This window comes from Talpa occidentalis, unplaced genomic scaffold (genome assembly GCF_014898055.3).
Source record: "Talpa occidentalis isolate TD23 unplaced genomic scaffold, MPIMG_talOcc4v2.1 talOcc4.16, whole genome shotgun sequence".
NCBI lineage: Eukaryota > Metazoa > Chordata > Mammalia > Eulipotyphla > Talpidae > Talpa > Talpa occidentalis.
In genome coordinates this window covers 67364210-67436298 of record NW_023601653.1, presented here as the reverse complement: position 1 = coordinate 67436298, position 72089 = coordinate 67364210, and the positions used below count along the sequence as shown (strand labels likewise).

The 72089-nt window shown below is 37.1% G+C and overlaps 3 protein-coding genes across 4 annotated transcripts in view; all 3 read left to right on the top strand.

The window, feature by feature from the left end:
- Positions 1-5371, top strand: part of LOC119247027 (C-type lectin domain family 12 member A-like) — a 10267-nt gene extending 4896 nt beyond the window's left edge. The window contains exons 2-5 of the mRNA XM_054696781.1: positions 1654-1842; positions 3012-3163; positions 4400-4506; positions 5359-5371. Of these exons, the coding sequence (XP_054552756.1) occupies positions 1654-1842; positions 3012-3163; positions 4400-4506; positions 5359-5371 (461 nt within the window). The remainder of the gene's footprint in view (positions 1-1653; positions 1843-3011; positions 3164-4399; positions 4507-5358) is intronic.
- Positions 5372-12029: 6658 nt separating this feature from the next.
- LOC119247026 (C-type lectin domain family 12 member A-like) lies at positions 12030-42625 on the top strand. Its single transcript, XM_037513252.1, has 8 exons — positions 12030-12107; positions 18453-18567; positions 20065-20163; positions 26734-26834; positions 27129-27294; positions 28480-28631; positions 31034-31137; positions 42547-42625. Exons 1-8 carry the CDS (start codon positions 12030-12032, stop codon positions 42623-42625), a joined length of 894 nt encoding a protein of 297 aa, XP_037369149.1.
- A 2782-nt stretch (positions 42626-45407) lies between these two features.
- LOC119248358 (C-type lectin domain family 12 member A-like) lies at positions 45408-59709 on the top strand. 2 transcript variants are annotated; one of them, XM_037515315.2, is made up of 7 exons: positions 45408-45587; positions 45817-45939; positions 51750-51842; positions 52238-52426; positions 53529-53680; positions 55368-55474; positions 59412-59709. In XM_037515315.2, the coding sequence occupies exons 2-7, from the start codon at positions 45861-45863 to the stop codon at positions 59587-59589; spliced, it is 798 nt and encodes a 265-aa protein (XP_037371212.1). In that variant the 5' UTR covers positions 45408-45587; positions 45817-45860; the 3' UTR covers positions 59590-59709. The 2 variants fall into 2 exon arrangements, with proteins under 2 accessions (XP_037371212.1, XP_054552796.1); XM_054696821.1 differs by having other exon boundaries at positions 51750-51848.
- Positions 59710-72089: the final 12380 nt, after the last annotated feature.

Genomic DNA, 72089 nt, shown 5'->3' with positions numbered 1-72089 from the left:
CGTTATGCTTCTTATCTTAGATAAGATCCTCACTATGTCGTTCTTCCTTCTTAACTACTTTCCAAAGTCTTTAAAAGTTGTTTCACATTTTATCAGAAAGCCTCTCTGTACTTTATTGCATCAATAACTGTGAGGTATAGGCATTTCTCAGAAGTTTAGTGAGAGTCTCATGTTATGCTATATTTATATTTTCTTGAAAGATTTAATATTCACAGCTACATGTCATAATTTAAACATGTTATGATTTAATAATTTTAATATAAATGTAATATTAATTAAATGTATGATTCCTTATTTTTTTTTTTAGTAAGCAAATGATCTCTTGTGGGTTTACTGATTATGGAAAAATGAAGTATTCAACAAAAGTTTGTTGGTAAAAGAACATGAAAAACTTTCAATGAGGAAGTGATGCCGATCTGTTCTAGGAACTAGTTTATAGGGAGACTCTGAGAGACATTACAAAGAGAGGCACAGGTGCTTGAGCACACTGTGAAGCTGTCCACAGCCTCTGCAGTGCAGGTCGGATCCCAGCTAGCCAGGGAGATACCCACATGGTGTGGTAGACCTCTCCTGACTCTCAGGCTACTCCCTTCAGTGTGTTTCAGTCAGTCTGCCTGTTCTGTTCTCCGCTCTGTCTCTGGTGAATGCTCTCCTCCTCCTGCACATCTGGCCTGTACCCAAGTTCTTGTATAAATAAAAAAAAATCTTAAAAAAAATAGAGACAGCCCCAGGACTCTCAGGATGTCCTGGGGAAAACATACATCACTGATATCATTTTTCAGGATTTGATCATTGTCCACTCAAGGATTGAACTCCTTGTTAGCTGACAGCTGCTCAGTTTCCATAAATTTGGACAAACCAGAATCTAGATGGATTGGTTTTCTCATATCTCCTTTAAAATTCCATTTCAGCCTCTTTATTCCTTGAAGCAGCCCACTAGTTAACAGCCTCTCTTGTGAGAACCATTTCAGATGCTGAACAACTAACAAAATATTTTTTATTTCTTTTTGATTTATTCTTCAAAAAAATTTTTATTTCCTTCCCCCTTTTTTACGCATTCAAACTTTGTGTGAAAATGAACAATGATGTAAAAAATACAAAATAAAAAGAAAATTTTAAAAACGAACAAAAAATGTTTTTTGAAAATGTCCTTGAGTTTCTAGCAAAAACATTCTTTCACTTTGGGGACATGTTAGGTATGAAGTTAAAGCAAAATGAATGAGTGATTCAAATGAAGACGCACACCACTCCACTCTCTGTGCTCACCTTGCTTCCCACAGCGCCAGCCGCCCCTCTTCGCGCCTGGCAGTGCCGTGTGGTGGCTCTGGCTCTGCTCTGCCTTCTGCTGCTGGCTGGACTGGGAGTCTTAGGAATCATGTGTATGTATTACCCATATTTTGATTGGGTGGGAAAACACACAGAATCACATCAATTTTACAAAAAATTTTTACTCTTGGAATTAAGGCTCTGGACCCATTGAACACACATAGAACGCTGCACTTACAAGACTGCACTTAATCTCTCTCCCTGATTCCTATAAAGAAAATAACTGCTCCCCTATACCTTTAATAATTTAATATGATTTCAGCAAAAAGGAAGTGGTGGTTGTTTGAGGGACTAAATTTTTAATCTTCTATCTTGTTTGGGATGGAGTTTATGGAACTTTCAACATGCAAATGGGAAAACTGAACAAACTACAGAGCTTCAAAGAGGAACTTCAACGAAATCTTTCTCTACAACTGATCGAAAACATGAATAGTTCTGGGAAGATCAGGAACCTCTCTATTACGCTGCAAAAAATGGCCACCAAATTATGCCATCACCTATATGAAAAAGATTCAGGTAATCTTCTATTCTTCTCTGAGTAAGGTGGACTAAATTTAAGAGTTACTAGAGCGTCATTTCCTTCTTTGGGGGAAGGAATTAAATGTGGCTGACAGAGGATGCATTGATACTTTCATGTAACTAGAAAAAAGAACCAGAAAAGGTAATTATAGCCATAGACCCCAAATTATCTCCAAATGGGGATGATAGCTACTTAATAAAACATTAGCTAGCACAGTTTCTCTAATCTGACATGTTTTACTTTTTTTGTAAAGATTTATTTATTTATGCATACAAGAGCTGGGGTACAGGCCAGAGGTATGGGGGAGTGAGGGGATTCACCAGAATAAGAGTGGTGTCCAGAACAGGCATGCTGAACTACACTCCTGAGGGGAGCAGGCCGGCTGAAATACACTGCTGGGGGGAGCAGCGGGTGAGACAGGAGAGGTCTGCTGCACCATGTGGGTAGCTCCCTGGCTGGCTGGAGATGGAACTCATGCTGCAGAGGCTGTGGGTTGCTCCAAAGAGCAGTGCTTAACTCCTTGTGCCACCAGGGAGGCCCTGTATTACTTTTATTTTGGGCACTGAGGTGAGTAGATAAGGAGAAAAGCACATATCTTTATGGTGACTTCATTCCTAAATTTCAGTCAATGTTTGATAAGTATTATTGTCAAAGAAATAAAACTAGATTTTACCCCATGAATGTAAGGAAATGGAGTTTAAATATCTTTAGCAGCTTCTATTGCTTTTATAATGAATACACGATCTTTGTGATCTTGGGAAGTTCCCCAGTATTCAACAAATCAGAGAGCTAGAAATGCTTTAGTTAGAGAAGCCAGAACAGATGGAGGTTTGTGGCGTTGATTCTCAACAATGTTTCTTGGGATTAACTTTCACTGCTAAGCAGGAAGAGAAAACATGATTAAGTGAGAGAAGGCGATTAGGTGATCATTATTCAGGGCTCCTGAGGAAGGAAAATACAGTGCTCTTTCCTCTGACATGTGTTGTTCTTGTGATGTTTTCAACACACTACCCTGGTATGTAGGAACCTAGATCTCAGGATTCACTTTCTTCACCACTGATGTTAAAAAAAGAAACACAAGTAAATTTGGCTAACTTAATAATTGGAAAATGAGAATAAGGAAGATTATCAGTGCAATCCAAATACAAATGTTTCTTCCCCCCAGAACACAAATGTAAACCTTGTCCAAAAGACTGGTTGTGGCATGAGGACAGCTGTTATTTAGTCAGTCAGGAGCATAAAGATTGGAAAACCAGTGAACAGGAATGTCGGAATCTAAATGCCAGTCTGTTGAAGATTAAGAACAAAAGCGTATTGGTAAGCCTTCCTTCTAATATCTAAATAGTATCTCCACATTTTACTTTTTTTAAAAAAAGATTTATTTATTTATGCGTACAAGAACCAGGATACAGGTCAGATGTGTGGTAAGGTGAGAAGATTCACCAGAGACAGAGTGGGAAAGGGAACAGGCAGATTGACCGAAGTACACTGCTGAGGGGAGCAGCGGGCGAGTCAGGAGAGGTTTGCTGCACCCTGTGGGAATCTCCCCGGCCAGTCGGGATAGAACCCACATTGCAGAGACTGCAGACAGCTTCACATTGCTGCGCTCAGCCCCCTGCACCACCAGGAAGGCCCCCACATTTTTCTTATTACTCAGCATGTCGATCTCTCAGAGAATAATCATATAGTCATTTTTAAAAAGCTTTATTTATTTATTTATGCAAGAACCTGGGTACAGGCCAGATGTGCGGGGAGATGAGAGGATTCACCAGAGACAGAACAGATAACAGAACAGGCAGACTGACGAAATACACTTCTGAGGGAAGCAGTGGGCGTGACAGGAGTGGTCTGCCGAGCCATGTGGGGGCCCTCCCTGGCCGGCTGGGATTGGACAGGCGCTGCAGAGGCTGCAGACAGCTTCACAGCGTGGTGCTCAACCACCTGCACCACCAGGGGAGTTCCCATATATTCTTTTTTTAAGCAAAAGTACATTCCCCCAAAAGCTTCAGCTTCCCTACTGAAAGAAACTTTGTCCTACTTTATAGAAGAGGGAAAAATCAATTCACAGTGACTTGGCCATCGGATCACTCATAAGTGATCGATTCTCAGTTATTTCTTCAAAGAAAAATGGTACACTATGAAAAAAAGCGTATTACTTTGGCTACAAAATTCTGGGCTAATTCTGATTTCTATTTATAACCACTCTAAATTTGCTACATTTTACTTCTACTCTTTCTGTTTCTATTAACTTATATTTATAGTGATCAATCACCTTATTTTCATCCAGGTTGAATATTTAATGCTAATATTTGAAATCTATAGTTGGTGATTATGCATGAGTTGGTAGCTCCTAATTAAGAGTTATTTGATGTAAAAATGTTGAAAGCAACCTTACAGTCAGGAACACATTGTCTCAATTTCTTTTAATGGCATTGAAACATAGTATAATGTTTAAAATGTTCTCTTAAACAATTATGTATACTAAATGATGCTGTGATGTAATATATAGAAATGAGAAACAATTATTTCAACATCCATCTATATTTCTTATAGGATTTTATAAAATCCTGGCATTTTCCTAATTTTTGGCTAGGATTATCTCCCAGAAAAGATAAAGGATCCTATGAGAAGCTTGAAAAGATAATTTCCTCCTCTGACTGGTAAGTCATTATTCATTCATTCATTCATTCATTTATTTAATATTTTATTTTATATAATTCTTACACCATTTTTCATTTTTGCACAATGTATGCATTATCATTTTGGTTCTATTCCCCATACAATTGCACCCCTCCCCTTATTTTGACCTTATTCGCTCCTCTCCCCTTCCCTCCCCCCGCCCCGCTCCGTAGTGTGTCTCTGGTTTATAGTTGCTTGTTGATTTTGATTTTTACTTTGTATTAATTAGTCTTTTTCCTGGTCCCATATTTAGGTTTTCTGAATTCCATGTGTTCAGCTTTTTTGTTTGCTGAGTAATATTCCATTGTGTATATGTACCACATCTTCTTGATCCAGTCATCTATTTTTGGGCATTTGGATAAACCCGCAGATTTATGGTACTAATCTATGCAAAAGAGCAAAGAATATTGCCTGGAGCAAAGAAAGTATGTTCAATAAATGGTGCTGGGAAAACTGGGTCGCTACATGCAAAAGAATGAAGCTTGACCACTACCTCACACCATGCACAAAAACCAACTCAAAATGGATTGAAGAAGTAGACATAAGACCTGAAACCAAAAAATACATAGAAGAAAATATAGGTCAAACACTACATGACATGCACCTCAAAGACATCTTTACAGACACATCACCCAAAGCAGTGATAGTGAAGGCAAAGATTTTTTATTTTTTTTAAACAAGTATACTAGTTCTTTAGTTTTAGGTAATATTATTTCATTTTGAAACTAAAACCCTTCACAATAATCAAGTAGTTAATCCTATATGACATGCTTATTTGAAAGCAATTGTACAAACATAAAAATATGTCTTTATTCTTGTTGAATTCTTTTTAGGTGGTTCGAGTAAAGATCCTTTTTTGGGGTACACAGTAGATTACAGTTTAAACTAGCTTTTATTAAAATTACATACTTAAGACTACTACCTCACACCATGCACAAAAACCAATTCAAAATGGATCAAGGAATTGACATAAGACCTGACCCCATAAAATATACAGAAGAAAATATAGGCAAAACATTACATGTCATACATCTCAGTAACATCTTTAAAGACACATCCCCAAGGCAAAGAAAGTGAAGGACAAAATGAACAGCTGGGATTACACCAAACTAAAAAGCTTCTGTAGAGCAAAAGAGACACTACCCAAGACAAAGAGGCACCCTACTGATTGGGAGAGAATTTTTGCACACAGTAAAACTGCTAAGGGACTGATCACAAAGATCTACAAATTGCTGACACTACTCAACAAAAACAAAGCAAACAATACAGTAAAAAAAAAAAAATGGACAGAAGAGTTAAAAAGACACTTCTCCAAAGGAGAATTGCAAATGGCCAATAGGTATGAAAAAATGTTCAATATCACTTGCAATCAGGGAAATGCAAATGAAAACCACAATGAGAGACCACCTTACACCAGTGAGAATGTGAGAATGGCACATATTAAAACAACAGGCAATAACAAATGTTGGCGAGGATGTGAAGTAAAAGGGATTCTCCTACACTGCTGGTGGGAATACAACCTGGTCCAACCACTATGGAAAGCTGTGTGGAGGTTCCTCAAACTACTAAAAATGGAGCTACTATATGATTCAGCAATTCTACTCCTAGGGATTTACTCAAAGGATACAAAAACATTCATTCAAAAGGATACCTACATTCATTCAAAAGGATACCTACAAGGATACCTACAAGGATATCTTACCTTCCAGGTAACATATGGAAATCACCTAAAGTCAAAAAATAGATGACTGGATCAAGAAGATGTGGTATATATATATACACAATGGAATATTACTCAGCATCAAAAAATATAAACTCATGCTATTCACAGTAACTTGAATGGAGCTAGGAGGGAGTATGTTCAGTGAAATAAACCAGAAAGAAAAAAAAAATACTGGATGGCTTCACTTATAGGAGGAATGTAGGGGAACCACATAGGGGGGCATGAAATAAAACTAAAATAAACATGAAAAACATTGAAAGGCAACTATAAATCAGAGACATTTTGCAGGAGGTGGCGGGAGAGGAATCATAACAGGAGAGGGAAGAGCACAGGGAACTATGGTGATGGTGCCGGGGTGAACTGGAGGTGAGGATTCTAGGGACCATACCAGAGAGGAGAAAGCAAACATTGTACAAAAACCAGAATAATGCAAAATATATATAAAATTTAAAAAAAGAAATTACACCCTTAACACTTTTCTATTGGTTTTTTTAAACATATGATTAATATTGCAAAGTGGTGCCACAAATGAAAATATATTGACAAGTGACTGATGATCTAATAATGGCCAAAGGGATAATTTCTGTGAATAAATGTTTAACTAAGAAAATTTTAAAAATCAACAAAGTTCACTGAGATTGAAATGGACTTAAAATTGTGCTAAGTGCTGGGAGTCAAAGATGAATGAAAAATTGATTCTTCATTTGTTACTTGACAATTTTATGTGCAGATTAATTGAGCAATTCTACATATAAAATAGATTGTGATAAATGCTTCAGAAAGAATGCACAGAATAATGAAAAACAAATTTTAGCTTTGAAATTTGTGTTATTATATACATTTGAAATGGACAATTTTGAATGCAAAATTTAGAGAACTAGAAAAGCATTTCTGGTAAAGAGAATAAAATGAATTTGGACCTGGTATATTGCAAATTTGATTCATTAAATTTATTCTTTTGTATAATATATTAAGAAATGTGGTTATAAATATGCCTCCCTTCCTCTGATCCCTCTCTCGCCTCTTCCCCTGCAGGATGTCTCTGATATATAATTGTCTGGTTTTGCTTTGTTGTGTTTTGTATTGTTATTATTTTCCCTGATGTTGTATTTGCTTCCCCTTATGTCGCATTTGCTTTCCCTTCTATAAGTGAAACCATCCAATATTATTCTTTTCCTTCTGAATTATTTCACTGAGCATAATTTCTTCTAGCTAAATCCATGTTGCTGTGAATGGCATGAGTTTATCTTTTTTGATTGCTGAATAGTATTCCATTGTGTATATATACCACATCTTGATCCAGTCATCTATTTTTGGGTTTTTGGGTTGTTTCCAGGTTTTAGCTACTGTAAAGAGTGCTGCAATAAACATAGGGGTACAGGTATTTTTTTGAATCAGTGTTTTTGTGTCTTTTGGGTAGATCCCTAGGAGTGGAATTTCTAGGTCATATGGTAGCTCATTTTTAGTAGACTGAGGAACTTCCAGACAGCTTTCCGTGGTAGCTGGACCAGTCTGCACTCCCACCAGCAATGTAGGAGAGTTCCTTTTTCACCACATCCTCATCAACATTTGTTTCTTCTATTATTTTGATATGTGCTGTTCTTACTGGTGTAAGGTGGTATCTCATTGTGGTTCATTTGCATTTTCCTGATGATAAGAGATGTTGAACATTTCTTCATATTCCTGTTGGCCATTTGTATTTCCTCTTTGGAGAAGTGTCTTTTACGTACTTTTGAGCATTTCTTGACTGCATTGTTTAATTTGCTTTAGTTGAATCCTGTGAGTTCTTTGTATATCTTTGTGAGCAGTCCCTAATCAGTTGTATGGAGGGCAAAGATTTTTTCCCAATCAGTGGGATGTCTCTTTGTTTTGGTTAATGCCTCTTTTGCTGTGCAGAAGCTTTTCAGTTTGATGTAATCCCATGTGTTTAACTTTTCCTTGACTTTCTTTGCTTTGGGTGATGAGTCTTTAAAGATGTTACTGAGACGTATGTCTTGTGGTGTTTTACCTATATTTCCATTATATGTTTTATGGTTTCAGGTCTTATGTCCAGATCTTTTATCCATTTTGAGTTGATTTTTGTGTGGTGAGAGGTAGAGGTCTAGTTTCATTCTTTTGCATGTGGTGGTCCAGTTTTTCCAGCACCATTTATTGAACAAACTATCCTTGTTACATTGCATGTTCTTTGCTCTTTTTCCCAAGATTAGTTGTCTATATACGTGTGGCTTTATTTTGGGGTTTTCTATTCAGTTCCATTGGTCTCTGTGTTTGTTTTTTGTAACAAATAATTCTTTATTTCCTCTTTCAGGATAATAAACAACACAATTGTCTTCAGTGGCAAGATGTATTGTCGATATAGACTGAATGAGTATATTTATTATACACTTTGCACTGAAAGGAAAAATTTTATATGTGAGAAACTGCCTAATCGAGTGAAGATTGAGAATATGCTAATAAATGAGGAACCGGAAGGCTTTATATAGTTAGTGCACTTTTTGTCTCAGTTATTATCCTGCAACTAAAAGCAACTTTATGCAGCGCACCTCTTGTGAAACAGACAAGTGGAATAAAGATGCTGATTTACTGACTTTCTACCTCTCCCCTAATACTTCACGCTTTTCTGACTTTCTTCTTTGTCCTCCTTTTAAGAGTAGAAGGCAATACTGAGAAAATATTTTAACAGCTAGACACAGACATATTGCTGAGCATAAATACAGAATTTTGGTTGAAAAAAACAGAAAAAGGGCCTCCCCTGGTGGCACTGGTGGTTGAGCGCAGTGTTGTGAAGCTGTGCACAGCCTCTGCAGTGCAGGTTCAATCCCGGCCAGCCTGCGACAATCCCACATGGCGCAGCAGACCACTCCTGACTGTACCGCTGCTCCCCTCAGCAGTGTATTTCAGTTGCTCTGCCTGTTCTGTTCCCCACTCTGTCTTTGGTGAATCCTCTCACTCCCCCATAAGTGTGGCTGGTACCACAGCTCTTGTATGCATAAATAAATAAATCTTCAAAAAATGAAAAATACCGAAAACCAGCTATTTTGTCTTGCTTCTCCCAAAAGAAACAAGGTAGATAACAACATCACAGAACAGTCAAAGGATCTAGGAATATACATCAATAGGGTGAGTGCTGCATCATCACCAATTGGGGTTTATTCTACTAATGCAGATTTATTTCCATCCTGGGAAAGAAAAAGAAAATACATTTTCTTTATAGGTACAGAAAAATCATTTGATAAAATTCAACACTACATAATAAAGTCTCTCAGAAAATAGAAGCAAATGTTTTCCTTCTCTGATAAAAGCATTAAAGAGAGAATGTTCACATTAAAAAGAGAAGGAAAAAAACCACTAGCAACAAAAAAAAAAACAACAAAACACCTAAACTAACGTTATACTTCTGGTAAAAGAGTGAATGTTTTTCTTTTGAGCTCTGGAACAAGATATGAACAGTTTTTGGGAGCTCTGGGGGATGAGAACCATCCCTCATCAGCAGTTCAAATGCTAAAAATTTATGCTTCTGGAATCTCTTGATGTCATTTCCGCACACAGAGCAATAGAGCTGCCCTACACTTGCACTTAAATCAAGAGCCCATTTTTAAAAGAAGGATCTTTATCATTTGATTTAAGACCTTCCACAGTCTATTTGAGATTCTAACTGTGGAAAGAGGCAAGAAAAAGAAATTCTAAAATGCAGAAACGAGAAAGAAGACATTTTACTTGTAGCTAACACAATTGTGTACATAAAAATATAATTTACAAACAGACTATATAACTCCATGTCACTGGAGGTCATCTTAATGAGGCAATATCAATTCTATTTCTAAATGTCAACAGTAAACAATACCCTTTATACTAACACCAAAGTGGAAAAGAGTAACACATCTCATAAAATTGTGGAAAATTTCTGCATATGAAAATTACATGCAAAATGGCCCCATTGTCTCACCCCAAGAAACACTCCCTTCCTGGACTGGCCACCAGACTGCTGATTATGAGCAAGGGAAGTAAAATGGCAATCAAGGAAACAATCCAATTTTAAAACGGGCAACATATCTGAATAGACATATCTCCAAAGAAGACATACAGATGGCCAATAGGCAATGGTAAGATGTTCATAATCCCTTATTATTCGGGAAATACAAATGAAAATAACAATGGGATCTCATTGCTGTGAGAATGGTTATTATCCAAAAGATGAAACAAATCTTGGGGACGATGTGGTGAGAAGAGAACCCTTATATACTGTTGTAGGATGGTGAGTTGGAGTAGATGTTTTGGAAAGCAGTATGGAGAAATCATACTGCTTATCAAAAATAGAAATCAAAAATAGAAATTCAAGAAATAAAAATAGAAATTCTACATGATTCAGTTATCATACTTGTGGGTATTCACCCCCAAAGGTAAACACAATAATGCAAATAATATATCCACGTCCCCCATGTTTATTGCAGCATTATTTACAATAGCCAAGAATTGGAAACAATTTAAGTAGATATCATCTGATGAATGGGTACAGAAAATGTGACATATATTGCAAAAATTGAATACTCTTTAACTATAAAAAGTTGAAGTCTTGCCCTTTGCAACAGTATGGATGAACCCTGAGGGTATTATACTTATGAAATAAACTGGATAAAGACAAATATCATTTGATTTCATGAATATGTGGTATATAGAGAAAATCAACAGATGGACCAAATAAAACAAAAAACAAACTCTGGATGGTAATCAGTGGTTATCAGAAGGGAATGGGCAAAGGGGTGGATAAATGAGGACAAAGAGACAACGGTATGGTGAAGGATAAAATCGAACTATTAGTGGAGAACCTAGTGTAGGACAGGTACATGTTGATTTGCAATGATGCACACCTGCAATTTATACAATGCCATAATGCAGTGTTACTTCAAAAAATTATGAAATAACTTGAAGACAATCATTGCCCATGCAAAGCATACTTGGCAAAGAAATGGATGGACCCCTGCTTCCAAAATTGTGGGGTCAAACTTAAAAGAAACTAATGTAAGAGGCCCTAGAAAAGGAGAAAAGACTCCTTTTCTTCCCCTTTTTGGTAGATAGTTGAGAGCTTGGTCAATGAATTGAGCCAGTTTGCAGAGAAACAAGAACTGATCTCACCTCTACTGGCCTTTGTTGTTTCTAGGGCCTTTTCCATTAGCATGCATTTTAACTCGGTTCCAGATTCCTTAGTATATTTCTTTGTTATAGAGAAACTAAGTGTTCCTTAGTTCCTCTTAGACTAACTGGCAGCTATGTAACAAGGGGACAGGGTGCAGCTTCCACTCTTCCTCTGTCTGCGCTGCTTTCTGTACATGAGCAGTTGCTCTACTAAAGCAAACTCATCTGACAGCACTTGGCTAGACACACACAGGATTGCAGTTCCAGGTCATTGCTGTAGACTTGTCAGTGTCTCAGAAATTGTGATTCCCCTCGAAAAAGATGAATAACATCCAAACATCATTTTAAAAGCTACTTTCTGTAGTTGGTAAGTATACAGAAATGGAGAAAAGGAACGGATAAGAGGCAGTTGAATGCATGAATCAATTAGCTCTTCAACAGCTGTTTGTTCTCATATAACACAACAGCCTATAGTTTACTTGCAGTTTGTCTTTGGGTTCAAAAACATTAAATTTATATTTTGTTTTAGAACCACAAGCTTAAAATCACAGATCCTATTTAACATTCAACTCTAAGTGTTTTTGTTTGTTTGTTTCTTGAGGTTTTTTTTTTTTAATAGTTTGCCAAGCTTTCTTTGCATTGTCTACAATGTCTGAAGAAGTTATGTGTGCAGATCTAAAATTCCAGGACTCCAATAAAACAGAATATGACAAATCTGGGATTAAGGTAAGATTTTGAGCAGTAGATATGTTGGAATGTGGTAAAACTAATGTGTAAAGAGTAAAGGTAGAAGCGGTCCCCTAAGTACGAGTGAAGTAACAATGATTGTTCTATTTTAGTTTTTAATTAAGCCTCCCATTCGTACTAAAGCTATTAAATGCATCCATAAAAATGTTTGTAAAGAGTTTTTTAAAGGCCCTAATCAATAGCATGAACACTTAATTTTTTAATATATTTTTTATTTTAATATTTCACTCAAGACAGCTAGGATTGTATTTCATATAACTGAAAGGTGATTTTTTTTCCTCCAAAAAATGACACCACAGGACAAGGAGTATATGCTATTTAGAAAATCATGTCTTTGTAAGTTTTTTTTTTAATATAAGAAAATGCTAGCATGTATGTGTGTAAAAGAGAGGGAGAAAGTGACAAAAAGAGAAAGATAAAACTTTAGATTTTCATTTGACTTTATATTAATTGAAGTATATGTTATCCTAAATTTTCAATTTCTTTCACTTCTTTTGGTCATCTTTTCTCAACTAACTAAAATATAGAAAAGGTTAAGCTAAATGAAAGGACACATCACAACTAAAGGAAGAGAAGCAAGAAAGAAATACTGGGAGATAGAACACGGAAAACCATGACGGAAGTGAAACTTTGTAGTTTTCAATACAAATTTGAACTATGATATAAATGGGCCAGCTGTGTAGACTTTCAGTTTATCCTTCAATAAAGTGTACCCTAAGATTCATCCTGCTCACAACCCCATATTATTCAGACTTCCTGGCTCCTGGACTTTTGCATGGAGTCTGCTCCAGCACATTCCCCAGGGTGCTTACTTAAAAATTACTTAAATGGTAGGTCTGGAGAACACAGAAAGCTGATAGAGTTGGTGCATTTAAGAGAGACAGAGACAGTAACAGAAGAATCCTCATACAGTATTTGTGTCTGCCAACAAAATGTGGCATTTTTTGAAATTCTAATTTTCCTGTGAACAGAAATTTCACTGTTAAATTTCAGATTCATTTCTCATCAACATTGTAACTCTTTAGAACAGTTCCATTCTGTTGTCTTTCCCTTTAATACATAATTTTTAAGGGTGACCCTTAAGGATTGTACAGTATTTTCGATTTTATTTTCTTTCTTCGTATTTCTCCTTTTTGTGTGGTATAAGAGGATGTGCATACCATAAATTTTCTATGCCAACAATTACCTTTTTTGTATCTCATCACATTCTTTCATCTATCTGTCCCACTAATTCATCTTATTCTAAATCTCCACTTCAGAAATTTTCTGATTGTATGGGAATCTTGAATCTATGTCTCATTATTTTCTCAGTTCCATGTGATTTTCTCATTATGCAGCTTAAAGTCTATAGTACATACAATAAACAGGATATTATGTAAAAATATCTCTTACTCTTTCACCACTTTGCTTAATGTGCTGTTACTTTCCCTTGAAAAACTCCAATTCTGGTTAAATTCATACATTTACCTAATGTCCACATTTTACTTTTTAAAAAAGATTTACTTATTTATGCATACAAGAACCAGGATACAGGTCAGATATGCGGGGGGTGGGGGTGGGGGGAGGGTGAAAAGATTCACCAGAGACAGAGCGGGGAACAGAACAGGCAGACTGACAATATACACTGCTGAGGAGAGCAGCAGGCGAGGCAGGAGAGGTCTGCTGTGCCATGTGGGCATCTCTCTGGCCAGCTGGGATTGAACCCCCACACAGAGGCCGCAGACAGCTTCACAGCGCGGCACTCAACCTCCTGTGCCACAAGGGAGGCCCCACATTTTACTTATTACTTGGCATTTCTGATTGCTAAGAGAGTAATTATATATTCATTTTGTAAGCAAAAGTACGTTCCCCCAAAATCCCCAGCTTCACTACTGTAAGAACCTTTGTCCTACTTTATAAAAGAGGAAAAATCAATTCACAGTGACTTGATCATCTGATCACTCATAAGTGATCTATTCAGTTATTTCTTCAAAGAAAAAAGTTACACTATAAAAAAAAGCTTATTACTTTGACTACAAAATCTGGACTAATTCTGACTTCTATTTATAACCACTCTAAATTTGCTACATTTTACTTCTACTCTTTCTGTTTCAATTAACTTGTATTTATAGTGATTAATTACCTTATTTGCTTTCAGATTAAATATTTAATGCTAATATTTGAAATATAGTTGGTGATTATGCATGGATTGGTAAATAAAGAGTTTTTTCACTGATTTGTAGTTCCTTCTCCATGTGAGATGGTAATTGATGTAAAAATGCTGAAAGCAAGCTTGCAGTAAGAAACACTTTGTCTCAATTTCTTTTAATAGCATTGAAAAATAGTATAATGTTTAAAATGTTATCTTAAATAATTATGTGTACTAAATGATGCTGTGATGTAATGTATAGAAATGAGAAACAATTGTTTCAGCAACCATCTATATTACTTACAGGATTTTATAAAATCCCAGGTTTTCCTACCTTTTGGCTAGGATTATCTCCCAAAAAAAATTATGAAAACTCTAAGACGCTTAAAGAGATAATTTTCTCCTCAGATTGGTAAGTCATTTTTTATTTTTTTAAACAAGTGTACTAGTTCTTTAGTTTTAGGTAATATTATTTCATTTAGAAATTAAAACCTTACACAGTGATCAACTAGTTAATCCTATATGACATGCTTATTTGAAAGCAATTGTACAGACATAAAAATATGTCTTTATTCTTGTTGAATTTTGTAGCTGGTTTGAGTGAAGATCCTTTTTTTGGGTACATAGCGGATCACAGTTAAAGCTAGCCTCTATTAAAATTACATCCTTAATGTGGAGAAAAAGGAACTCTTCTGCACTGTTGGTGGGAGTGCAAACTGGTCCAACCACTATGGAGAGCTGTGTGGAGATTTCTGGACCTACTAAACATAGAGCTTCCAGATGATCCAGCAATTCCACTCCTAGGTATTTACCCAAAGGACACAGAAACATCAATTCCAAAGAGCACCTGCACCCCTATGTTTATAGCAGCACTGTTTACAATAGCTAAGCTTTGGAAACAACCCAAATGCCCAAAAGTAGATGACTGGATCAAGAAGATGTGGTACATATATACCATGGAATATTACTCAGCATTCAAAAAAGATAAACACATGCAATTTGCAGCAACATGGATGGCGCTGGAAGGGATCATGCTCAGCGAAATAAGCCAAAAAGAAAAAGAAAAATACCGGATGGTCTCACTCATAGCAGGAATCTAGAAAACTTAAATAAGGGACCAGGAAAATGAATATAAGAAAGTGAAAATCAAAATCAACAAAAAACTATGAACCAGAGACACTTTTTGGGGGGGGGGGGGAGGGAGGGGAAGGATTGGGGTCAGAATGGGGCGTTTGCAATTGTATGGGGGAATATAAAAATAAAATTTAAGATTAAAAAAAAAATTACATCCTTAAGACTACTACCTCATACCATGCAGAAATATCAACTCAAAATGGATAAAAGAATTGAACATAAGACCTGACTCCATAAAATATACAGAAGAAAATACAGGCAAAACATTACATGACACACATCTCCGTAACATCTTTAAAGACACACCCCCAAGGCAAAAAAAGTGAAGGACAAAATGAACAGCTGGGATTACACCAAACTAAAAAGCTTCTGTAGAGCAAAAGAGACACTACCCAAAGCAAAGAGGCATCCTATTGATTGGGAGAGAATGTTTGCACACAGTACAATTGCTAAGGGACTGATCACAAAGATCTAAGAAGAGCTGACACTACTCAACAAAAACAAAGTAAACAATACAGTAAAAAAGAAATTGGGCAGAAAATTAAAAAGACACTTCTCCAAAGGAGAACTGCAAATGGCCAACAGGTATATCAAAAAATGTTCAATATCAGTTGCAATCAGGCAAATGCAAATGAAAACCACAATGAGATACCACCTTACACCAGTGAGAATGGCATATTAAAACAACAGGCAATAACAAATGTTGGCGAGGATGTGACGCAAAATGAACTCTACTACAATGCTGTTGGGAATACAACCTGGTCCAACCACTATGGAAAGCTGTGTGGAGGTTCCTCAAATTACTAAAAATGGAGCTTCCACATGATCCAGCAATTCCACTCCTAGGGATCTACCCAAAGGACACAAAAACATTCATTCAAAAGGAATGAATTTAAAAGGAACCTACACCCCTATGTTTATTGCAGCATTATTTACAGCAGATAAGATACGGAAATGACCCTAATGCCAAAAATTAGATGACCGGATCAAGAAGAGGTAATATACACAATGGAATATTACTCAGCAATCAAAAAAGATAAACCCATGCTACTAGCAACAACTTGGATGGAGCTAGAAGTGATTATGCTCCATGAAATAAGCCAGAAAGAAAATAAATATACTGGATGGTTTCACTTATAAGAGGAATGTAGGGAACCCACATAGGGGGTCAGTAAAAAAAATAAAATAAATGTAAAAACAAAATCAACAGGCAACTATAAATCAGAGACATTCTGCAGGAGTCAGGGAGAGGGATCTTAATGGGGGGGGGGGGAGACCCAGACAAGTGGAATAAAGATGCTGATTGAGTAACTTTCTGCCTCTCTCCTAATACTTCATGCTTTTCCAACTTTCTTCTGTTTCCTCATCTTATGAGCAAAAGAAAATACTGAGAAAATAATTTAACAGCTAGACACAGACATATTGCTGAGTATAAATACAAAATTTTGGCTGAAAAGTACAGAAAAGGGGCCACTCCTGGTGGCACAGGCGGTTGAGTCCAGTGCTGTGAAGCTGTCTGCTGCCTCAGCAGTGCATGTTCAATCCCAGGCAACCAGCGAGAATCCCATATGGTGCGACAGACCTCTCCTGTCTCGCCTGTTGCTCTCCTCATCAGTGTATTTCAGTCAGTCTGCCTGTTCTGTTCCCTGCTCTGTCTCTGGTGAATCCTCTCACCCTCTGCACATCTGGCCTGTACCCTGGTTCTTGTATGCATGAATAAATAAATATTTATTTAAAAAAAAGAGAGAAAAATACAGAAAAGTCAGGGAGCCTACCCACATGGCCCAGCAGACCTCTCCTGACTTGCCCACTGCTCCCCTCAGCAGTGTATTTCAGTCGATCTGCCTGTCCTGTTCCCCACTCTGTCTCTTGTGAATCCTCTCAAGCCCCCATAACTCTGTCTTGTACCCCAGTTATTGTATGTATAAATAAATAAATATTATAAAAAAGAAAAATACACGAAACGAGCTATTTTGTCTTGATTTTCCCAAAATAAACAAGGTGAATACCAACATTATGGAAAAGTCAAAGGAAATTAAATACAGGATATACATTAATAGGAAGGGTGCTGCATCTTTACCAATTGGGTTTATTCTATGAATGCAGATATATTTACACCATGGGAGAGAAAAAGAAAATACATTATTCTGTATAGGTACAGAAAAATCATTTGATAAAATTCAACACTATATAATAAAGTCTCTCAGAAAATAGAAACAAATGTTTTCCTTCTTTGATAATAGCATTAGAGAGAGAATGTTGTTATTAAAAAGAAAAGGAAAAAACCACTAGCAAAAAAACCCCACCTAAACCTGTATTATACTTCTGGAAAAAAGTGAATGTTTTTCTTTTGAGCTCTGGAACAAGATATAAATGGTTTTTGGGGAGGTTTGGGGGTTGAGAACCATCCCTCATCTGCAGGTCAAATGCTAAAAAATTATGCTTCTGGAATCTCTTGATGTCATTTCCACACACGGAGCAATAGAGTTGCCCTACACTTGCACTTTAATCAAGAGCCCTTTAAAAAAAGAAGGATCTTTATCATTTTATTTAAGACCTTCCACAGTCTATTTGAGATTCTAACTGTGGAAAGAGGCAACAAAAAGAAATTTTAAAATGCAGCAAAGAGAAAGAAGACATTTTACTTACAGCTCATACAATTGTGTACATAAAAATATAATTTATAAACAGACTATATAACTCCTTGTCACTGGATAAAATATTAATGCAGCAATATCAGTTCTATTACTAAATGTCAACAGTAAACAATCCCCTTTATACCAACACCAAAATGGAAAAGAGTAAAACATCTCATAAAAATGTGGAAAACTTCTGCATAAGAAAATTACATGCAAAATGGCCCCATTATCTCACCCCAAAAAACACTCCCTTCCTGGACCCGGCCACCAGACTACTGATTATGAGCAAGGCAAGTAAAATGGCAATCAAGGAAACAATCCAATTTTAAAACAGGCGTCCTATCTGCATAGACATATCTCCAAAGAAGACATACAGATGGCCAATAGGCAATGGTAAGATGTTCATAATCCCTTATTATTCAGGAAATACAAATGAAAATAACAATGAGATCTCATTGCTGTGAGAATGGTCATTATCCAAAAGATGAAGCAAATCTTGGAGACGATGTGGTGAGAAGAGAACCCTTATATACTGTTGGTAGGATGAGTGAGTTGGAGTAGATGTTTTGGAAAGCAGTATGGAGAAATCATACTGCAAATCAAAAACAGAAATCAAAAAATAGAAATTAAGAAATCAAAAATAGAAATTCTACGATTCATCATACTTGTGGGTATTCACCCCCAAAGGTAAACAATAATGCAAACACTATATCAACCCCCCATGTTTATTGTAGCATTATCTACAATAACAAACAATTGGAAACAATTTAAGTAGATATCATCTGATGAATGGGTACAGAAAATGTGACATATATATGCAAAAACTGAATACTGTTTAACTATAAAAAGTTGAAGTCCTGCCCTTTGCAACCGTATGGATGAACCTAGAGGGTATTATACTTATGAAATAAACCAGATAAAAACAAACATCATTTGATTTCACTAATATGTGGTATATACAGAAAATCAACAGATGGACTAAATAAAACAAAAACAAATTTCTGGACTGTAATTAGTGGCTATCAGAAGGAAAAGCGGGAATGTGGATAAATGAGGACAAATAGACAACAGTATGGTGAAGGATAGACTCGAACTATTGGTGGTGAACTCTGTGTAGGACAGATACATGTTGATTTGCAATGATGCACACCTGCAATTTATACAATGCCATAATGCAGTGTTACTTCAAAAAATTTATGAAATAACTTGAAGACAATTATTGCCCAATTCCCAAGTATGCTTTGCATACTTGACCTAGAATTGGATGGACCCCTGCTTCTAAAATTGTGGGGTCAAATTTAAAAGAAACTAACTTAAGAGGCCCTCTAGACTCCTTTTTTTCTCCTTTTTGGTAGATTAGTTGAGAGCTTGGTCAATGAATTGAGCCAGTTTTCAGAGAAACAAGAACTGATCTCACCTCTTCTGGCCTGTTGTTGTTTCTAGGGCCTTTTCCATTAGTATGCATTTTACCTCGGTCCCAGATTCCTTAGTATACTTCTTTGTTATAGAGAAGCTAAGTGTTCCTTAGTTCCTCTTAGACTTACCGGCACCTGTGTAACAAGGGGACAGGGTGCGGCTTCCACTCTTCCTCTGTCTGCGCTGCTTTCTGTACATGAGCAGTTGCTCTACTAAGGCAAACTCATCTGACAGCACTTGGCTAGACACACACAGGATTGCAGTTCCAGGTCATTCCTGTAGACTAGTCAGTGTCTGAGAACTTGTGAACCCCTTGAAAAAAATGAATAACATCCCAACATCATTTTAAAAGCTACTTTCTGTAGTTGGTAAGTATACAGAAATGGAGAAAAGAACAGATAAGAGGAAGTTGAACATCTGAATAAGTTAGCTCTTCAACAGCAGTTTGTTCTTATATAATACAACAGCCTACAGCTTATATGCAGTTTGTCTTTGAGTTCAGAAATATTAAATTTATATTTTGCTTTAGAACCACAAGCTTAAAATCACAGATGCTATTTAACATTCAACTCTAAGTGTTTTTGTTTGTTTTTTTGAGTTTTTTTTATACTTTCCCAAGCTTTCTTTGCATTGCCAACAATGTCTGAAGAAGTTATGTATGCAGATCTAAAATTCCAGGACTCCAGTAAAACAGAATATGGCAAATCTGGCATAAAAGGTAAGATTTTGAGCTGTAGATGTGTTGGAATGTGATAAAACTAATGTGTAGAAGAGTAAAGGTAGAAGCTTGCTCCCTAAGTATGAGTGAAGACAATGATTGTTCAATTTTAGTTTCAGATTTTAATTAAGCCTCCCATGTGTACTAAAACTATTAAATGTGTCCATACTAACATTTATAAAGGATTTTTTTAAAGGTCCTAATCAATACCTTGAACACTGAATTTTTCATAAATTTTCTATTTTTAATATTTCACTCAAGGCAATTAGAATTATATTTCATATAACTGCATTGTGAAATTTTTTTCTCCATGAAATGATGCCACAGTTCAAGGAATATATGCTATTTAGAAAATCATGTCTTTGTATTTTTTTTATATATAAGAAAATGCTAGCATGTATGTGTGTGTAAAAGAGAGGGAGAAAGTGACAAAAAGAAAAAGAGATAGAACTTTAAATACTTTCATTTGACTTTATATTAATTCTAGTATATATTATCCGAAATTTTCACTTTCTTCCACTTCTTTTAGTGATCTTTTCTGAACTTGCTAAAATATAGAAAAGGTTAAGCTGAAAGAAAAGACATCAGAACTAAAGAAAGAGAAGAGAGAAAGAAATACTGGGAGATACATCACTGAAAACCATGATGCAAGTGAAAACTTTGTAGTTTTCAATACAAATTTGAATTATGATATAAATGGGCCAGCTGTGTAGACTTTCAGGTTATCCTTCAATGAAGTGTACTCTAGTCTTCATCCTGCTCACAACCCCATGTTATTGTGACTTCCTGGCTCCTGGACTTTTGCATGCAGTCTGCTCCAGCACATTCACCAGGGTGTTTAAATTAAAAAATGCTCAAAAGGTAGGTCGGGAGAACACAGAAAGTTGGTAGAGTTAGTGCACTTAGGAGAGAGAGTAACAGAAGAATCCTCATACATTATTTGTGTCTCCCAACAAAATGTAGCATTCGTTAAAATTCCAATTTCCCTGTGAACAGAAATTTCATTGTTAGATTTCAGATTCATTTATCATCAACATGATAGAACAGCTCAATTTTGTTGTCTTTCCCTTTAATACATATTTTTTAAGGGGACCCTTAAGGATTTACAATATTTTCGATTTTATTTTCTTTCTTCGTATTTTTCCTTTTTGTGTGGTGTAAGAGAATGTGCATACCATAACCTTATATGCCAACAATTACCCTTTTTGTATCCCATCACATTCTTTTTTCTCTCCTGTCCCACTAATTCATCTTATTCTAAATCTCCACTTCAGAAATTTTCTCATTCTATTGGAGTGTGGAATCTATGTCTCATTATTTTCTCAGTTCCATCTGATTATATCACTATGCATCTTAAAGTCCATAGTATATAATATAAACATTATATTATGTAAAAATGTCCCTTACTCTCTTGCCTCCTAGTTTAATGTGCTGTCATTTTCCCTAGAAAAACTCCATTCTTGTTAAATTCAAGTATTTACCTGCTCTGAACTCTATCCAAATGGCCGGACATTGTTGGTGAAAATTACACAAATTCTCAAGCCCAGTTTCCTAAACTTCTGTCTGAGCTAGTCTCATTTCACTGTTGTTGATGCAATAATGTTGCGACATACAGAGAACATTGCCAGTAAAATGCCAACTAACTCTTTTAGATTCGGGAAACAGTAAAGAGGAAAAGAATTACATAGTCAGGATCTTACCTAAGGTTAAACGTATGACTTCAACTGTTGTCTCTCTCTCTTTTTTTTTTTTTTAAAAAAAAAGATGTATTTATTTACGCATACAAGAACTGGGATATAGCCCAGAGGTGCAAGGGATGAGAGGTTTCACCGGTGACAGAGTGGGGAACAGAACAGGCAGACTGACTGAAATACACTGCTGAGGGGAACAGCTGGAGAGTCAAGAGAATTCTGCTGCACCATGTGGGCAACTCCCTGGCCTACCGGGGATCGAACTCATCCTGCAGAAGCTGCAGATAGCTTCATAGTGCTGTGCTTAACCCCCTGCACTGCCAGTGAGGTCCTGTCGTCTTTCTTAATAATTATTTTCTCATTTATTTTTATATTCAATTATTAGTCTGAGTACCTTCTTATTAATTTGAGTAACTTTTTATAGTCGAACACTATTCCGGGTACTGAAAATACAGGAGCAAGTACCTCTTTTTATAGAAGATAAATTTTAAGATGTGAGAAAATAAATGATTGGAGAGAGAGAGAAAGAGAGAGAGAGAATCTCTAATTGCACTCCCGTATGTGAAGATTTAAAACTGAGTTATAGTCTAGAAAGCTGGAAGACCAGCTCTTATGGTCAGTGGGAATCACCACACAAATTCAGTGGAAAGGACATCACAGAAAGTAAGAACACCTAGCTCAAAGACCCCAGGAAAGCCTGAGGACTTACTTCCTAGTTCATGCTACACCTTCCCTCTCTGCGACTAACACTGCCCTCCTGCCATATTCTTACTCATATCCCCTGTTTTATTTCTAGATGGTAATTATGAAATACTCACTCTTATCAAAGGACAAATTTCATTTTGCTGTGCATTTCAATCATGTACCTGTTCAAAGACATTTCTTCTATAAGATTCCCCTTTCTCTGCTGCTTCATTGTCCTCTCACCAATATACTCTACTACTCTATTTAACAAAATACACCCCCTACTTGCCCAACTAAATCTATTTATCTCCATTTCTCTGTTTACTTTCATAACCCAACTTTGGGACAGCATTACCTTTGGTCATGAACTCGAGGTCTTCAGAGCTCCTTCTCTTCTCAACGGACCATATTAGGCTTCTGCCCTCATTGTTCCATGGACACCACGATGGATCTAGGCCACTGATGGCCTCTCTGTTTTACCCCAAGAATCACATCTCTGCTCTTTTATTATTTGACTTCCCTGCGCTCCATTCACACAGTTGCATCATCCCTCTTCCTTCACACTTTCTTTACACAGGCTGCTGACACATATGGTGTGACCCTGGTCTCCACTATGACCATAGCAGCTCCTGCTCAGCCTTCTTTTTTGAATTTCCACCTGGATCAAACTCTGTTGTTTATTTTTTTAAAGATTTATTTATTTACGCATATAAGAACCTGGGTAGGGCCAGAGGTGCAGGGGTGAGAGAACTCACCAGGGACAGAGTGGGGAACAGAACAGGCACTGACTGATATACACTGCTGAGAGGAGCATCGGGCAAGACAGGAGAGGTCTGTTGTGCCATGTAGGTGCTGAAGCCCTTGCGCCACCAGGGAGGCCCTGGATCAAACTCTGTTTTATGGAATATTCCGGGACTCTCTTGTGGGTCCTCTGTTTTGTGACACTAAAGATATTTTGCTAAGTTACCTCATTCATTCCTTTGGATTCAAATACAGTGACTTCCAACTCTCCACTGATGATCTGTCCTTGATTTTCCAGACTAGAAAATCAAATGCCTATTTCACATTTCCATATAGATGTCTAATATCCTCTTAAATTAAAATGGTAAAAATAGAAATATTTTTTCCTCTTGTTCCTTCCTCCTCATTATCATTAAATGCAAATACAAATACATACTTAAATACAATCTCCAAGTATGTGCTATGTGCCAGCACTGTTCCAATCGTATTCCAAATCTTAAGCCATTGAGTTTCTCAACTTTGTGGGTTTCTGTTTCTTTTTTTAACCAATGCGGAAACTAAGACACAGAGAAGTAAAAGATTTTGTTCAAGTTTCCCCAAGGGATAAGAAGCAGAACCAGAATTCAAGGCGGATATTTTATTATAGAATATTCTGTGCTTGTTTTTTGTCATTGCTAAGCTCCCTATAAATATGCTGATCTTATTATTACTTAACAACTTTATCAAGTCAAAAATCTCTCATAGGGCCTCTCCAGATGGCACAGGCGGTGGAGCGTTTTGCTGTGAAGCTGTCCACAGCCTCTGCAGCACCAAGTTTGATCCTGGCCAGCCGGCAAGGGTCCAATATGGTGCAGCAGACCTCTCCTGTCTCACCCACTGCTCCCCTCAGCAGTGTATTTCATTAGTCTGCCTGTTCTGTTCCCCACTCTGTCTCTGATGAATCCTTTCACCCTCCCGTGCATCTGGCCTGTACCCCGGTTCTTATATAAATAAATAAATAAAATCTTTAAAAAAAAAATCTCTCATAGATTTCATAAATGTGTGCTACAGATTCTAACTTCAAAAAGTATTCACAATATATCCCGTGAGTCATCCCATTCTCTGATATTAGTAAATCTAGCTACTGTTCTCTCTCACTGGTCTGCTGCAAGAAGTTCCTCTCTATTTTCCCTCTTCCAGTACTGCAGCTCTGCAGTTCATCCTCTTTTTTCTGTAACAATAATCTTTCTAAAAATATTATATTATTTCTCCCTCCTGCTTGAAAATCCCTTCCTATAATAAACAATCTCCAGTCCCCTAACTCTGGCTTACAAAGGCCAGAAATACTATTTTCTTTACTTTTCTTTGATCTCCACCAATATCTTTTCTCACCTTGTTCAGAATTTCATTGCCACTCTGAATGTTTTCTGTTTTTCAAATAGAACCCTAATTAGGGTCTGAGAGCTAGATCTTCCTGCCTGTGACATTCTCAACACTGATTTTGCATGCTGATTCCATGGTAAGGTCTGAACTGCTTATGCTCTAGAATATAACTCCATTATAATCTTTGCATACCATAGCACAATTTGAGATCGATCTGTCTATCTATCTATCTATCTATCTATCTATCTATCTATCTATCTATCTATCTATCTATCTATCATCTATTTATCTACTATCATCTACTTATTCATCCATCCATTAACTCATTCTTCCACCTCCCTACTAATCTATCGAATCTTTTTTCTCATAGTTAAAATTTATATTCTATAAGAACTGGAATTGTGTTTCCTGCTAACTGTGTTGTTAGTACCCAGAAGGTACTCCGTAAGGAAGTTACTCTGGTAACATTTGAATAGTTCCTACACATATAAATGAGAAAAATTATTAAGAAAGACAACACTTGGGCCTCCCCGGTGGCGCAGAGTTTGAGCGCTGGGTTGCGAAGCTGCCCGCGGCCTTTGCAGCGACAGCTCGATCCCCGGCTGCTCTCCGGCCACTGGAGGAGGGCCCCACATGGCGTGCAGACCTCTCCTGCCCCCCGCTGCTCCTCTCAGCAGTGTACCTTGGTCCTTCTGCCTGCTCTGCTCCATGCTCTGGCTCTGGTGAATTTTCTCACCCTCCCGTGCTTCTGACTATACCCAGCGCTTGTATAAATAAATAAATAAATCTTAAAAATAATAAAAAAAGAAAGACAAAACTTGAAGTCATGCTTGTTATCTTAAATAAGGTCCTGACTATGTCATTCTTCCCTCTTAACTACTTTCCAATGTCAAAAAAGTTGTTTCACATTTTATCAGTAATGGTCTCTGTACTTTATTGCATTACCAACTGTGAGACGTAGGCATTGCTTAGAAGTTTAGTAAGAGTCTCATGTAATACTGTATTTATATTTTCTTGAAAGATTGAATAGTCATATCTACATGTCATAATTTAACATGTAACGATTTAATAATTAATTTTAATGATATATATATAACATTAATTAAATGCATGATTCCTTATTTATTTTTCTTTGTAAGAAAATGATCTCTTGTGGGTTTACTGATCATGGAAAAATGTTGGTAAAAGAACATGAAAAATTTTCATTAAGGAAGTGATGTAGATCTGTCCTAGGATCTAGTTTATAGGAGGACACCAAGACATTACAAATAGAGGCACAGGCACCTGAGCATACTGTGACACAGTCCGCAGCCTCTTCAGTGCAGGTTGGATCCCAGCCAGATGGGGAGATACCCACTTGGTGCGGCAGACCTCTCCTGTGTCTCATGCTACTCCCCTCACAGTGTATTTCACTCAGTCTGCCTGTTCTGTTTCCTTCTCTGTCTCTGGTGAATGCTCTCACCCTCCCGCATATCTGGCCTGTACACCACAGTTATATAAAAAAACAAAATCTTAAAAAAAAATAGAGACAGCCCCAGGACTCTCAGGATGTCCTGGGGGAAACATATATCACTGATATTACTTTTCAAGAGTTTCTCATTGTCCAATCAAGGATTGAACTCCCTATTAGCTGACAGCTGCTAAGTTTCCACAAATTTGGACAGAACAGAATCTATATGGATTGGTTTTCTCACATCTTCTTTAAAATTCCATTTCTGCCTCTTTGTTCCTTTAAGCAGCCCACCAGTTAACAGCCTCCTTGTGAGACCCATTTCAGATGCTGAACAACTAACGAAATATTTTTTATTTCTTTTTGATTTATTCTTCAAAAAAGATTTTTATTTCCTTCCCCTCCTTTTTTTTTGCTTTCAAACTTTGTTTAAAAATGAGCAATGATGTAAAAAAATATATAAATAAAAGAAAATTTTTAAAAAGAATAAAAAAAAAATTTTTGAAAATGTCCTTGAGTTTCCAGCAAAAACATTCTTTCACTTTGGGGACATGTTACGTATGAAGTTAAAGCAAAATGAATGAGTGTTTCAACTTAAGATGCACACCACTCTACTCTCTGTGCTCACCTTGCTTCCCACAGCACCAGCCGCCACTCCCCGCTCCAGGCAGTGCCGTGTGGTGGCTCTGGCTGTGCTCTGCCTTCTGCTGCTGGCAGGACTGGGAATCTTAGGAAGCATGTGTATGTATTACCTATATTTTGATTGGGTGGGAAAATACATAAAAGCACATGAGTTTTACAAAGAAGTTTAACTCTTGGAATTAAGGCTCTGAACCCATAGAACACACATAGAATGCTGCACTTACAAGATGGCACTTAAATCTCTCTCCCTGATTCCTATAAAGAAAGTGACTGCCCCCTATACCTTTAATATTTTAATATGATTTCAGCAAAAAGGAGTGGTGGTTGTTTGGGGGATTAAGTTTTTAATCTTCTATCTTGTTTGGGATGGAGTTTATGGAACTTTCAACAATCAAATGGGAAAACTGAACAAACTACAGAGCTTCAAAGAGGAACTTCAACGAAATCTTTCTCTGCAACTGACTGAAAACATGAATAGTTCTGTGAAGAACAGGAAACTCTCTATCATGCTGCAAAAAATGGCCACCAAATTATGCCATAAACTATATGAAAAAGATTCAGGTAATCTTCTATTCTTCTCTGAGTATAGTGGACTAAATTTAAGAGTTTCTAGAGCATCATTTCACTGCTATCTAGAAGTTTTTCCTTAGAAGCCATTATTTGGGGGAAGGAATTAAATGTGGCTGACAGAGGATGCATTGATATTTTCATGGAACTAGAAAAAAGAACCAGAAAAGGTAATTATAGCCATAGACCCCAAATTATCCCAAAATGTGGGTAATAGCTACTTAATAAAACATTAGCTAACACAGTTTCTTTAATCTGATATGTTTTACTTTTTTTGTAAAGATTTATTTATTTATGCATACAAGAGCTGGGGTACAGGCCGGATGCATGGGAGGGTGAGAGGGTTCACCAAAGACAGAGTGGGGAACAGAACAGGCAGACACTGAAATAACTGCTGAGGGGAGCAGCGGGCGAGACAGGAAAGGTCTGCTACACCATGTGGGTAGCTCCCTGGCTGGCTGGGGATGGAACTCATGCTGCAGAGGCTGCAGACTGCTTCATAGTGCAGTGCTTAACTCCTTGCACCACCAGGGAGGCCCTGTATTATTTTTATTTTGGGCACTGAGATGAGTAGAAGATAAGGAGAAAAACATATATCTTTATGGCGACTTCGTTCCTAAATTTTAGTCAATGTTTGATGAGTATTATTGTAAAAGAAATAAAACTAGACTTTACCCCATGAATGTAAGTGAATGGTGTTTAAATATGTTTAGCAGCTTCTATTCCTTTTATAATGAATACACAATCTTTGTGATCTTGAGAAGTCTCCCCAGTATTCAACAAATCCGAGAGCTAGAAATGTATTAGTTAGAGAAGCCAGAATGGGTGGAGGTGTGTGGGGTTGATTCTCAAGAGACAAATTTTCTTGGGATTAACTTTCACTGCCAAGTAGGAAAACAAAACATGAAAGTGAGAGAAGGAGATTAGGCGATCATTATTCAGGGCTCCTGAGGAAGGAAAATATAGCGCTCTTTCCTCTGACATGTGTTGTTCTTGTGATGTTTTCAACACACTACACTGGTAGTAGGAACCTAGAACACAGGATTCACTTTCTTCACCACTGGTTTTAAAAAAAGAAACACAAGTAAATTTGGTTAACTTAATATAGAGGATAATGGGGGAAATAAGAATAAGGAAGATTATCAGTGCAATCCAAATAAAACTGCTTCTTCCCCCCAGGACACAAATGTAAACCTTGTCAAAAGGACTGGTTGTGGCATGAGGACAGCTGTTATTTACTCAGTCAGGAGCGTGAAGATTGGCAAACAAGTGAACAGGAATGTCGGAATCTAAATGCCAGTCTGTTGAAGATTAAGAACAAAAGTGTATTGGTAAGCCTTCATTCTAATATCTAATTAGTATCTCCACATTTTACCTTATTTATTTATTTGTTTGTTTGTTTGTTTGTTTATTTATTTGTTTATTTATATAAGCACTTGATACAGTCAGAAGTCCGGGAGGGTGAGAGGATTCACCAAAGCCAGAGCAGGGAACAGAACAGGCAGACTGACGAAGTACACTGTTGAGGGGAGCAGCAGGCATGGCAGGAGAGGCCTGTCACAACATGTGGGACCCTCGCCCAGCTGCTGGGGATCAAACCGGTGCTGCGGAGGCTGTGGGTAGCTTCGAAGCCCACGGCTCAACCACTGAGCCACCAGGGGAGGCCCTACTTTTTTTTTTTTAAAGATTTATTTATTTATGCGTATAAGAGCTAGGATACAGGTCAGATGTGTGTGAGGGTGAAGAGATTCACCAGAGACCCAGTGGGGAACAGAGCAGGCAGATTGACTGAAGTACACTGCTGAGGGGAGCAGCGGGCTAGACAGGAGAGGTCTCCTGCGCCATGTGGGAATCTCCCTGGCCTTCCGGGATTGCACCCACTTCCCAGAGGCTCCCGACAGCTTCGCAGTGCTGAGCTCAAACACCTCTGCCACCAGGAAGACCCCCACATTTTACTTATTACTCGGCATGTCTGATCTCTCAGAGTAATCATAGTCATTTTTTAAAAGATTTATTTATTTATTTATACAAGAACCGGGGTACAGGTCAGATGCGTGGGAGGGTGAGAGGATTCACCAGTGACAGAGTGGGGAACAGAACAGGCAGACTGATGAAATACACTGCTGAGGGGAGCAGCAGGCAAGACAGGAGAGATCTGCCGTGCCATGTGGGACCCTTACCAGTCGGCTGGGATGGAACAAGTGCTGCAGAGGCTGTGGACAGCTTCACAGCGCAGCACTCAACTGCCTGTGCCACCAGGGGAGGCCCCATATATTCATTTGTTAAGCAAAAGTACATTCCCCCAAAAGCTTCATCTTCCCTACTGTAAGACCCTTTGTCCTACTTTAGAGAAGAGGGAAAAATCAATTCACAGTGACTTGGTCATCTGATCACTCATAAGTGATGGATTAAGAGTTGTTTCTTCAAAGAAAAATGTTACACTTTGAAAAAAAGCTTATTACTTTGGCTACACAATTCTGGACTAATTCTGACTTCTATTTATAACCACTGTAAATTTGCTACATTTTACTTCTACTCTTTCTGTTTCTATTAACTTTTATTTACAGTGGTTAATTACTTTATTTGCTTCCAGGTTGAATATTTAATGCTAATATTTGAAATCTATAGTTGGTGATTATGCATGGGTTGGTAGTTCCTAAATTAAGAGTTTTTTCATTGATTGGTATTTCCTTCTCCATGTGAGATGGTATTTGATGTAAAAATGCTGAAAGCAACCTTACAGTAAGGAACACTTTGTCTCAATTTCTGTTAATGGCATTGAAACATAGTATAATGTTTAAAATGTTCTCTTACTAAAAAGAAACTTCTCTGAAGAGGAAATGCAAATGGCCAACAGGCATATGAAAAAATGTTCAACATCACTTGTCATCAGGGAAATGCAAATCAAAACTACCATGAGATACCATCTTACACCAGTGAGAATGGCACATATTAAAAAAAACTAGCAACAACAAATGTTGGCGAGGGTGTGGAGAAAAAGGAACTCTCCTGCACTGTAGGTGGGAGTGCAAACTGGTCCAACCACTATGGAGAGCTGTGTGGAGATTTCTTAACCTACTAAACATAGAGCTTCCATATGATCCAGCAATTCCACTCCTAGGTATTTACCCAAAGGACACAGAAACATCAATTCCAAAGAACACCTGCACCCCTATGTTTATAGCAGCACTATTTACAATAGCTAAGCTTTGGAAACAGCCCAAATGCCCAAAAATAGATGACTGGATCAAGAAGATGTGGTACATATATACCATGGAATATTACTCAGCATTCAAAAAGATAAACACATGCAATTTGCAGCAACATGGATGGCGCTGGAAGGGATCATGCTCAGCGAAATAAGCCAGAAAGAAAAAGAAAAATACCGGATGGTCTCACTCATAGCAGGAATCTAGAAAACTTAAATAAGGGACCAGGAAAATGAATAACTACAAGAAAGTGAAAATCAAAATCAACAAAAAACTATGAACCAGAGACACTTTTTGGGGGTGGGGGGCAGGAGGGGAGGGATTGGGGTCAGAATGGGGGGGTTGCAATTTTATGGGGAATATAAAAATAAAATTTATTATTTAAAAAAATAAAAAAATAAAAAATAAATTGAAAAAAATAAGTAAAATGTTCTCTTAAACAATTTTGCGTACTAAATGATGCTGTGATGTAATGTAGAGAAATGAGAAACAATTATTTCAACAACCATCTACATTTCTTATAGGATTTTATAAAATCCCAGACGACTGACTTTTGGCTAGGATTATCTCCCAGAAAAAATCAAGGATCCTTTGAGATGCTCAAAGAGAAAATTTCCTCCTCTGACTGGTAAGTCATTTTTTATTTTTTTAAACAAGTATACTACTTTTTTGGTTTTAGGTAATATTATTTCATTTAGAAACTAAAACACTTCACAATGATCAAGTAGTTAATCCTATATGACATGCTTATTTGAAAGCAATTGTACAGACATAAAAAGTATGTCTTTATTCATGTTGGATTCTTTTTTTTTTTTTTTTTTTTTTTTTTTTTTTTTACCTGAGGCAATCACTACTTGCTCTCAGGCCACACCCCACCTTCCAGGAGGAGATTAAACGAATTATCTCCATGGTCCTCCTATTTTGACATTCTGTTGTTGTTGTTTTATTAATGTGATTGATTTCCATCAAGTGCTTATCACCCTTATCCATGTGCAAGCAGTGCATTTTTTTTAGCAGTTTCATATTTTTTCCCTTTCTATGCCCTCAACAAATATTGCTGTAGCTGTTGTATTCCAGTCTCTGTTAGATACTGAACACAATTAGTTTTTTTTAATTGTTTTCATTCTAAAGTATTTGAAGATGGGGTAAGCATCATCGTTCCCTGCTTTATACATGTTTGAGTAAAATTGACGATGGTGTAGGTCTTAGGTGATGAAATATTTCAGTCCCACCAAAGCAGCCATATACTGCCTCCCACCCCAGTACTTGAATGAGAGGCTATGTCTAGAGCAGGTGTACCTTACACAGACCTTGATTGGTCAGTGTTCCAACAACAAGGGCCCTGTATCCTTCCCTTTGGGAGTTTTTTTTTTTTTTTTTTTTAAATATTAAATTTTATTTTTATATTCCCCCATACAATTGCAAACGCCCCATTCTGACCCCAATCCTTCCCCTCCCGCCCCCCACCCCCCAAAAAGTGTCTCTGGTTCATAGTTTTTTGTTGATTTTGATTTTCACTTTCTTATATTCATTTTCCTGGTCCCTTATTTAAGTTTTCTAGATTCCTGCTATGAGTGAGACCATCTGGTATTTTTCTTTTTCTTTTTGGCTTATTTCGCTGAGCATGATCCCTTCCAGCGCCATCCATGTTGCTGCAAATTGCATGTGTTTATCTTTTTTGAATGCTGAGTAATATTCCATGGTATATATGTACCACATCTTCTTGATCCAGTCATCTATTTTTGGGCATTTGGGTTGTTTCCAAAGCTTAGCTATTGTAAACAGTGCTGCTATAAACATAGGAGTGCAGGTGCTCTTTGGAATTGATGTTTCTGTGTCCTTTGGGTAAATACCTAGGAGTGGAATTGCTGGATCATATGGAAGCTCTATGTTTAGTAGGACCAGAAATCTCCACACAGCTCTCCATAGTGGTTGGAACAGTTTGCACTCCCACCAACAGTGCACAAGAGTTCCTTTTTCTCCACATCCTCGCCAACATTTGTTGTTGCTAGTTTTTTTAATATGTGCCATTCTCACTGGTGTGAGATGGTATCTCATGGTAGTTTTGATTTGCATTTCCCTGATTACAAGTGATGTTGAACATTTTTTCATATGTCTGTTGGCCATTTGCATTTCCTCTTCAGAGAAGTTTCTTTTTAGCTCTTCTGCCCATTTTTTGACTGGATTATTTTCTTTGTTGTTGCTGAGTCTCATCAGCTCTTTGCAGATTTTTGTGATCAGTCCTTTATCATTAGTGTTGGGTGCAAAAATGTTCTCCCAGTTGGTGGGGTTTCTCTTTGTTTTTGTTATTGTCTCTTTTGCTGTGCAGAAGCTCTTTAATTTGATGTAGTCCCAGCTGTTTATCTTTGTCTTCACTATCACTGCTTTGGGTGATGTGTCTGTAAAGATGTCTTTGATGTGCAAATCCCGTAGTGTTTTGCCTATATTTCCTTCTATGTATTTTATGGTTTCAGGTCTTATGTCTAGTTCTTTAATCCATTTTGAGTTGATTTTTGTGTATGGTGTGAGGTAGTGGTCAAGCTTCATTCTTTTGCATGTAGTGACCCAGTTTTCCCAGCACCATTTATTGAACAAACTTTCTTTGCTCCAATGCATAGTCTTTGCTCCTTTGTCAAAGATTAGTTGACCATAAATCTGTGGGTTTATTTCTGGATTTTCTATTCGATTCCATTGGTCTGTATGTCTGTTCTTGTTCCAATACCATGCAGTTTTGATGATTATGGCTTTGTAGTATAGTTTGAAGTCTGGGAGTGTGATGCCTCCATTTCCTTCTTTTTTTTTCAGTAGAGCTTTGGCTATTCGGGGTTTTTGGTGATTCCATATGAATTTCATCAATAATTGTTCTATTTCTTTGAAGAATGCCATTGAGATTTTGATTGGAATAGCATTGAATCTGTATATTGCTTTTGGTAGGATGGCCATTTTAATAATGTTTATTCTTCCAATCCATGAGCAGGGGATGTCTTTCCATTTCTTTGTGTCTTCTTCTATTTCTTTTAACAGTGTTTTATAGTTTTCTTTGTATAGGTCCTTTACCTCTTTTGTTAGATTTATTCCCAAATATTTGATTTTTTTTGTTTCGATAATAAAAGGGGTGGTTTTTTTGATTTCTTCTTCTTCAGATTTATTGTTTGTGTATAGGAAGGCTACTGACTTTTGCGTGTTGATTTTGTATCCTGCCACTTTACTGAATTGATTGATGAGTTGAATTAGTTTTTCTGTGGAGATTTTGGGGTTCTCTATGTATATTATCATATCGTCTGCAAATAGTGATAGTTTGACTTCTTCTTTTCCTATTTGGATTCCTTGGATGTCTTTCTCTTGTCTTATTGCTCTGGCTAGGACTTCCAGTATTATATTGAAAAGCAGTGGTGAGAGTGGACATCCTTGTCTTGTTCCAGATCTTAATGGAATTGCTTTCAGCTTTTCACCATTGAGAATGATACTGGCTGTTGGCTTGTCATAGATGGCCTTTATGATGTTGAGGTATGTTCCTTGTATCCCAAGAATTTCAAGGGCTTTTATCATGAATGGGTGTTGCACTTTGTCGAAAGCTTTCTCAGCATCTATTGATATTATCATATGGTTTTTATATTTCTTTTTGTTGATGTGTTGGATAACGTTGATTGATTTTCGGATGTTAAACCATCCTTGTGCCCCTGGAATGAATCCAACTTGGTCGTGGTGAATTATCTTATGGATACATTGTTGGATTCTGATAGCTAAAATTTTATTGAGGATTTTTGCATCAGTGTTCATTAGGGAGATTGGCCTATAGTTTTCCTTTTTTGTGTTGTCCTTATTCGGTTTTGGTATTAGTGTAATATTGGCTTCATAGAACGTGTTTGGTATTGTCCCTTCCTTCTCAATTTTTTGGAAGAGTTTGTGAAGGATAGGCACTAATTCGTCTCTGAATGTTTGGTAGAATTCATTTGTAAATCCATCAGGTCCTGGGCTTTTGTTTTTGGGGAGGTTTTTAATTACCATTTCAATTTCGCTGCTTGTAATTGGTCTGTTTAGGTGTTCTATTTCTTCTTTATCTAGCTTTGGGTGATTGTAGAGTTGTAGGAATTTGTCCATCTCCTCTAGATTGTTGAATTTGTTTCCATATAACTGTTCATAGTAGTTACTGATTATTCTTTTGATTTGTGCTGTGTCCGTTGTGATTTCTCCTCTTTCATTTATGATTCTGTGTATTTGTGCTTTCTCCCTTTTTTCCTTTGTGAGCCTGGCTAGGGGTTTGTCTATTTTATTTATTTTTTCAAAGAACCAGCTCTTGGTTTCATTGATCTTTTGGATTGTTTTTTAGTTTCAATTTCATTTATTTCTGCTTTGGTTTTTATTATTTCTTTTCTTCTACTGGTTCTGGGGTTTTTTTGTTGTTCTTTTTCTAGATCTTTGAGCTTCGAGATTAGGTTGTTTCTTTGAGTTCTTTCTTGTTTTTTGATGTGAGCTTCTATTGCTATATATTTTCCTCTTATTACTGCTTTTGCTGCATCCCATACATTTAGGATATTGGTGTCCTCCTTGTCATTCAATTCAAAGAATTTTTTAATTTCTTCTTTGATCTCCTCGTTAGTCCAGTGGTCTTCCAGTAGTGTGGCTTTTAATCTCCATGAGGTAGGATAGTTCCTTGCCTTCTTTTTATGATTTATTTCTAGTTTGATGCCTTCGTGGTCAGAAAAGATGGTTGGTATGATTTCAATCTTGGTGTATCTGTTGATGTTTGTCTTGTGCCCCAGTATGTGATCGATCCTGGAGAATGATCCGTGTGCGCTTGAGAAAAATGTGTACTCCGTTTTTTTGGGTTTAGTGTTCTATAGATGTCTGTTAAGCCAAATGCTCTAGGTCCTTATTTAGAGCTTTAGTTTCTTTACTTATTTTTTGTCTTGTTGATCTATCCATTGTTGATAGTGGTGTGTTGAAGTCTCCCACTACATATGTGTTTTCTCTGATGTCTGTTTTCAGAGAGGACAACAGTTGTCTGATATATTTTGGTGCTCCTTCGTTTGGTGAGTATATGTTAATGAGTGTTATTTCTTCTTGAAGTATTGTCCCCTTAATCATAATGTAGTGACCATTGGGGTCTCTTTTTATTTTTTTGAGTTTGAAGTCTGTTTTATCTGATATAAGTATAGCTGTTCCTGCTTTCTTTTTTGGCCCATTTGCTTGTAGAATTGTTTTCCATCCTTTGACTTTGAGCCTATTTTTATCTTTTGTAGCTAAATGTGTTTCCTGGAGACAGCAAAAGGTTGGGTTTTGTTTCTTAATCCAGGCTGCAACTCTGTGTCTTTTTATTGAAGAGTTTAGTCCATTTACATTTAGAGTTAATATTGATATGTTAGCATCTGTATTTGCCATTATGTTTGTCTTTCCTTTGATTTTATTTATTTATTCTTTTAATAACTTTTTTTTTTTTTTTGGTCTTCTTTCGTTGTTATTCGTCCCTCTGAGGTTCTGGCTTTAGGATTCCTTGTAGTATTTTTTGGAGTGGGGTTTAGTCGTAATGAAATTCCGGAGTTTCTCTTTGTCTGGGAAGGTCCAAATTCTTTCTTCATGGAGGAAAGAGAGCTTTGCGGGATAGAGTATTCTTGGTTGGCATCTGTTTTCTTGGAGTCTGTTGACTATATCCCTCCACTCTCTCCTTGCCCGTAGTGTTTCTTCAGAGAAGTCTGATGTCAGCCTGATTGGTTTTCCTTTGAATGTTATCTGTTTCTTCCCTCTTGTCAGCTTCATTATTTTTTCCTTGTCCTGGATTCTTGGGAGCTTTACTATTATGTGTCTTGCTGTGTTTTTCCTTTCGTCGTGGAAGTTTGGTGTTCTTCTTGCTTCTTGTATATCAATTTTCAGCTCCTTCTTCTCATTTGGGAAGTTCTCTTCAATTATATCCATGAATATTTTCTCTGTTCCTACATCTCTCTCCTCTCCTTCTGGAATTCCTATAACTCTTATATTTCCTTTCCTCATGGAGTCAGATAGTTCCCGAAGTCTTTCTTCATTCTTTTTCCTTCGTACTTCTCTTTCCTTTTCTGTTTTGGTTCTTTTTATTTCTGTTTCTTCAAGATTACTTATTCGTTCTTCCATTTCATCTATTCTGCTTTCATTGCTTTTCCCAGAGTTCTTTAGTTCCTCCATTAATTCTTTGATCTCCTGCATTTCTCTTACTTCCCTCTTTAGGGACTCAATTTCCTTCTTCTGATCTATCACTTTTTTAATCATGGCAATTTTAAATTCTCTTTCTGGAAGGCTCAGAAGTTCTTCCAAGTTGCTGTCGTTGCAATCTGGGGAGTGGTTTTCTTTTTGTGGTGTGCTTCTTTCCTGAGGAGTTTTTAGGTTGCGTGTGGTTCTTCTACTCCCTACTGTCTGTTTTCTAATTTGTCGTATGCGTTGGGACACTGTGTTGCTCGGACTGACTGACATCTTGGGTGAACTTCTCCGCTCCCCTCTGGCTCTTCCAGGAGCCATCTCTGTCTTCTGGGGGAGCTTTCTGCTGGTTTTAGGCAGTTTTTACTGAAGAAATGTCCCTGTTCTCAAATGGCGAAGCGGGATGCCGTCCCTGCGCCTCCGGTTTCAGGCACACTCTTCTGCGCACCCGGTCTGCCCCGGACGTGGGTGCCTGCTCCCTCTGTGGGCTCAGACTGCTGGTCGGAAGGGGCCTGGCGTGGAATAACTTCCCGGCTGGCCACTGGGTCCTCCAGAAACCTTCTGCCCTTTTCAAGCAGTTTTATAGGGTGTTAGTGACTTTTTTTTTCCTGGTCGCTAGGTGGCGCCAGAGATCTCTCCTATTGTCCTTGGGGGGGCTGTTTTTCGCCTCCCCCCACCCCGTGGGACAGAGAACAGAGCGGGAATGGTAGGGTACACCTCAACAGCTTTGGGGTGCTGTGTCTGCCTTGTGCCCCACCGTCGTGGAGAAACCACGCCCCGAATTTTCGTGCCCCGGGTCTCAGTTCAAAGCCCTCAGTTCCAGGACGCGGGCTGTAGCCCAGTTCAGTGGCGCGGGAATGGCGCCTTTTGCGCCGCTCCCGTGCCTGGGCGCCTGGTTCCTGCTTACTCAGGGAGGGACCTTCACCTCAGTGAGGACCTCCGTGCGTCTCCCCGCAAGCCTAGGTCGTCTCCCCGCAAGCCTAGGTCGCAGGCGCGGGGACCTGGGCAGCCGCGATCCAGGTCTGCACTTGCTTTTCAAGCTCCCCGAGCGCGCCGCGTTTCCGCGCCAGCTTACCGGCAGCCCGGGCTGTGTGCGCGTCTCCCGGGGTCTTTGTTCTTCTCTAATGGCACCCGGAGCCGTTCGCTCACCGCCGCGGCGGATCCTGCAGGGTTCGCCTCAGCTCCCGTTCACGGGGTGTGGTGGCTGAAATAGTTCCTTTCCGCTCACAGTCCCGCTTGCTGCGTCGTTTGTTCTTGTTGGTTGTTTTGGTTTGTTGTTTCCTCCTCTCTGCCGGTCGGAGAGTGCCGCCTCTGTGGGCGGGGGAGGGGAGCAGGGTTCTGAGCTTCCCTCCCTTCTAGACCTCTTTTATGGCCACTTTCTTCTTCGGGCAGTTCGCTGGCGTCACCCGTTTATCTTCCGTGTCCCAGTTCTCACTGGGACCTGCCGCTTTTCCTCCCTATTCACTTTTTTTAATGGGAGATCTTACTCGCAGCGTCTCCTCGCCGCCATGTTGCTCCGCCCCCTCCCATGTTGGATTCTTTTTAGCTGGTTTGAGTAAAGATGCTTTTTTTGGGTACACAGTAGATTACAGTTAAAACTAGCTTCTACTAAAACTGCATCCTTAAGACTACTACCTCACACCATGCACAAAAACCAATTCAAAATAGAAAAAGGAATTGAAATAAGACCTGACCCCATAAAATATACAGAAGAAAATATAGGCAAAACACTACATGACATACATCTCAGTAATATCTTTAAAGACACCCCCAAGGCAAAGAAAGTGAAGGACAAAATGAACAGCTGGGATTACACCAAACTGAAAAGCTTCTGTAGAGCAAAAGAGACACTACCCAAAACAAAGAGGCATCCTACTGATTGGGAGAGAGTTTTTGCACACAGTATAACTGCTAAGGGACTAATCACAAATATCTACAAAGAGCTGACACTACTCAACAAAAACAAAGTAAACAATACAATAAAAAAAAAATGGGCAGAAGAGTTCAAAAGACACTTCTCCAAAGAAGAAATGTAAATGGCCAATAGGTATGAAAAAATGTTCAATATCACTTGCAATCAGAGAAATGCAAATCAAAACCACAATGAGATACCACCTTATACCTGCGAGAATGGCAGATATTAAAAAAAAAAAAAAAACAGGCAATAACAAATGTTGGCGAGGATGTGAAGCAAAAGGAATTCTCCTACATTGATGGTGGGAATACAAACTGATCCAACCATTATGGAAAGCTGTGTGCAGATTCCTCAAACTATTAAAAATGGAGCTACCATATGATCCAGCAATTCCACTCCTAGGGATTACCCAAAGGACACAAAAACATTACTTCCAAAGGATACCTACACCCCTATGTTTATTGCAGCATTATTTACAGTAGGTAAGATATGGAAATTGTGTTATAATATACATTTGAAATGGACAATTTTGAATGAAAAATTTAGAGAGAGACTAGAAAAGCATTTCTGGTAAAGAGAATAAAATGAATTTGGACCTAGTATATTGTAAATATGATACACAAAATTTATTCTGTTGTATAATATGTTAAGAAATGTGGATATAAATATGCCATTGTAAATGAATCCTTTTTTTGTATTTGTTATGCTTATCACGGGGAAAAGCGAGACCTACATTAAAAAACATGCCATAGGGCCTCCCCGGTAGCGCAATGGGTTGAGCACAGAACTGTGAAGCTTTCTGCAGCCTCTACAGACCGGTTTCATTTCAGGCCGGCCTGGGAGATACCCACATGGTGCAGCAGACCTCTCCTGTCTCACCCGCTGCTCCCCTTAGCAGTATATTTCAGTCCTTCTGCCTGTTTTGTTCCCTGCTCTGTCTCTGGTGAATCCAGTCACTCCCCCCACATCTCTGGCCTTTACCCCAGTTCTGTATGCATAAAATAAATAAACCTTAAAAAAATAAAATAAAAATGCCATAATTGCATTTGTATTTTATCATCTTTTAAATTGGAAAACAGACTAAAGAAGGGAAATTATTCCTGGAAAACATTCTCAGCCCATATATTCACCAATGTGTTAGTTGAGGGTACATCAAGATGGAATGAACTCAGGACAACTAATCTGGGGGACTGCCTCACTGAAGCTAAGCCCTCACATTGCTGCACACTCACCACATTGGGCCAGGCAACAAATAGAAGTTCTGATTGTTTTTCTGTTTTACTCACTTTGCTAGAAATAGTAGGTGTGACACCAGAGGTCAGAGATGGGACTGCTCCATCTCAGCAGTTGGCAATTCAGTACAGAATGGGAGAAAGGTGTGTGCACACAGAGGAGAGGAGGGTCTGCATGTTCAAGAGCAAATTTGGAGTGAAGGACTAGAGGTAAAGGTAGTTTGTGGTCAGGGGAGTGTGTGATGGATTTTGTTTTGAAAAGGTGGATTTCCTTGTGTGCATTTGCAAGTATTATTAATGAGAAGGCAATCTATAACTGCAAGGAAAGCCCAGCAGATATTTTAAAATATTAATAAAACTGAAATGAAAAGTACAGATTGATATCATGTATATAATGCATTCTTTTTGCTTATATGTTCCTATAAATGATATGTATGTTCATATGATTTCTTTTTCTTTTTTTTATTCTCATTGTCATTTTGGGGTTTATTTCTGGAAAGAAATGCTTTCATCGATGATGGACACATGAGTGTCACCACAAATATAAATATCACAATTGAAATTTAATTGATGTACTTTTATTGATTGATGATTATTATGTATTGAACCAAGTATTGATGCTACATTTTCCCCAAAAGATAATGAATCAACATCAACAATCTTGAATTAGAGGATGGAAATTATTCAGAACTCAGTGTAAAATCTTTGAAAAATATCTTGAAATATTATTGCTTAGAGGTGATGATGAATTTAAGTTTTCACAAACCAGGTTAATCCCTGGTTTTGCTGGTTGTGAAAAACATTTGAGGAGGACAGTGTCAAAGATTTCCTACTAAACCAGTTAAACTAGAGTTCAAGGAGACTGAAGTCTCTAAATCATATTAAGTACTGGGGAAGACAATGTTACCTCTGGAGTAAAGAACAGCAAATATCCCAGATGTGAGAAAGTGGAAAAGACAGAAATGAGGTAGTATTTGATCTTGCATATCTGTCAATGAAAATGAGTAACTTGTAAACACCTGATATTTTGAATAATAATTAAAATTTATTTTAGATAATGCAGACTTTTGGAACAAAGATACATGGAAAAATAATTTATGTGTGTGCACATGCATCAAATATTTGATTTCAAACAAGTAATACTTTTTTTTGAAATTATTATATATATATATATTTTACATCATTGTTCATTTTTAAACAATAATTGCTTCCCTCCACTCAGGTGTAGTCCCCACAGAATTTCCTTCACCAATGCACCCTGCACCATTACCTCAGTCCCCTGTGCTCCTCCCTCCCTCCCTCTTATCTCTCTCCCTCCTCATCCCCTGCAGGATGTCTCTGATTTATAATTGTCTGTTTGTTTTTGCTTTGTTGTGTTTTGTATTGTAATTATATTTTTCCCCTGCTATCTTATTTGGTTCCCCTATATTCCTCTTATAAGTGAAACCATCCGATATTTTTCTTTTTCCTTCTGACTTACTTCACTGAGCATAATTTCTTCTAGCTCCATCCATGTTGCTGCGAATGGCATGAGTTTATCTTTTTTGATTGGTGCATAATATTCCATTGTGTATATAAACCACATCTTGATCAGTCATCTATTTTTGGATTTTTGGGTTGTTTCCAGGTTTTATCTGCAATAAACACAGGGGTACAGGTATTTTTTTGAATCAGTGTTTTGTTCCTCTTGGGTAGATCCCTGGGAGTGGAATTTCTGGGTCATATGGCAGCTCCATTTTTCATTGACTGAGGAACCTCCAGACAGCTTTCCATGGTGGTTGGACCAGTCTGCACTCCCACCAGCAATATAGGAGCATTCCTTTTTCACCACATCCTCGCCAACATTTGTTGCTGCTATTGTTTTGATATGTGCTGTTCTTACTGGTGTAAGGTGGTATCTCATTGTGGATTTCATTTGCATTTCCTCTTTGGGGAAGTGTCTTTTATGTTCTTCTGTGCATTTCTTAACTGCATTGTTTAATTTGCTTTTGTTGAGTCCTGTGAGTTCTTTGTATATCTTTGTGAGCAGTCCCTCATCAGTTGTATGCAGGGCAAAGATTTTTTCCCAATCAGTGGGATGTCTTTTGTTTTGGTTAATGCCTCTTTTGCTGTGCTGAAGCTTTTCAGTTTGATGTAATCCCAGGTGTTTATCTTTTCCTTGACTTTCTTTGCTTAGGGCGATGTGTCTTTAAAGATATTACTGAGACGTATGTCTTGTAGTGTTTTACCTATATTTTCTGCTATATATTTTATGGTTTCAGGTCTTATGTCCAGATCTTTTATCCATTTTGAGTTGATTTTTGTGTGGTGAGAGGTAGAGGTCTAGTTTCATTCTTTTGCATGTGGTGGTCCAGTTTTTCCAAAACCATTTATTGAACAAACTATCTTTGTTCCATTGCATGTTCTTTGCTCCTTTGTCAGAGATTAGTTGTCCATATATATGACCTTATTTCAGGGCTTTCCATTCAGTTTCATTGGTCTGTGTGTTTGTTTTTTGAAACAAGTAATTCTTTATTTCCTCTTTCAGGTTAATAAACAACACAAATGGCTTCAAAGACAAAATGTATTGTGGATATAGACATTCTGACTATGTTTATTATATGCTTTGCACTCTAAAGGATTATTATGTATGTGAGAAATTGGCTAATCTAGTGAAGATTGAGAATATGCTAATAAACGAAGAACCGGATGGATTTATATAGTTAGTGCACTTATTTTGTTTCAGTTATTATCCTGCAACTAAAAGCAACTTTATGCAGAGCACCTCATGTGGACCAGACAAGTGGAATAAAGATGCCGACTGACAGACTTTCTGCCTCTCTCCTAATACTTCACGCTTTTCTAACTTTCCTCTTTGTCTTCATTTTATGAGTAAAAGGAATTACTGAGAAAATACTTTAACAGATAGACACAGACATATTGCTGAGCATAAATACAGAATTTTGGTTGAAAAGTACAGAAGAGGGGCCTCCCCTGGTGGCGCTGGTGGTTGAGTGAGCGCTGTGAAGCCGTCCACAGCCTCTGCAGTGTAGGTTCGATCCCGGCCATACAGCGACAATCCCACATGGCACAGCAGACCTCTCCTGGCTCACCCGCTGCTCCCCTCAGCAGGGTATTTCAGTTGCTCTGCCTGTTCTGTTCCCCACTGTCTCCGGTGAATCCTCTCACTCCCCCATAACTGCGGCCTGTACCCCAGCTCTTGTATGCATAAATAAATAAATCTTCAAAAAAGAAAAATACCAAAAAACAGCTATTTTGTCTTGATTCTCCCAAAAGAAACAAGGTAGATACCAACATTAAAGAAAAGTCAAAGGAAATTAAATCTAGGAATATACATCAATGGGAAGAGTGTTGCATCATCACCAATTGGGGTTTATTCTACTAATGCAGATTTATTTCAACAATGGGAAAGGAAAAGAAAAAACATAGTTCTTTATAGTTACAGAAAAATCATTTGATAAAATTCAACACTACATAATAAAGTCTCTCAGAAAATAGAAGCAAATGTTTTCCTTCTCTGATAATAGCATTAAAGAGAGACTGTTGACATTAAAAAGAGAAGGAAAAAACCACTAGCAACAAAAAAAAAAAAAAAAACCCTAAACCTAACATTATGCTTCTGGTAAAAGAATGAATGTTTTTCCTTTGAACTCTGGAACAAGATATGAATTTTTTGGGGGGTCCTGGGGAATGAGAACCATCCCTCATCAGCAGTTCAAATGCTAAAAATTTATGCTTCTGAAATCTCTTGATGTCATTTCTACACACAGAGCAATAGAGTTGCCCTACACTTGAACTTAAATCAAGAGCCCATTTTTAAAAGAAGGATCTTTATCATTTGATTTAAGATCTTCCACAGTCTATTTGAGATTCTAACTGTGGAAAGAGGCAAGAAAAAGAAATTTTAAAATGCAGAAACGAGAAAGAAGACATTTTACTTGTAGCTAAAGATGCCGACTGACAGACTTTCTGCCTCTCTCCTAATACTTCACGCTTTTCTAACTTTCCTCTTTGTGTACATAAATTGTGTACATAAAAATATAATTTACAAACAGACTATATAACTCCATGTCACTGGAGGTAATCTTAAAGAGGCAATATCAATTCTATTTCTAAATGTCAACAGTAAACAATACCCTTTATACTAACACCAAAGTGGAAAAGAGTAATACACCTCATAAAAATGTGGAAAACTTACATGCAAAATGGCCCCATGGCATCACCTCAAGAAACACTCCCTTCCTGGACCCGGCCACCAGACTGTTCATTATGAGCAAGGGAAGTAAAATGGGAATCAAGTAAACAATCCAATTTTAAAATGGGCAACCTATCTGCATAGACATATCTCCAAAGAAGACATACACATGGCCAATAGGCAATGGTAAGATGTTCATAATCTCTTATTATTCGGGAAATACAAATGAAAATAACAATGAGATCTCATTCCACCGCTGTGAGCATGGTCATTACCCAAAAGATGAAACAAATCTTGGAGATGATGTGGTGAGAAGAAACCCCTTATATACTGTTGGTAGGATGGTGAGTTGGAGTAGATGTTTTGGAAAGCAGTATGGAGAAATCATACAGCATATCAAAAATAGAAATCAAAAATAGAAATTCAAGAAATCAAAAATAGAAATTCTGCATGATTCATTTATCATACTTGTGGGTATTTACCTCCAAAAGTAAACATAATAATGCAAACACTATATCCATCCCCCCCATGTTTATTGCAGCGTTATTTACAATAGCCAAGAATTGGAAACAATTTAAGTAGATATCATCTGAGGAATGGATAAAGAAAATGTGGCTTATATATGCAAAAAATGAATACTCTTTAGCTATAAAAAGTTGAATTTTTGCCCTTTGCAACAATATGGATGAACCCTGAGGGTATTACAATTATGAAATAAACCGGATAAAGACAAACATCATTTGATTTCACTAATGTGTGGTACATAGAGAAAATAAATAGGTGGACTAAATAAACAAAAACAAACTTCTGGCCTATAATTAGTGGTTATCAGAAGGGAAAGGAGAAGGGATGGATAAATGAGGACAAAGAAACAGCTGTATGGTGAAGGATAGAATCGAACTATTGGTGGAGAACCTCCTATAGGACAGGTACATGTTGATTTGCAATGATGCACACCTGCAATTTATATAATGCCATGATGAAGTGTTACTTCAAAGAAATTATGAAATAACTCGAAAACAATCATTGCCCTTTTCCCAGGTATGCTTTGCATACTTGGGCAAGAAATGGATGGACCCCTGCTTCCAAAATTGTGGGGTCAAACTTAAAAGAAACTAACTTAAGAGGCCCTCTAGACTCCTTTTCTTCTCCTTTTTGGTAGATTCGTTGAGAGCTTGTTCAATGAATTGAGCCAATTTGCAGAGAAAAAAAGACTTATCTCATCTCTACTGGCCTGCAGTTATTTCTAGGCCTTTTTCCATTAGTATGCATGTTACCTCGGTCCCAGATTCCTTAGTATATTTCTTTGTTATAGAGAAACTAAGTGTTCCTTAGTTCCTCTTAGACTCACTGGCGCTATGTAACAAGGGGACAGGGTGGGACTTCTACTCTTCCTTCTCTCTGTGCTGCTTTCTGTACATGAGCAGTTGCTCTACTAAGGCAAACTCATCTGACAGCACTTGGCTAGACACACACAGGACTGCAGTTCCAGGTCATTGCTGTAGACTAGTCAGTGTCTTGAAAGACATGAATAACATCCCAACATCATTTTAAGCTACTTTCTGTAGTTGGTAAGTATACAGAAATGGAGAAAAGAAACAGATAAGAGGCAGTTGAATGTATGAATAAGTCAGCTTTTCAACAGCTGTTTGTTCTTATATAATACAACAGCCTAGAGTTTATTTGCAGCTTGTTTTGGGGTTCAAAAACTTTAAATTTATATTTTGTTTTAGAACCACAAGCTTAAATCACAGATCCTATTTAACATTCAACTCTGAGTGTTTTTGTTTGTTTTTTGAGTTTTTTTTTTAATAGTTTGCCAAGCTTTCTTTGCATTGCCATCAATGTATGAAGAAGTTATGCATGCATATCTAAAATTCCAGGACTCCAGTAAAACAGAAAATGGCAAATCTGGGATAAAAGGTAAGATTTTGAGCTATAGTAGTGTTGGAATGTGGTCAACTAATGTGTGGAAGAGTAAAGGTAGAAGCTTGTCCCCTAAGTGTGAGTAAAGTAACAATTATTGTTCTATTTTAGTTTTTAATTAAACCCCCATTTGTACTAAAGCTATTAAATGTGTCCATACAAATGTTTATAAAGGGTTTTTTAAAGGTTCTAATCAATAGTTTGAACACTTAATTTTTTCTATTTTAATATTTCACTCAAGACAGTTAGGATTGTATTTCATATAACTGAAAGGTGATTTTTTTTTCTCCATAAAATGATGCCAAATGACAAGGAGTATATGCTATTTAGAAAATCATGTGTTTGTATGTTGTTTTTTATATAAGAAAATGCTAGCTTGTATGTGTGTGTAAAAGAGAGGGAGGACACGACAAAAAAAGAGAAAGAGAGAAATTTAAAGACTTTCATTTGACTTTATATTAATTGAAGTATATATTATCCTGAATTTTCAATTTCTTCGTCTTCTTTTGGTCTTTTCTCAACTAACTAAAATACAGAAAAGGTTAAGCTAAATGAAAAGACACATCACAACTGAAGGAAGAGAAGCAAGAAAAAAATACAGGGAGATAGAACACGGAAAACCATGATGAAATTGAAAACTTTGTAGTTTCCAATACAAATTTGAATTATGATATAAATGGGCCAGATGTGTAGAATTTAGGTTATACTTCAATAAAGTGTACCCAAGATTCATCCTATTCACACCCCCATATTATTCTGAATTCCTTGCTCCTGGACTTTTGCATGCAGTGTGCTCCAGCACATTCCCCAGTGTGATTAATTAAAAATTACTTAAATGCTAAGTCTGGAGAACACAGAAAGCTGGCAGAGTTGGTACACTTAGAAGAGAGAGTAACAGAAGAATCCTCACATATTTTTTGTGTCTGCCAACAAAATGTGGCATTTTTTGAAATTCTAAATTTCCTGTGAACAGAAATTTCACTGTTAGATTTCAGATTCATTTCTCATCAACATTGTAACTCTTTAGAACAGCTCCATTCTGTTGTCTCTCCCTTTAATACATAATTTCTAAGGATGACCCTTAAGGATTGTACAGTATTTTCGATTTTATTTTCTTTCTTCATATTTCTCCTTTTTTGTGTGGTGTAAGAGGATGTGCATACCAAAAATTTTCTATGCCAACAATTACCTTTTTTGTATCCCATCACATTCTCTCCTCTATCTGTCCCACTAATTCATCTTATTCTAAATCTCCACTTCAGAAATTTTCTGATTCTCTGGGAGTCTTGAATCTATGTCTCATTATTTTCTCAGTTCCATCTAATTTTCTCATCATGCAGCTTAAAGTCTATAGTATGTAATATAACATTATATTATGTAATAATATCTCTTACTCTCTTGCCACCTTGTTTAATGTGCTGTTATTTTCCCTTGAAAAAATCCAATTCTGGTTTAATTCAAGTATTTCCTACTCTGAACTCTACCCAAATAGCTGGACATTGCTGATGACAATTACACAAACTCTCAAGCCCAGTTTCCTAAACTTCTGTCTGAGCTAGTCCCGTCTCACTGTTGTCGATGCAATAATATTGTGCCAGTCCAATGCCAACTAACTCATTAAGTCCTCGGGAAACAGTGAAGAGGAAAAGAACTGCATAGTCAGGATCTTACCTAAGGTTAAAAGTATAACTTCAAATGTTGTCTTTCTTTTTGTTTTTTTAAAGATGTATTTATATAAGCATACAAGAACTGCGGTATAGCCCAGAGGTGCAGGGAGTCAGAGGATTCACCAGAGACAGATTAGGGAACAGAACAGGCAGACTGACTGAAATACACTGCTGAGGGGAGTAGCCAGGGAAGTCAAGAGAGTTGTGCTTCTCCATGTGGGTAAGTCTTGGCTGGCTGGGGATCGAACTCATCCTGCAGAAGCTGCAGATAGCTTCATAGTGCTGTGCTTAACCCCTTGTGCTACCAGGGAGGTCCTGTTGTCTTTCTTAATATTTATTTTCTCATTTATTTTTATATTCAATTATTAATCTGAGTACCCTCTTATTAAGCTGAGTAACTTCTTTAGTCGAACACTATTCTGGGTACTAAAAATATAGGAGTAAGGACCTCTTTTATAGAAGATAAATTTTAAGTGTGTGAGAAAATAAATGATTGGAGAGAGAGAGACAGAGACAGAGAGAGACAGACAGAGAGAGATCTCTAATTGCACTCTGGTATGTGAAGATTTAAAACTGAGTTATAGTCTAGAAAGCTGGAAGACCAGCTCTTATGGTCAGTGGGAATCACCACACAAATTCAGTGGAAAGGACATCACAGAAAGTAAGAACATCTAGCTGAAAGATCCCAGGAAAGCCTGATGAACTTGCTTCCTAGTTCATTCTACACCTTCCCTCTCTGCGACTAACACTGCCCTCTTGCCATATTCTTATATCCCCTGTTTTACTTCTAGATGGTAATTATGAAATACTCTTTTCAAAAGGCAAATTTCATTTTGCTGTGCATTTCAATCATGTACCTTGTTCAAAGACATTTTTCTACAAGATTCCGCTTTCTCTGCTGCTTCATTGTCCTCTCACCAATATACGCTAGTACACTATTTTAACAAAATACACCCACTAACTTGCCCAACAAAATCCATTTATCTTCCATTTCTCTGTTTCCTTCATAGCCCAACTTTGGGACAGCATTACCTTTGGTCATGGACTCATGGTCTTCAGAGCTCCTTCTCTTCTCAATGGACCACATTCGGCTTCTGCCCTCATTGTTCCATGGAAATTCCTATGAATCCAGGCCACTGATGGCCTCTCTGTTTCACCCCAAGAATCACATCTCTGCTCTTTTATTATTTGACTTCCCTGCAGCGTTCACACAATTGCACCATCCCTCTTCCTTCACACTTTCTTTACACTGGCTGCTGACACATATAGCGAGTGGGGAACAGAACAGGGAGATTGACTGAAATACACTGCTGAGGGGCACAGCAGGCAAGACAGGAGAGGTTTGTTGTGCCATGTAGGTAACTCCCTGGCTGCCTGGGGATCGAACTTGTGCTGCACGGTGGCAGGTAGCTTCACAGTGCTGTGCTGAAGCCCTTGCGCCACCGGGGAGCCCCTGGATCAAACTCTATTTTATGGAATATTCCAGGACTCTCCTCTGGGTCTTCTGTTTTGTGACACTAAAGATACTTTGCTAAGTTACCTCATTCATTCCTTTGGATTCAAATACAGTGACTTCCAACTCTCTACTGATGATCTGTCCTTGATTTTCCAGACTAGAAAATCAAATACCTGTTTCACATTTCCATATAGATGTCTAACACCATCTTAAATTAAAATGGTAAACATAGAAATTTTTTTCCTCTTGTTCCTTCTTCCTAATCATCTTCATATCATTAAATGCATATATAAATACTTAAATACAATCACCAAGTGTGTGCTACATGCCATATTACAAATCTTCAACCATATAGTTTCTCATACTTTGTGGTTTCTGTTTCTTTTTTAACGGATGTGGAAACTAAGACACAGAGAAGTTAAACAACTAGTTCAAGTTTCCGCAAGGGATAAGAAGCAGAACCAGGATTCAAGGCTGGATATTTCAACCCTATAGAATGTTCTGTGTTTGTTTTTTATCACTGCTACGCTCCTTATAAATATGCTGATCTCATTATTACCTAACAACTTTCTCAAATCAAAAATCTCTCATAGATTTCATAAATGTGTGCTACAAATTCTAACTTCAAAATGTCTTCACCACATACCCCGTGAGTCACCCCATTCACTGATACTAGTAAATCCAGCTACTGTTCTCTCTCATTGGTCTGTTGCAAGAAGTTCCTCTCTGTGTTCCCTCTCCCAGTACTGCAGCTCTACAGTCATCTTCTATATTCTGTAACAACCTTTCTAAAAATATTATATCTCTCTCCTGATTAAAAACCCTTCCTATAATTAAACAAACTCCAGTCCCTTAACTCTGGCTAACAGAGGCCATAAATACTATTTCCTGTCTTTTTCTTTGACCTCCTCCAATATCTTTTCTCACTTTGATCAGAATTTTATTGCTACTCTTAATGTTTTCTGTTTTTCAAATAAACCCTAGTTAGGGACTGAGAGCTAGTTCTTACTGCCTATGACATTCTCACCACTGATTTTGTGTGCTAATTCCATGGTAAGGTCTGAACTGCTTATGCTTAGAATATAACTCCATTATAATCTTTGCATACCATACCTCAATTGAGATCTATCTGTCTATCATCTATATATCGACTATCACCTATCATCTACCTGCTATCATCTATCCATCCATCAACCCATTCATCCACCTCTCTACTAATCTAATTTTTTTTCTCATAGTTAAAATTTATATTCTGTAAGAACTGGAATTGTGTTCCCTGCTCACTGTGTTGTTAGTACCCAGAAGTACTCTGTAAGGATGGTACTCTAGTAACTATTGAATAGTTCAGTACACAAATAAATATGAAAAATTATTAAGAAAGACAACATTTGAAGTCATGCTACTAACCTTACATAAGATCCTGACTCTGTCGTTCTTCCCTCTTAACTACTTTCCAAAGGCTAAAAGAGTTGTTTCACGTTTTATCAGCAATCGTTTCTATACTTTATTGCATCATCAACTGTGAGACTTAGGCATTGCTCTGAAGTTTAGTAAGAGTCTCATGTTATCCCAGATTTATATTTTCTTGAAAGATTTAGTGTTCATATCTTCATGTCATAATAATTTAAACATGTGATGATTTAAAATTAATTTTAAATATAAATATAATATAAATTAAACACATAATTACTTATTTTTTCTTTAGTAAGAAAATGATCTCTTGTGGGCTTACTGATCGTGGAAAAATGAAGTATTCAACAAAAATTTGTTGGTAAAAGAACATGAAAAAGTTTCAATGAGGAAGTGATGTCAATCTATTCTACGATCTAGTTTTTAGGGGGACTCTGAGAGACATTACAAATAGAGGTGCAGGCGATAGAGCACACAATGAAGCTATCTGCAGCCTCTGCAGTGCGGGATGGATCCCGGCTGGCTGGGGAGATACCCACATGGCACAGCAGACCACCTGTCTCTTTTGCTACTCCCCTCACAGTGTGTTTCAGTCAGTCTGCCTGTTCTGTTCCCTGCTCTGTCTCTAGTGAATCCTCTCATCCTCCTGCACATCTGGCCTGTACCCCAGCTCTTGTATAAATTAACAAAATCTTTAAAAAAATAGAGACAGCCCCAAGACACTCAGGATGTCCTGAGGGAAACATACATCACTGATATTATTTTTCAGGATTTGCTCATTGTCCATTCAAGGATTGAACTCCCTGTTAGCTGACAGCTGCTCAGTTTCCACAAATTTGGACAGACCAGAATCTAGATGGATTGGTCTTCTCACATCTCCTTTAAAATTCCATTTCTGCCTTTATTCCTTGAAGCAGCCAATCAGTTAACAGCCTCTCTTGTGAGACCCATTTCAGATGCTGAACAACTAACGAAATATTTTTTATTTCTTTTTGATTTATTCTTCAAAACAGATTTTTTATTTCCCTACCCCCTTATTTTTTTGCTTTTGAACTTTCTTTAAAAATGAACAATGCTGTAAAAAATATGTAAATAAAAAGAACATTTTAAAAAAGAATAAAAAAAATTTTTTTTTGAATTATCCTTGAGTTTCTAGCAAAAACATTCTTTCACTTTGAGGACATGTTACGTATGAAGTTAAAGCAAAATGAATGAATGATTCAAATTACTATGTACACCACTCCCACTCTCTGTGCTCACCTTGCTTCCCACAGTGCCAGCCGCCCCTCCCCGCACCTGGCAGTGCCGTGTGGTGGCTCTGGCTCTGCTCTGCCTTCTGCTGCTGGTTGGACTGGGAATCTTAGGAAGTATGTGTATGTATTACCCATATTTTGATTGGGTGGGAAAACATATAGTATCACATCAGTTTTACAAAAAAGTTTCACTCTTGGATTTAAGGCTCTGAACCCATAGAACACACATAGAATGTTGCACTTACAAGACAGCACTCAATCTCTCTCTCTGATTCCTATAAAGAAAGTGATTGCTTCCCTATACCTTTAATATTTTAATATGATTTCAGCAAAAAAGAAGTGGTGGTTGATTGAGGGATTACACTCTATAGGGGGGTGGGGAGTGGGGAAAGGAGGGATTGGGGTCAAAACAAGGGGGTTGTAATTGTATGGGGAATATAAAAATAAAATTTAAATCAAAAAAAATAAAAAAATAAAATTTTTAATCTTCTATCTTGTTTGGGATGGAGTTTATGGAACTTTCAACAATCAAATGGGAAAAGTGAACAAACTACAGAGCTTCAAAGAAGAACTTCAACAAAATCTTTCTCTACAACTGATAGAAAACATGAATAGTTCTGGGAAGATCAGGAACCTCTCTATCACGCTGCAAAAAATGGCCACCAAATTATGCCATCAACTATATGAAAAAGATTCAGGTAATCTTCTGTTCTTCTCTGAGTAAGGTGACTAAATTTAAGAGTAACTAGAGCATCAGTTCATTGCTATCTAGTAGTTTTTCCTTAGAAGCCATTATTTGGGGGAAGGAATTAAATGTGGCTGACAGAGGATGCATTGATATTTTCAAGTAACTAGAAAAAAGAACCAGAAAAGGTAATTATAGCCATAGACCCCAAATTATCTCCAAATGGGGATAATAGCTACTTAATAAAACATTAGCTAGCACAGTTTCTCTTCTGACATGTTTTAATTTTTTTGTAAAGATTTATTTATTTATGCATCAAGAGCTGGGGTGTAGGGCAGAGGTGCGGGGGATGAGAGGATTCACCAGAGACAGAGTGGGGAACAGAGCAGGCAGACTGACTGAAAACACTGGGAGCAGCAGGCGACACAGGAGAGGTCTGTGTGTCGTGTGGGTAGCTCCCTGGCCGCCACAAGGGAGGCCCTGTATTACTTTTATTTTGGGCACTGAGTAGAAGTTAAGGAGAAAAACACATATCTTTATGGTGACTTCATTTCTAAATTTCAGTCAATGTTTGATTAATATTATTGTAAAAGAAATAAAACTAGACTTTACCTCATGAATGTAAAGGAATGGTGTTTAAACATCTTTAGCAGCTTCTATTCCTTTTATAATGAACACATGATCTTTGTGATCTTGAGAAGTCTCCCCGGTATTCAACAAATCCGAGAGCTAGAAATGTTTTAGTTAGAGAAGCCAGAATGGATGGAGGTTTGTGGGGTTGATTCTCAACAGACAATGTTTCTTGGGATTAACTTTCACTACCAAGTAGGAAGATAAAACATGAGTGAGAGAAGGAGATTACGTGATCATTATTCAGGGCTCCTGAGGAAGGAAAATATAGTGCTCTTTCCTCTGACATGTGTTGTTCTTGTGATGTTTTCAACACACTACCCTGGTATGTAGGAACCTAGATCTCAGGATTCACTTTCTTCAAAACTGATGTTAAAAAAAGAAACACAAGTAAATTTGTTTAACTTAATATAGAGGATAATGGGGGAAATGAGAATAAGGTAGATTATCAGTGCAACCCAAATACAACTGTTTCTTCCCCCCAGGACACAAATGTAAACCTTGTCCAAAGGACTGGTTGTGGCATGAGGACAGCTGTTATTTACTCAGTCAGGAGCGTAAAGATTGGCAAAGCAGTGAACAGGAATGTCACAATCTAAATGCCAGTCTGTTGAAGATTAAGAACAAAAGCGTATTGGTAAGACTTCATTCTAATATCTAAATACACATTTCCCTTTTTTAAAAAGATTTATTTATGCATGCATGCAAGAACCAGGATACAGGTCAGATGTGTGGGAGAGTGAAAAGATTCACCAGAGACAGAGTGGGGAACAGAACAGGGAGATTGATGAAATACACTGCTGAGGGGAGCAGCGGGCGAGACAGGAGATGTCTGCCATGCCATGTTGGACCCTCACCGGCCAGCCAGGATGGAACCGGTGTTGCAGAGGCTGCAGACAGCTTCACAGCACTGCACTCAACCACCTGTGCCACTAGGGAGGCCCACACATTTTACTTTTTACCCGGCATTTCTGATTGCTCAGAGAGTAATCATATATTCTTTTTTTTTCTTTTTTTTTATTAAATAATAAATTTTATTTTTATATTCCCCATACAATTGCAGCCCCCCCATTCTGACCCCAACCCCTCCCCTCCCGCCCCCGCCCCCCAAAAAGTGTCTCTGGTTCGTAGTTTTTTGTTGATTTTGATTTTCACTTTCTTATAGTTATTCATTTTCCTGGTCCCTTATTTAAGTTTTCTAGATTCCTGCTAGGAGTGAGACCATCCGGTATTTTTCTTTTTCTTTTTGGCTTATTTCGCTGAGCATGATCCCTTCCAGCGCCATCCATGTTGCTGCAAACTGCATGTGTTTATCTTTTTTGAATGCTGAGTAATATTCCATGGTATATATGTACCACATCTTCTTGATCCAGTCATCTATTTTTGGGCATTTGGGTTGTTTCCAAAGCTTAGCTATTGTAAACAGTGCTGCTATAAACATAGGGGTGCAGGTGTTCTTTGGAATTGATGTTTCTGTGTCCTTTGGGTAAATACCTAGGAGTGGAATTGCTGGATCGTATGGAAGCTCTATGTTTAGTAGGTCCAGAAATCTCCACACAGCTCTCCATAGTGGTTGGACCAGTTTGCTCTCCCACCAACAGTGCAGAAGAGTTCCTTTTTCTCTACATCCTCGCCAACATTTGTTGTTGCTAGTTTTTTTAATATGTGCCATTCTCACTGGTGCAAGATGGTATCTCATGGTATTTTTGATTTGCATAGTACATTCCCCCAAATGCCTCAGCTTCCCTACTGTAAGAACCTTTGTCCTAATTTACAGAAGAGGAAAAAAATCAATTCACAGTGACTTGGTCATCGGATCACTCATAAGTGATCGATTCACAGCTATTTCTTCAAAGAAAAATGTTACACTATGAAAAAAGCTTATTACTTTGGCTACAAAATTCTGGACTAATTCTGACTTCTATTTATAACCACTCTAAATTTGCTTCACTTTACTTCTAGTCTTTCTGTTTCTATTAACTTGTATTTATATTGATTAATTACCTTATTTGCTTCCAGATTGAATATTTAATGCTAATATTTGAAATCTATAGCTGGTGATTATGCATGGATTGGTAGTTCCTACGTTAAGAGTTTTTTCATTGATTGGTAGTTCCTACTCCATGTTAGATGGTAATTAATGTAAAAATGCTGAAAGCAAGCTTACAATAAGGAACACTTTGTCTCAATTTCTTTTAATGGCATTGAAACAGTATAATGTTTAAAATGCTATCTTAAACAATTATGTGTACTAAATGATGCTGTGATGTAATGTATAGAAATAAGAAACAAACTATTTCAACAACCATCTATATTTCTTATAGGATTTTATAAAATCCTGGCATTATACTTCCTTTTGGCTAGGATTATCTCCCAGAAAAAATTATGAAAACTCTAAGACAATTGAAGAGATAATTTTCTCCTCTGATTGGTAAGAGTCATTTTTTAATTTTTTTAAACAAGTATACTAGTTCTTGAGTTTTAGGTAATATTATTTCATTTAGAAATTAAAACATTTCACAGTGATCAACTAGTTAATCCTATATGACATGCTCATTTGAAAGCAATTGTACAGACATAAAAAATATGTTTTTATTCTTGTTGAATTTTTTAGCTGGTTTGAGTTAAGATCCTTTGTTTGGATACATAGCAGATTCTAGTTAAAACTAGCTTCTATTACAATTGCATCCTTAAGACTACTACCTCACACCATGCAGAAATATCAACTCAAAATGGATAAAAGAATTGAACATAAGACCTGATCCCATAAAATATACAGAAGAAAATATAAGCAAAACACTACATGACATACATCTCAGTAACATCTTTATTTTTATTTTTTTAATTTTTATATTCCCCATACAATTGCAATCCCCTTATTTTGACCCCAATCCCTCCACTCCCCGCCCCCCACGACCCATAGAGTCTCGCTGGTTCATAGTTGTTTGTTGATTTTGATTTTCACTTTCTTATAGTTATTCATTTTCCTGGTCCCTTATTTAAGTTTTCTAGATTCCTGCTAGGAGTGAGACCATCCGGTATTTTTCTTTTTCTTTCTGGCTTATTTTGCTGAGCATGATCCCTTCCAGCACCATCCATGTTGCTGCAAATTGCATATGTTTATCTTTTTTGAATGCTGAGTAATATTCCATGGTGTATATGTACCACATCTTCTTGGTCCAGTCATCTATTTTTGGGCATTTGGGTTGTTTCCAAAGCTTAGCTATTGTAAACAGTGCTGCTATAAACATAGGGGTGCAGGTGCTCTTTGGAACTGATGTTTCTGTGTCCTTTGGGTAAATACCTAGGAGTGGAATTGCTGGATCATATGGAAGCTCTATGTTTAGTAGGTCCAGAAATCTCCACACAGCTCTCCATAGCGGTTGGACCAGTTTGCACTCCCACCAACAGTGCAGAAGAGTTCCTTTTTCTCCACATCCTCGCCAACATTTGTTGTTGCTAGTTTTTTTAATATGTGCCATTCTCACTGGTGTAAGATGGTATCTCATGGTAGTTTTGATTTGCATTTCCCTGATGACAAGTGATGTTGAACATTTTTTCATGTGACTGTTGGCCATTTGCATTTCCTCTTCAGAGAAGTTTCTTTTTAGCTCTTCTGCCCATTTTTGACTGGATTATTTTCTTTGTTGTTGTTGAGTCTCATCAGCTCTTTGCAGATTTTTGTGATCAGTCCTTTATCATTAGTGTTGTGTGCAAAAATGTTCTCCCAGTCAGTGGGGTTTCTCTTTGTTTTGGTTATTGTCTCTTTTGCTGTGCAGAAGCTCTTTAATTTGATGTAGTCCCAGCTGTTTATCTTTGCCTAAGGAAAAGAAAGTGAAGGACAAAATGAACAGCTGGGATTACACCAAACTAAAAAGCTTCTGTAGAGCAAAAGAGACACTAACCAAAACAAAGAGGCATCTTCCTGATTGGGAGAGAATTTTTGCACACAGTACAACTGCTAAGGGACTGATCACAAAGATCTACAAAGAGCTGACACTACTCAACAAAAACAAAGTAAACAATACAATAAAAAAGAAACAGGCAGAAGAGTTAAAAAGACACTTCTCCAAAGAAGAACTGCAAATGGCCAACGGGTATATCAAAAAATGTTCAATATCACTTGCAATCAGGCAAATGCAAATCAAAACCACAATGAGATACCACCTTACACCAGTGAGAATGGCACATATTAAAAAACAGACCATAACAAATGTTGGCAAGGATGTGAAGCAAAAGATACTCTCCTGCACTCCTGGTGGGAATACAAACTGGTCGAACAAGTATGGAAAGCTGCGTGGATGTTCCTCAAACTACTAAAAATGGAGCTACCATATGATCCAGCAATTCCACTCTTAGGAATCTAACCAAAGGACACAAAAACGTTCATTCAGGGCCTCCCCTGGTGCCGCAGCAGTTGAGCGCTGGGCTGAGAAGAAGCCCGCAGCCTCTGTAGCACCGGTTCAATTCCCGGGTACCTGCAAGGGTCCCACATGGTGCACAGACCTCTCCTGCAGCGCCCGATGCTCCCCTCAGCAGTGTATTTCGGTCCATCTGCCTGTTCTGTTCCCCGCTCTGGCTCCGGTGAATTCTCTCACCCTCCTGAGCTTCTGACTGTATGCAGTGCTTGTATAAATAAATAAATAAAATCTTTTAAAAATAGGAATTATTAAAAAAAAATTCATTCAAAAAGATACCAACATCCCTATGTTTATTGCAGCATTATTTACATCAGATAAGATATAGAAATGATCCTAGTGCCAAAAAATAGATGACTGGATCAAGAAGATGTGATATATATACACAGTGGAATATTACTCAGCAATCAAAAAAGATAAACTCATGCAACTCGCAGCAACTTGGATGGAGCTAGAAGGGATTATGCTCAGTGAAATAAGCCATAAGAAAAAACAAATATTAGATGGTTTCACTTATAGGAGGAATGCAAGGGAACCACATAGGGGATCAGGAAAAAAAATTAAAATAAATGTAAAAACAAAATCTACAGGCAACTATAAATCAGAGACATTATGCAGGAAGGAGGAGGGGAGGGATCATAACAGGGGAGGGAAGAACACAGGGGACTATGGTGATGGTGCCCGGGTGAATTTATGGTGAGGATTCTATGAGACTATACCTAAGAGGTGAAAGCAAACATTGTACAAAAAAAAAGAATAATACAAAATATATATAAAATTTTAAAAAAGGAATTACACTGTTAAAGAACATTTTTCCATTTTTTTAAAATATGCTTAATATTGTAAAGAGGTGCCACAGATACCAATATCTTGACAAGTGACTGACATCTAATAGTGGCCAAAGGGATAATTTCTGTGAATAAAGTGTTTGACTAAGAAAATTGTGAAAATCAACAAAATTCACGGAGATTTAAATGGACTTAAAATTGTGCTAAGTGCTAGGAGTCAAAGATGAATGAAAAATTGATTCTTCCTTTGTTACTTGACAATTAATTTTATGTGCAGGCTAATTAAGCAATTCTACATATAAAATAGATTGTGATAAATGCTTCAGAAACAATGCACAGAATAATGAAAAATAAATTTTAGTTTTGAAATTTATGATACTATATACATTTGAAATGGACAGTTTTGAATGAAAAATTCATAGAGAGACTAGAAAAGCATTTCTGGTAAAGAGAATAAAATGAATTTGGACCTGGTATATTGCATATATGATGAAATGCTTTCATCAATGATGGACACATCAGTGTCACCACAATGATAAATATCACAATTGATAATTAATTGATGAATTTTTATTGATTGATGATTATTATGAATTGAACCAAGTATTGTTGCTACATTTTCCCCAAAAGATAATGAATCAGCATCAGTAATCTTTTATTAGAAGCTGGTAATTATTCAGAACTCAGAGTAAAATCTTTGAAAAGTATCTAGAATTACTATCCCTTAGAGATGATGATGAGCTTAACTTATCATATACTAGGTTAATTCCTGGTTTTGCTGGTTGTGAAAAACATTTGAGGAGGATAGTGTCAAAAATTTCCAATTAAACTAGAGAATTCAAGGGGACTGCATTATTCTAAATCATATTAATACTTGGAAGGCAATGTTACCTCTGGGGTAAAAAACAGCAAATATTTCAGATATGAGAAAGTGGAAAAGACAGAAATATAAGGTAGTGTTTGATCTTGCATATCTGTCAATGAAAATGAGTAACTTGTAAACATCATCTGATATTCTGAATAATATTTATAATAATTAAAATTTATATTAGATAATGCAGACTTTTGAAGCAAAGATACATGGAAAAAGTCATTTGTGTGTGTGTGTGCATGTGAATATGTTTCAAATATTTTCGAAGTAATTCTTTATTTTCCCTTTCAGGTTAATAAATGGCACATATGACTTCAGTGGCAAGATGTATTGTGGATATGGATACAGTACTAATTATCTTTATTTTAGGCCTTGCACTCAACAAGGCAATTTTGTATGTGAGAAATTGGCTGATCAAGTGGAGATTGAGTATACCCTTGTGAGTGAAGAAACAGATATAATCAAGTAGTTAGTGCACTCATTTTGTTTCAGTTATTATCCTGCAACTAAGGGCAACTTTATGCAGAAAACTTTTTTGTGGACCAGATGAGTGGAATAAAGATGCTGAGAGACTAATTTTCTGTCTCTCTTCAAATACTTCATGCTTTTCCAACTTTCTTCTTTGTCCTCACTTTATGAGTAGAAGGAAATAATGAGGAAATACTTTAACATCTAGACAGAGACCTGACATATTGCTGAGCATAAATAGAGAATTTTGGGTGAAAATACAGAAAACCAGCTATTTTGTCTTGCTTCTCCCAATTAAACAATTTAGATACCAACATTATAGAAAAATCAAAGAAAATTAAATCTAGGAATATATACCAATAGAAAGGGTTCTCCATCATCACCAATTGGGGTTTATTCTAATAATGCAGGTTGATTTACATCATGGGAAAGAAAGAGAATATACATTATTCTTTATAGGTATAGAAAAATCCTTTGATAAAATTCAACACTACATAACAAAGTTTCTCAGAAAATAAAAACAAATGTTTCCCTTCCTATTAATAGCATTAAAGAGAGAACGTTGACATTAAAAAGAGAAGAATAAACAAACCACTAGCATAACAACAACAAAAAAAACATGAAACACCCTAAACCTAATGTTATACTTCTGGTAAAAGAGTGAATATTTTCTTTTGCACTCTGGGACAAGATATGAATGGTTTTTTGGGGGCCTGTGGGTTGGGAACCATCCCTCATTAGCAGTTCAAATGCTGACAATTTATGCTTCTGAAATCTCTTGATGTCATTTCCACACACAGAGCAATAGAGGTGCCCTACACTTGCACTTAAATTATGAGCCCTTGTTTAAAAGAAGGATCTTTATCATTTGATTTAAGACCTTCCACAAACTATTTTAGGTTCTAGCTGTGGAAAGAGGCAAGAAAAAGAAATTTTTAAATACAGAAACAAAAAAGAGGACATTTTCCTTGTAGCTACTACAATTGTGTACATAAAAAACATAATTTATAATTAGACTATATAACTCATTGTCACTGCATAAAATCTTAATGTAGCAATATCAATTCTATTTCTGAATGTCAACAGTAAGCAATACCCTTTATACCAACACCAAAATGGAAAAGTGTAATACATCTCATGAAAATGTAGAAAACTTCTGCATATGAAAATTACATGCAAAATGGTCCCATTGTCTCACCCCAAGAAACACTCCCTTCCTGGACCAGGCTACCAGACTGCTCATTATGAGCAGGTTTCTGTTAGAAGCACTGAGTTGTAAGGTTAGGTAGTGCCAGCAGAAAACCCATTGTGAGTTGTCTCAAAGAGAACAATAAATAAGTCATTTACTGTCAAATTAATTAATATGTACCCATTCCATAAGGGAAAGAGTCCAACTCACTTTCTCAGGAACAGATGCACACTCTGTTATGGAATTAATTGCTTGTCCTGCCCACATGTGCTTCAACCAGAATCGATATCAGTGAGCTTAGGGAATATTTATTTGATCAACTCTTTTGGGACCTAATGAAGCATCATGTCTGATCAAGGGTGGACATTGACTATGGGATCCACTGGTCTTATCACAAACTGTGGCAACATAAATCTGAGAGCCATGTAGAAAATGAACAAGACTAAGGGCCTGGAGAGCTTAGCTGAGCTGGAAAGCCAGCTCGGAGTTAATATCTATGACAACGTGATGCCATTTTCCAAGTTGTAGTGCATGCATTAAATCAATCACCTCTATGGTGCTGGGTCCTCAGTAGGTAGAAATTATGGGTCTGGAAACAAAGGGCAGAAGTAGAATAGCTCTGCCTATCACTGTTTCCAGTGACCAGCTTGGGAAATACATGCCATTTGTCTAAGTAACTGGATTCTATGACTTTAAAGAACAAACACTTCTACCAGGGGGCATAACACCTAACTGGATAAATCACTGTCTAGGAGCAAGAAATTTATCAACAGAAAGTAAGACTGCTGTTACTCAATAGGGTCAGAGAGATGTTTGACATCCAGATATCCCAACTGACTTTCAATTATGTAATTACTTCTCTTTTTAATCTTTATTTTTACCACATACCTCAACTTTTTTGATTTCTTATATATTCTGTGATGTGACCTTTTCTCCCAGACACCTTCTTCCCAGAGCCCCCAGTCCTCCTGCTTCATGATGGAGTGAAGGCTCTTCCCACGGGCTCTTCCCACGGGATCCAGGATTCATCCCAGGACACTACCCACTGCTCTCTTGACTACTCCAACAGCTGGAACTTCCCCACAGCTGTCATTTTTTTGTTTTCTCCCTTCTTTTGATGCTTTGTTATTTTCTCAGCTGGTGCTGTGTTTGTGAAGAGGTCAATTTGTATATAGTTGTTGATGAAGAGGTTTTAATTGAATGTTTCAGGATAAAGGATCACCAGTTGTGAAACACAACCCAGCAGTCAGTGAGTACTCAGCTGCTGGGACTGGACCAGTGGATCCAGAGGCTGATTCATTCTTATTCAGATCAGATGAGGACAGAGCATTTGAAATATTTTCTTCCCTTGGTCTGATTTGGTAAGGGGTTTGGGCCAGAAGTTGAAAATAAGGAACACATTGTGATGAAATTGAAAGAAAAAGAGGAAATTTAAGCAGCAGAAATTGAAGACCAAATGACTTATTTTAAAATATTATTCTTACTCGTATTATTACACTTACAGAATCAATAACTAAAAGAGATGGATCTTAGGGTATTAAATTAGTTAATTTTGTAGGATATTATTTTCATTGTTGATATTCTCTGACAATGCAAAAAGAGAGAGACCTTCCATAAGTACCGATTTACAATAAATTCCTTCTCCTTTCTCTGTCATGCTATCTTTTACCCTGCTTTCTTTCCATAGCCCTTGTCACTACTCTATATTACATTACTTACCTGTGAATGAACGCTTAAGTATTCATATATAAATGTATATTTGCAAATAAATGTGAGGTATATAAAGCAAACTACATACATGAAGGAAAATATTTCTATCATGTGGTTTAGAATGCAAAGCACATAGTATGTTGAGAAATAAATGGAATTTGATGAATAAAGGAATGAATGCATATAAGCAAATGTTTCTTAATTCTCAAATAAAAATAGATTTCTTTCTTGAAGTTAAGAAGGCAGAAATGACCAATGAAATAAAATGGATTGCAATTATATCAATGAACACAAGGCTTATCATGGTTGAGAAGGGGAGAATGAAAATCAGTATCTGTGAGAAGAAAGTTTTGATAAATAGGTAAATAGATATATAGGTATTATCTTTCCCAATAAAATTGGAGTTTTTATTTTAATGCCATTGGAGGTCATTCTGTCAGTTGCCCAAATGACATCCCAATCTTTTTGAAGTTCAATAAAATGTTTTTTTAATAACAATATTTAACCATTACTTTATAGTGAGCACAGCTGTGACTATTTATGAAAATTTAATAATTTACCCTAAAAATATGAATTGAACATCTAGTATGAGGTTGTCACTCCTCTGGTTATTCAGGATACAGTGAGTGTGCTCTGCCCTGACAGATCTTATGCTAAACTGTGAGCAAGACACTTGACCTCAAGAATTTCAATGTCCAGTCTTAGTTTTATTATTTTTTCCTGCATATAAGTACTGGTGTAGGCCAAAGGTGAGGGGGGTAAGAGGATTCACCAGAGACATAATGGGGAGCAAAACAGGCAGATCTACTGAAATACACTGCTAAGGGGAGTAGCGGGTGAGACAGGAGAGGTCTGCTGCACATGTAGGTCAGCTCCCTGGCTGGGGATCAAACTCAGGCTGTAGTTGTGCTATCATGAGACTTACCCCATAGGCCGCCAGGGAGGCCCCTCAATATCCAGTCTTGACAGTAAGTTTATGTAAATATATGACCTACCTTCCTCCCGTAATTGAGGTTATTATGGGTACATTCTAAAGAAAGAAGTGTGCGTGAGTGTGTGTGTGTGTGTAGGTTGTGGGCAGTCTCTATCTAGTGTAGCTAATAGCAAGTAGCTCACTCTTTCCTCTTTCTATTAGCATCATTTTTTTTTCCATTTGGCATTGCTCCAATAATATTCTGCCTTTAACTTCTTGGGACTCTTCAATCCACAAAAGTTGGAAGCAAAAAGGAGAGCAAAAGATTTGGAGAGAATGAACTCACCACAGTTTTGCTGAGCGAAGTACAACACTTAATTCTGACACTGTTCTCACAGGTACAGACTGATTAATGACTTTGTGCATGAAGAAGTAAATACACTTTTTATTGGTATTTTCACAGGGTAATCTTAGGTCTGGAGATTTGATTGGTTTCACTACAATTGCAAAGAGAGTGTTTATATTTTAAGCCCCTATTTTTCTCTTAGGACCATTTCTTCCACTTGATGCTTCCCTGGAGGAAGTTAAGAGAAGGAATGAGAGGTGTGCAGAGGTGAGAAAAAAGCAATTCTGAAATTCTCAGTAGAACAGTTCTGTTTTCTGGCATGATTTTGTCACTAGGTGTTTGCAGATGTAGATCACTCATCACCATCGCGGTGTGCACACAACCACCACAGTGGCGGCTTCTTGGAGTTTGGGGTGACTCGAAGAAGCACACAGAGTGACTGAATTGTGCTTTAGTTGTTCAGTAATGTCCGAAGAAGTGACTTATGCTACTGTCAAGTTTTCAAATGATTCTAATAAGACAATCCAGGAGAGCTTCAATCTCAAGAGAAGAGGTAAGATTCTCTCTGCAGGGTCAGACAGCCAGGGAAGAGGTCTGTTCCCTGTACGGGTGGGTTCTCCATGGCTTCCACTCTGAGCTATTAGACACTGCCGACAGTTCGGTGGTGGCTGCCAGAGGGAAATCTCTTTGCTGCATCCTAGTTTTAATGCTAAAATAGATCAAATAGACATATGCTATGATACACATAAGACCAGAGACTCTCATCACTGATGATGTGTTTATTTTGTTCTGAGAAGGAATAAAGTCAAAGGTTTCTTATCTCAACATAATTTAAATTCAGACCACATAATTCCAATCTGTTTTTTTTATTTTTCAAAAAATTCATATCTGGGAAAGTTAAGGCTAACAATGAAGCAGTTAACAGTTTTGGAAATTCCTAAATCATATTTACTGAAATGTCTTTATTGCTAGGTAATCTATTTGACCTTAATACAAAACTATATCTCTATGTTTATGTAGAATTTTTCATTTGGAAATTTACCCCCTAATACTTTATATTCAAATATTGAAAAATTCACTTTTTATGAATAAATACTGATTATAGATATCAGGTTAATAAATGACATCATAGGGACTAGCTTCCCCAAATAGCCATCTTCTCTGTTTCTATGATATTTGTAGAAATCATTGTAAGTATTCAAGGAGAGGAGGTACTTCCTCACCATTAAACTAATATCATGGGCACTTAACCTACAATACTTACAAAATTGGACATGTAGTATATATTCTATCACATCTTTTGTGTTGTATTCTCCTTGTAAAACAATTTTGTAGCCTCATATGTTTGAAAGGTAGATTGAACTACATTTTTTGAAAGGGCAAATATTTTTGTCTATGTGAAAAAGCATTATCAGAATTAGAGACAAGCCATGAAAACTTGGTGTGGTGACAAAATGAAAGGAGACTGGAGAAAAAGACTGATTTTTCTATACTTTAATTTTTTCGCCCTGAAAAGACAATCATGAAGTGCCAAAGGGAGAGCAGGTTGACGAAGCTGAAAATACAACAGACAGTGTTGAGCGCATAGTTGAAGTGTCAGAGAGCAGACCTGTGGGAGGTAAGACCTGCTTGAAGAGATTCAAGGAGAAATCTAAGGATTCTGTGCCAACAATGAGAGAACGGGAATGTGGGAGGGGAGAAAAAAGGCAGCTAAATGATAAAGAATGCCTATTAAAATATCCGCAATAGGTCATATGCTCACATTTATAAAAAAGTATGTGTTTGTAATGCTACCTGTGAACATGAAGATGTGTTTGCTAAGGTGAATATAACCAGGAATGGCTTGAATTGGCAATAATTTTTAACCTCAAAAATAAAAACGGGGTTACAATGCTCTTATACACTAACTGGCAGAAGGTGGAGGAGATTAGGCAAGAGGAAGAGCAAGAAATGTGTTGCTTCATGTCAATTTCCTCAATTCCTGCTTCCTCCTAGGACATAGCGCTCCATGGAGAGTGTGGCTCCCTATTTCTCTCATTTCGCTGATGGTGAACTTAGTAGTGCTGACTGGTGTTGGGGCTCTGGTCTTAAAGAGTAAGTTTCTGCTTTTCTCTGAGTGTGTCCCTTGGCTTTTCTGGCGCCTTACACATGAATCTAAACTCAGAGACATCATCATGTAAAATGCACAGAGAGCAAATTATTTCTATATAACTATATAGCATCAACATTCTCCTGAGGCTATCTGAATATCAGATTCCCTCAGCGGCTGTTCTGTGCAGACAGTGCTAAAGACTGTGTATGACTCTACAAAGCCTGCTTTTCAAGTAGTAGAGTCAGTGCAACAACAAAAGTATAATTAATTTATACCCTGAGAATTTTCATGATTTCGTTTATGTGAGGTGAATTCTTCATTTTCATGGCTTTTCTTCTTCCCCAATTCATTCTAATGGTAAACATCTTTCAAAGTGTCATTAGCAGTACTTGATTTCCTTTCTGTAATTTTTCACTGAGTCAGTCATTTTCTCCTAGGAAACACAATATCTGGTATGATCTGGTTTCACATTGCTGTCACTTGGAAGAGAATAGCTCCCAAATGATAAATTCTCTTTTTCCTAGAATTTCTATAATTTTTCCTGACATTCATGAAAAAATTTGTATTCTGCCAATATACTTCAGCTTCTTAAGGGCACAGATATGACCTGTTTTGTTTCTGTGTTTCTTGGTTGAATGAATGCATTATATAAATAAATAAATAAGTAAATGAACCAACAAACAAACAAGCAGGCACCAGTAGGTTTTTAAATGTGAAAGCTGAAGTGTTATAAGAAAAGGGAAATCTCAATGTACTTTTAGTTTGCTCCACATTTAAGGAAAAAAGGGAATCTTAAGTAATATAAATATATTTCAATAAAAATCTATTGCATGTACATTGCCAAAACTTTAAAATATAGAAAAGGAGAGGAAACTAAAAGCAATAGGAATCCCCATGGGATGTGACAGCTATTTAAATATAGAGACATACATTAATGTCTTTGGCATCATAAAAAGAGCAACCTATTTTAAATAAACATCTCTGTTAATAACTTAAATAAAATTAATGAATTCTCTTATAACCTTCTATATCTTAACATTTCTGAATACTAATGTTTTCCCAATCTCATCACATTCATTATCTTAATATCTGATGTTAATATCTGATATTAATCTGATAATTACATTTATCCTCAATTTCCAGGGTCAAAGAGCCAGTTCTATGCAGTTTGTAAGTGATCAATAGAAAATATTTGATTTTATATATATCTTTATTTTATACTTTATGCATTCATTATCCTTTGCCTTTCCTTCCTGAGTCTTTCCTTTGCTTTGTTGACTCTTTTTGTTTGTTCCTTGTTTGTCTTCACTTCCCCTGCAATACTTTGTCTTTAAATACCCATACAGTTTTGATTGTGATAATTAAAAGTTTTTAGGCATTGCCTATTTGGAGAACATTTCTTATCAAGTCTGATGTTAGTGAGAAATGCCCCTCTCCTCCCTGTCCCCCTACAACAGTGAGTCCAAAGACCACCTGAGTAAGAAAAGGAAGCTTCTAACAAAAATTACTAACATGTTCTTGAGTGTCCACTCTTTGTGATGTTATCTCATCTAATCTTTGTTTAAAAAAAAAAAAAAGGAAGATCCTTTTGCTGACATCAGTCTGTCTAGAAAAACTAGGTTATAGGGGCCTCTTGCTGACGCGAGGGGGTAAGCACAGCACTAGGAAGCTATCTGCAGCCTCTGTAGCAGAAGTTGTATCCCCAGCTGGCCAGGAAGCAACCTACATGGCGCAGCAGACGTCTCCTGTCTCACCCGCTGATCCCCTTAGCAGTGTATTTCAGTCAGTCTGCCTGTTCTGCTCCCCACTCTGTCTCCGGTGAATCCTCTCACTCCCACACCTCTGGTCTGTACCCCAATTCTTGTATGCATAAATAAATAAATCTCTTTTTAAAAAAGGAAAAACTAGGTTATGTTATAATAATTCACAAATGGGAGAAGTTATGAAGTTTTCTGAATCTTCTGAAGTTCTTAGTGACATGATCACTGTCTTCTAACACTCTTTTTGAGGCTCATGTTTACAAGTTTACATTCTTCAAGTTTGATTCTGTCTGTCCAGGAAATTCACACTCATGCACATAGGCTCACTAATACATTCTGGTGGTGGCTCCTAGCTTCAAAATGTAATTGGCATTTTTGCAAACTGACTACTGAATTACATCATCTTTTATTTTGAAATCTCTGTTTCACGGGAATTTTCTTTTGGTTTTGTATTATTAAAGTTATTTGGAGATTTCCTTAACAATGAACTGGAGTGTCTTTGAGTAACATAAAATATTTTTATCTAAAATAAATTTGAATCTGAAAAGTATGTATTTAGTGTCCTACATTTATAGAGCTATCATTTTGATGTGATTTCCATTAGATCTTAAAATAATAGCTATTTGACATTTATATAATTTATTGAAAGATTTACTATATTAAAATCAATTTCCTGATATGAATTATAGGTTACCAGGAACACATCTTCAGCAATCGAACATGTGAAATGTCACAAATCTCACAAGTACCGTTGGATGGAAATCTGACGCAATGCAGTGAAATGTGGGGAAATGTCTCAAGTGAACTGACCAATATCAAAATAAAGTTACGCAAATTAATGAAAACAATCAATTGTACCTCAAAAAATGCAACCATAGAGAAGAATGAAAATGGTGAGTGATAACGATATCTATTTTATATAGTTTCATCAGTAACTCAAGATTCCCCATTTTCCGCCAGTCTTTGCACTAGATTCAAAAGTCTGAACTATTTCTGCAATAAAAAAGCACAAGAATATATACATTTTTCTATAAAGTCATTGTTTTCCTTTATGTTTTTATTAAACTTTCTCTCATAAGACTCAGGTTTCTCAAATCCTTTCTTCTCTTATATTCATTTTACACTCACATTTTAATGCAGCTTAGTTGGGTAAGGAGAGATAAATTCTCTGTACTTTGGCATTTCTGAAAAGATCTTTTCTTTGAACAGTTATCAATTTAAAGATTCAAAATCTGTTTCTTACAGAATAGAGAGTTGTTTGATTGTCTCTAGCAAACAACTTGCTAATAAGAACTCTTTATCACTGCCATTTCCAGGAATGATCTAACTTTAGCTTTTACGATATCTTCCTCATTTGGAGGGAGCTGAATTTTTCGGATATTCTCGGTATGAGTGTGTTTTAAATTATTTATTTGCTGTGCACTCTGCAGGTCTTCTCAATGTGAAAATTTGTGTTTTTTAAATTTAGGGAAAATCTGTTCTCTGACAAGTTTATTTTCCCTCAGTGCATTTCCTCCTCTTTCCAAGATTCCTCTGCTTCAAATGCTAAGATTTGTAGGTTGCCTACATTTCTTTGTCTTCTGTTATTTTGGCTTTACATTCTGGGAAACTTCCTATTTTTTTTAAGACTTCCTGCTGATTATTATTTTGACAAGCATAATTTTAATCTGATGAGATCTTACATGATTCTTGAGACTTCTGTTTTATAGCATTCTGTTCATCTCTATATAATAGCTTTTGCTGTCATCTAAGTGAGTTAATTGTAGGAATATATTAAAATATTCCTCTTCTCTTTCCTAAATTTATTTTTTATAGTTGCATTTGTTTTTATTTTACCAGAGAATTCTCATTCATGTGCTGGTATTTTTGTAGATCTTTGTTTATTTGCTTCTCTCTTCATATTCAGGAGAAAAAGGGAAAGATGGATGCGATTTGACTCTGTTGTTATTTTTAAAAGATTTTATTTTAAAAGATTTTCCATTAGCTAGCTCTGGAATGAGAAATCTGTCTGGATATCTATGGATAGAAGACCAGGGTCTACGAAGAGGCACCTATCATTTCAAATGAAATTGGATATAAAGTATGGTGCTAACAATCTTAGTAGAAACCTAGGCTTTGCCAGAGAGTTCCTTCAATTTTTTTCAGAACAGGAACCATGTCCTTTCCTTTTCTGGAAAGCCTAGAGCCTCTTATTTATTTTTCTTTCTTCCTTTCTTTGCTTATCTTCTGTCATAAAATATATATATATATATATATATATATATATATATATATATATATATATATATTGCCCACTATTTGCCAAACACTTGGGAGGTCCTGAGGATATAAACCCTTTTGCATAACATTTTAAAAATTCCTGTCTTGAATAACTTACATTATCATAGAAGAAGAACAGAAGTTAACAAACAAATGCAATTCAGTCTACTAAAGGCTCATAAACATAAACATATAGGCAAGAAACAGTACTGTTGGTGGAAAGAGTCCAGGCTATGTAGGGTATAATATTCCTTGCTGGGGTTAGAAGCATATTTCAAATATAAGTGATACAAAAGATCATGGCACTCAGGAAAAATTCAACATATGAAGGATGATAGATGACAGGAAGCTCAGTGGACTCATAACAGATAACAATGGAGTGTCACGAGCCATCCTGTAGATAATGAGAAGGGGTTGAATTTGAGTCTGTAAGCTATGGAAAAATATTGGATCAACTTGAGTCAATGAAATATCACTGGGAATAGTGAGATAGATGAACAAGAGTCCCATTGCAGAAATTCTAGCCATCCTGAAGTTTTCTCAGTGTGTTTTTGATAGTCACTTCATCATTTTCCTTCCTTTATGTCTATGACTTTGCTTCTATTTTTGGATTATCCAAGATCCAAATCCCATCTCAGTCACATTCTCTTCTTTTGTTCTTATGTTAGACAATCAGCTCATTCAACATGTAACTTTTGTTTATCATTTCAGCTCCTAATGCACAGATTTCAGCACAAAATCTACAGATGTGCATTTTAGGGTCTGTGCATATTTCTTATGCATGTGTGTATATCACTGCATGTCAATATAGGCTTTTCTCATATATCATGGATCTCATTCATTCTCAGAGTCATGGGTAATTCACGGAGCTATCTGTTGTTTCTTTTTTTACTAAAACAGGCATTGCAATTCACGGTCTGAATGCAACCAGCCCCTCCCCAATAACTGCAAACGGTGAAGATCGATGAGTGGTATCCAAACAGGTAAGGTCTGGAAATATGTTTTCATGTGTGATTTTTGATATATTTTTAGCTCCCTGTGAATTCTGGTTCCAGGAAAAATAGAAAGCCGAGGTAGTAATCCATTTCCATATTATAATGGAATTCAATTAAAATTGGATACAAATTAAGTCATGGGATTTTCTTCCTTTAAGGGGCAGGAGGACACAGAGCAGGATCTCTATGATTCCAGCAGACAAGGTAAAGGAGGAGAGAGTCCTGGAGCCCTCAGTGGCTTTTCAGGCTTTTTTTGGGATTTACTGGGTACACAGAAGGCAGGGGTGCCAGGGGGCCAGGAGGCTGGCAGGCCTCCCAGCCCCCAGAAAGTCTTCAGACATTCTCTGGTTGCCTTGTTCTCTGCTCCTCTTGTGGTTCTGCTTCTCTACTCTCCACTTCCTTTCTTCTTGTGGTTCTCCTGGTGTCCCCGTGATGCCACCCTTATAAGCGCAGTCTTAGCCCAGGTGTACCCACTTATACATGCCCACACCCTATTCCAGGTGTCCGCCATAAGGCATGCATTCAGGATCACAGATCCATCATCAATCTTAATGGCAGGAGGGCAGAAAAACCTGGTACTTTTTACCTTACCCTACACTTCCCCTTGAAGCATTGTTGTCCACTGGTGAAAACTGCTTTCAGCTAAAGTCCACTCGGCGCATTGTATAAATTATGTCTCTCTCTTATCTTCACGTATTACAAGCCTACTTATTGTTATTAAAGTTAAAATATCAGGAAATAAATCTCATAAACTTACTGCAATGTTCATGATTATTTTGCTATTGTTGTTTTTCTTAACATTTGAGTGTAGGAAAAAAACAAAATTTCCAACTGTGGAACCCTAAAATCTCTTCTATTGAGCACAATCTATTTGTTTAATTTTATTTAATTTATTATTTAATTATTATTATTTAATTATTATTATTTTATTTAATTTATCATTTAATTATTATTATTTAATTTATTTGTTTAATTTTCTGTATTAAATGCTGTAGGGGCAGGAAGGGCACAGTGCAGTTTTTCTGATCCAGCAGATGGGTAAAGGAGAGTCCTGGAGCTCTCGGTGGGTTTCTCAGGCTTTTATTGAGCTTTAAAAGCATTGCAGCAACCAGGAGATCAGCAGCCCTCCAGGCCCCCAGCAAGTCTTCACTCTGGGCTTCTCTGGCTTCCCTTCTCTCTCTGCTTCTTTGCTTGTTCTTCTCTTGGTGACTATCTCAACACTCCTCCCATGGCCCAC

What these genes read in the sequence shown, in the direction of transcription:
- LOC119248358 (XM_054696821.1), top strand. Translation starts at nt 45,861, where the DNA reads ATGTATGAAGAAGTTATGCATGCATATCTAAAATTCCAGGACTCCAGT. An exon ending in ACTATATGAAAAAGATTCAG is followed by an intron (nt 52,427 to 53,528) that starts GTAATCTTCTGT and finishes TCTTCCCCCCAG; the next exon opens with GACACAAATGTAAACCTTGT. An exon ending in ATAATTTTCTCCTCTGATTG is followed by an intron (nt 55,475 to 59,411) that starts GTAAGAGTCATT and finishes TTTCCCTTTCAG; the next exon opens with GTTAATAAATGGCACATATG.
- LOC119247026 (XM_037513252.1), top strand. Translation starts at nt 12,030, where the DNA reads ATGTCTGAAGAAGTTATGTGTGCAGATCTAAAATTCCAGGACTCCAAT. An exon ending in TGGCAAATCTGGCATAAAAG is followed by an intron (nt 20,164 to 26,733) that starts GTAAGATTTTGA and finishes TGCTTCCCACAG; the next exon opens with CACCAGCCGCCACTCCCCGC. An exon ending in AAAATTTCCTCCTCTGACTG is followed by an intron (nt 31,138 to 42,546) that starts GTAAGTCATTTT and finishes ATTTTGTTTCAG; the next exon opens with TTATTATCCTGCAACTAAAA.